The 65,018-nt window shown below is 43.0% G+C and overlaps 4 protein-coding genes across 4 annotated transcripts; 2 read left to right on the forward strand and 2 right to left on the reverse strand.

Annotated features, from left to right (window-relative positions):
• Positions 1-43,880: 43,880 nt before the first annotated feature.
• MYCFIDRAFT_78768 (uncharacterized protein) lies at positions 43,881-45,260 on the reverse strand (the record flags this gene model as incomplete). The annotated part of the gene is made up of 2 exons (XM_007928978.1): positions 43,881-44,736; positions 45,226-45,260. The coding sequence occupies 2 exons, from the start codon at positions 45,258-45,260 to the stop codon at positions 43,881-43,883; spliced, it is 891 nt and encodes a 296-aa protein (XP_007927169.1).
• A 2,471-nt stretch (positions 45,261-47,731) lies between these two features.
• Positions 47,732-49,241, forward strand: MYCFIDRAFT_78767 (uncharacterized protein; the record flags this gene model as incomplete). The annotated part of the gene is made up of 6 exons (XM_007928977.1): positions 47,732-47,817; positions 47,969-48,162; positions 48,305-48,392; positions 48,461-48,800; positions 48,918-49,066; positions 49,154-49,241. The coding sequence occupies 6 exons, from the start codon at positions 47,732-47,734 to the stop codon at positions 49,239-49,241; spliced, it is 945 nt and encodes a 314-aa protein (XP_007927168.1).
• An 872-nt stretch (positions 49,242-50,113) lies between these two features.
• MYCFIDRAFT_175392 (uncharacterized protein) lies at positions 50,114-54,044 on the reverse strand (the record flags this gene model as incomplete). Its single annotated transcript, XM_007929167.1, has 10 exons — positions 50,114-50,315; positions 50,348-50,353; positions 50,385-50,450; positions 50,475-50,509; positions 50,539-52,551; positions 52,583-52,627; positions 52,657-53,708; positions 53,767-53,866; positions 53,904-53,943; positions 53,977-54,044. 10 exons carry the CDS (start codon positions 54,042-54,044, stop codon positions 50,114-50,116), a joined length of 3,627 nt encoding a protein of 1,208 aa, XP_007927358.1.
• A 46-nt stretch (positions 54,045-54,090) lies between these two features.
• On the forward strand, positions 54,091-55,608 carry MYCFIDRAFT_197104 (uncharacterized protein; the record flags this gene model as incomplete). Its single annotated transcript, XM_007929168.1, has 1 exon — positions 54,091-55,608. The coding sequence occupies one exon, from the start codon at positions 54,091-54,093 to the stop codon at positions 55,606-55,608; it is 1,518 nt and encodes a 505-aa protein (XP_007927359.1).
• Between the last annotated feature and the right edge of the window lie 9,410 nt (positions 55,609-65,018).

Consider the following 65,018-nt stretch of genomic DNA (forward strand, 5'->3'; position numbering starts at 1 on the left):
CGCGATATTCTTATACTTTTAACTTCTTCCTCTATACCTATACTAACAATAACTACTATACGCTACGCCCCCGCCCCTTTCCCTTATAATAGCAAGAGAGAAGCGCGCCGCGCGCTAAATGGAAGACAGAACTAAAGACCGCGAGTTTATTTTACCTAAGCGTCTAACTAAAAAGCGTAAGACTATAGAGGAGTACTCTACGAAGAAGAATTCCGTACGAGACCGCAAGAGAAAGGAGAAGATAGATAAGGATAAAAGAGCTAAAGATAAGAGAAGAAAGGCGCGGAATAAAGTATTCTATCGATAGCTAGCGCCTATAGAAAAAAGTAAAGGTTAGAATAAGAAGATAACCTAAGAGAAGGCTAAGAGGAGGAAAGAATTGCGGCTAGTTTTCGAGCGTAAAGTTCTAGTAGCGTAAGTCAATCTAGCTAGCGGCCGTAGCTAGCAGCTATAGCCGGTAGCCGTAGCCGGCAGCTGTAGCCGGCATATTTTTCTTTAGTGCGTTAACTGATAGCATTTAGACCTGTAGCCGCTACCTTTATCGATACGACCGATAGTAACGGAGATGTTTAGATAGCCGAGAATAACAATACTAGAGTTTAGGATGCCGCGATAGAGCTTAATACTACGAATAAAGGAACTGAAAAAAGCGAGGAGATACTATACGTCGATCTAGTAATAGGTACAGTCTTAGGGCCTAACGCTATAGACGATAAGCGCTAGGAGTAGATCGAGTATAGTTAAAGAGACGAGATACTAGTAAAGGGCTAAGGCATAAGTCCTATTAATCTAGAAAATTATAGTTAAAGCTACTACGAAAAGCTAGTAAGGATTAGAATCGAGACTAGTCGTCTTTATATCCTCGATATAGAGTAGAAGTTTCTTTATTAGTATTAGAGCGAAGCCTTTGCGTCTATAAAGGCAAAGTAGCTTACGATTAATGCGATCGGGGCTAGGTATCTAGAGACGGCAGAAGTGTTACTAAAGGAGGAAGGGGTATAGGTAATTATTCTATACTCGGTATATATAGCCGGCGTTTGTAGCCGGTAGATACTAACAGTTAAATAGAAAGCGTTTCTCGAAGGCAGAGTGCTACTACTATATAAAATCTTTACTAAGGCAGAGAGGGCTTATATCCGGAATCTAAGCTACTAGTAGGATAGGTTAGCGTTAGAATTCTCTGAATCTCTATATAAGCCTCCGAAGGATTACCTATTTTAGCGATACGGCTTTATCTCGACTACTCCGTAGGTACCCGAAGAAGCTCGAGCGCTCTTTAAGGTCTTTACTAAGAAGCGGAAGGAGTTCGAGGATTAGGATTAGTTAATAGAGCTATTAGATAGTCTTAGGTTTCGTAGTTAGACTCGGCCTAAGCATTTGCTTATCGAGTGTCTTATACCGAAAGAGGATAGATTAAGACTAAAAACGAGCTTAGATTCGTTAGGTATAGTAGCTCGGTTCCGTTAGTAGGAGAGAGCCGCTATATAGAAGGCAAAATTTAGGTAGTTAGGGTAGCTAGGAAAGAAATTCTAGTAGTTAGGCTAGCTAGGGTAGCTAGGAAAAAAAATCTAGTAGTTAGGTAGCTAGGAAACAAAAAAAAGGTAGCTAGCTATTTACTACCTAGCTGTTCCTAACGATACGATACTATAAAAGAAAGGGTGTTTCCCTATAGCTACTAGTATATATCTACTACTCCTAAGTCCTTACCTTACCGTACGAAACCTTAAAACATACCGACCGACATTGTATATATACTAGGCGCTATACTAGGAAAGGTAATAACGAGACGATAGTCGAAATAGTCTAGTATACGAGCGAGATTACGACAACGTCGAGAGGAGGTCGTATACTTACCTTCGAGCCTATCGAGTCCTAGACGACGATTAGGGCTAGATTTATCCTCTCCGAATCCTAGTAGTAGGAATTTATTATAGGGTACTACTACCTAGTCCTTACCTTTACGGAGTCTAAGTAGAAGGTTGTTCGGAGATATAAGAACATCGAGTATTAACCCGGAAATCTTCGAAAAGGCTAGCTAGGCGTATCTTTAGAAACCCGAGTATATAGAGTAGTTTAATTAATAGGTCTATAAGATATAGTTCCCTTTATACTTACGTTTAAAGGAGTATAAACTCCGGAAGTACTCGATGCGATAGGGGAGTAAGGAGCGAACGGATACATTCTAGAAGTTCTTTATAAAGGGGGTATTGTACCGTTATACGACTTCTCGACTTAAAGGTTAACTAGTAATTGTCTATAACTTCTACGGTTTAATCTTAAAATACCCGAAACTAGGGGATAGGAACTTATCGCCTACGAACTATCTCTATTCTAAATAGTGTCGGGAATCTTAAGGAGAGAGGAGAGTTAATATAGATATAGCGTTCTAGAAAGAGGTACGTTTTCTAAAATGCCGGCTATAGCTACCGGCTATAGCTGCCGGCTACAGATTCCGGCTACAGATTCCGGCTACTTTAATTAACCGTAGAGGTCTAGCTAATTATTATAGGCTACGCTTAAGGAAGCTCTAGGATTAAAGGCTACCGATTTCTCCCCTAAAGACTTCAAGTAACTAGTAAACGAAATGCTAGCTATAAACGGTCTTCCGGAAGACTTCTACGAAAGGGAGTCTATATAGAAGACATACCTATATCTTATAAACTACCCTCCCCCCTTTCTCGGCGCGATAACCTAGCGTATTATATTCGAAAAGAACAAAGAGGCTGCGTTAGACGATATTCGGGAGATCCTCCGTAATACTCGCCGAGTAGCTATTGCTATCGATAGCTAGTTAAGCCGGACTATAAGAGCCTCCTTCCTCTCGATTATACTATACTTTATTAATTCGGATTAGAAACTCTAGGAACTTATAATCGGATTCCTTAAAATTCTAGGTTCCTATACTAGTAAGGATATAGCGAAGCTTATCTATACGGCAATAGATAGGGTTAGCGCAACAACGAAACTAATCTCGATTACTACGGACAACGCTAGTAATAATCGAACATTATAGAAGGCGTTATATATACAATTCACTCGCATATATCTTTAAAATCACTAATTGTATCGATAGGGTCTAGTACGTAAAGGAGATTACAAGGTCTACAATCTAGCTTAATCTTCCGAATATTAAGCTCGCTACGATTCCGGATACGTACGATAATACGTACGATAATAACGATAAAGAGGAGCCTAGTAATAGCCCTAGCCCTATTAAATCGGAGCCGACGTCGTTGCTAGTTATATCCTTATAGAAGTTTCCCTACCTCGCTTATATAGTTCAAATCGCGATCTAAGCCCTCTTTAAGACGCTTAAAATTGCACTATTAAACGACGACTAATAGAAGATCCTAGATAAAGATAAAGCAAAGTCGAAAGTCGAGAAACTCGTTATAGCAATAAGACGGGATAAGGTAGAGAGCCTCGCTCTCGTTTTGTATAAGGTATAACCTTTGTCTATAGCCGGTACCTATAGCCGGTAACCTAGTATAGTTCTAACTCTTTTTCTCTAGCTTCGTCGTCTAGTAATATATACGAACTCGAGCTTATAGAGATATAACCGATTCGAGGCTATTTAAAAGAACCTAATCGAGCGCCCTAAAACCGATACCTAGAATATCGCATAGAATAAGCGATAGTAAAAGCGGCCTTCTTAGCGCCTACTCCGTTTTACCTAAGACGTTAAGACCCGGTTCGATTCGACTTTCTATATAGTTATAAGGGGATATACTTTACGTACCGCTCTCGAGATCTATTAGAGTTCCGAGGGTATTAAGTAGCTCGGCCTTACCGCCGCCGAATAGCGCTAAGTAGAGTATCTCGTCGATATTAGTAAGCATTACGCGAAGGTTACTACTACGATTAGAAGAACCCGAGGACCGACGATCTACCTTGTCTTTGCGTACTATAACTAGCTCTTTAACGAGCTCGAGGAAACCGTAGCTAAGCTAGCTAAGAAGAGCGTTCCCTAGAAAGTAGCTATAACGAAAGCTATAGACACCTCCTATACTAAGTTATATAAATATTATAGTGCTACCTTTAAGTCGTTCGGGGATATCTATAGCGTTACGTACTTACTTAACCTAGTAGAAAAGGATATATACTAGTAGAGGCCGGAATAGAAGGCGGACGAGGTATAGCCGAAGTATTACTAGACTATTCTAGAAAAGATATTCTACGAGCGTCGGAAAGAAACTAGTCTAAATATAGCTCCTATAAAGAAAAAGAAGGTTTAGAAGGCTCCGATATTATACCTATTTCGTAGGTAGGAAGTAGAGGCAGAAGAGGAAGCAACTACTAAAGTAAATAAAGAAGAGTTCGATCTCTATCGGCGCGCGAGTAAGTATAAACCCGTAGGCTCGGAAAGAGGGCTAATAATCTCTAGATCTTACCGGTCTTCTAGACGAATTCGGAGACGATATTCTCGCTATATAGTAGCGGTTAGAGCCTAAGTTTCTAACGATAGCGTCGGTCGCTCGGGACGTCCTCGCTATCCTAAGCGTAGGTATAGGCTATAAGAGGTCTTTTAGTATCGCTCGTTACTAGGGCCGCTTTAATCGAATATACTCGCCTACTACCTTCGAATCTATTATAGTATTCCGATACTATCTCCTCTACTAGAATCGCTAAGGCAGGTTACTAAAGATTATACTAAAGGAGTTAATCGAGGAATTAGAAAACCTTAAGATCGAAGAAACCTAGAAGCGCGAAGAGAATGCGAAATTTAGTCTAAGCGAAACCCTAATTAGCGATAACGAAGAGAAGGAGGGCGGAAGTAGAAGGCGATACCGGGTCGAGAAGCGGAAACGTATATAGGCTTAGAGTAGCTTTAAGGAGACGAAGCGTTTACGTATGAGGTAATATAGCTAGCGTATATAGCCGGTATATATCCGAAATATATTTCGAATTCCTAGGACCTAAACAGACTAGTTGCTATAGCAACCGGCCCCGCTTATCTATAAACTATTTCTAATTCTCTGTTCGCTCTTCCTTTCCTTCTTCCCTTTCCCTATATTCTTAAAGACAAATATACCTTAAGGATTCGGCTCTTCGGGCCTTCCTAAGCCGGCTGCCTCCCTTTCCTTAAGCTACTATCCTTTATTCGAATCTAACGATAACCTACTAAGGCGGTTTAATAGAAGACTATTTGTTCTAGAAGGCAAGAAGCATTAATGTCTCCTTACGATTATATACTTATTAATTTTCTAGGTCCTACCGATATACCCTCGTCGTCTAAACGCGTAGATAAATATCTTTAGAGGCTAAAGGGCAAGGATAAAGCAAGCTAAGTATAGGGAGACCGTAGCGAGAACGAGATATCGGAAGAGTAAGGCTCTCTATAGTATATACGAAGGAAGGGGGTTCCTCGGAAAACAGTACCGAAAAACAAAAAGGCTTTAGGTAGATAAGAGAAGGCTAAAAAGAGTAGGCGGACGAAGACTATCGTAAAGAAAAGTTATCTTTCTATTAAAAAAAGGGAACAAAGTAGGACTCGACGACAAAGAAGCGGCGCTTTAAACTAGGTACTATTGCCCTTCGCTAGATCCGGCTTTTCTAAAACAAAAGAGGGACCGAGCTTTTAATCCCTAAGACTCCCTTCTAGCGACTCGTCCGAGAAATTACATTAGATTTTCGGTCTAGTATACGATTTATAGCTAAGGCGATTAGTGCTCTTTAGGAAGCTACGGAGGCATTTCTCGTAACCGAGCTTAAGCTTTTAAACCTCCTTACTATCTATACGAAGCGGGTTACTCTTTAAAATAAAGATATATAGCTTCTAGCTAAAATTCGGCGTCGGTTTATAGCGGATTAGTTAGAAATTGTATTTAGTCGTTAGATTAACCTAGGAGGAGGCCTATTTTCGTATCCTTTTGCCGGCTATAGGTACCGGCTACATTTCTAATTTTATCTCCGCGCCGTCCCTAAATCTAAGGTACGAAGTAGAAACCTAGCGCTCTATATTTACCCGGCTATTATAGAGACGAGCTACATTTAGATTAGTTTCTTCGTATATCGCGACCTAGCGGATAGTAAGCGAAAGGGCGATAGAACGTTTATAATACGTCTCTATTTAGACCTAAAACATAAAGGTCCTAAGGAGCCCTAGTATCCTAACTATAAAGAGATTCTTTAGTATTAGCACTTTAATCCTCTATACTACGAGGTAGATAGTAAGCCTACGAGAGAGAAACTTTAACGAGAAATTCTCTATAATACGTAGCGCTATTATATAGCTATAGATATATACTAAGTCCGGCAACTCGAAGAAGAATTAAGATAGCGTATTAGCGACCGAGGAGGAGATCGATAGTATACTAGTAGAGTCGAGGTCTTACAAGCGAAGCATAAGATAATATAGGCTCTTAGTCGTATAGAGTAACGTACTATATAAATAACTAGGCGTGCTACTCTTATTTACTTACGACCTATATCCTAGGATACTCTTCTCGTACTTTTTATACTCTTTTCTAATACCTTACCTATAATCGCTCCGCGACAACCGAGTGAATATAAGCTATAGGATTTCCGCTCGGTACCTTAGCCTTTAAGATACGGCGGAGTTAATTCTCTATAATACGTAGCGCTATTATATAGCTATAGATACGCACTAAGTCTAGCAACTTGAAGAAGAATTAAGATAGCAACCGAGTAGGAGAATAACAGTATATTAGTAGAGTCGAGGTCTTATAAGCGAAGCACGAGATAATATAGGCTCTTAGTCGTATAGAGTAACGTACTATATAAATAACTAGGCGTGCTACTCTTATTTACTTACGACCTATATCCTAGGATACTATTCTCGTACTTTTTATACTCTTTTCTAATACCTTACCTATAAGCGCTCCGCGACAACCGAGTAAATATAAGCTATAGGGTTTCCGCTCGGTACCTTAGCCTCCGAGATAGGGCAGAGTTAAATTTAGAGCGATAGCCGGCACTCGTAGCTAGCATATAGAGACGGTAGTAGGCCTTTTCCTACTAAATAACTAGCTTGTTTAGTATAGCCTACCTAATATTTCTTATATTTCCTAGCAATAAGCCTAGGTTACTTATAAGGCTACTATAGCTAGTAAGGGCATTACTAAAGAATATCTATACTATAGTAGGATACTATTATTACGCCGGCTATTTATTAAAAAGAGGCTTTCGCCTATTACTATACCGGCTATATATGCCGGCTATATTTCAAAGTTTGCCGTACCTGCCTTTTTTAGCCGTACCTGCCTTCTTTCCTTACTCTAACGTTACTATAATATAGGCTTGCGCGACGCTTACTCTATTGCCTAGCGATACCGCGATACTACCTCTCTCGCTATATTCAACCTTCGTATCGATACCTATACCTCTACGCTCTATATCTACTATCTCCGTAATACTCTCGCTCCGCGCGCGCTTTCGTATACCTTCGTAACGCACTTTTTTCCTTAATTCGACGACTTTTACAATACCGAGTCTACTTAACTAAGTTACGACGCCTCGCAAGAAGGGACCTACTACTTCTACGGGTCGCAATAAGACCGGAAATAGTAGAACGAGCATAGTACATTAACGTAAGAAGGCTACTGCTGCTGCCGCTAGATCCGGTGCTAGAAAGGGCGTCGCGAGTAAGGCTCTACGTAAGATAACGCCGTAACGGCGGGTAAGGCTCTACGCAAGACGACGACTAGCGCTTCTACTACTAGTAGTAACAATCGTACGAAGCGTCGATAGCGCCTAGGAAGTAAGTCCTATTTATAGCCGGCACCGTAGCCGGTAGCGTAGCCGGCATTCTTACTGTCTTTTTACTAATCCTTCTTTAGCCGTAGCCCTCCGTAAGATTCGAAAGTATTAGAAGAGTTCTAATCTCCTAATCCGCAAAGCTCCTTTCTAACGACTTATTCGCGAAATTGCCTAGGATTATAGAACGGACCTTCGCTTCTAAGCCTCCGCGATAGGCGCCCTTTAAGAGGCTATAGAAGCCTACCTAGTTCGCATCTTCGAATATATGTTTCTCTTCTACCTCCTTTTAGACTATACTAATACTATTTTAGCGGTTAACCTTATAGCTATCTACGCGAAGCGTATAACGATTATAGACAAGGATTTCAAAGCACTCGATTAGATTCTAAAAGGCTAGAATGTCTACATTCGAGATAGTACTAGGTAGGATAGATGTTCTAGTAGGAAGGATGTTCGTAGTATCGTCTATAAGCTTTTCTATATACGAAATAAGCCGCTATTATACGGCGCTATATACCGCGCTCTAAATACTCTCTAAGCATATGTATATAGTATAGTATGCTTTATTAGCCGTACGGAATAGAAGTCTTCGAAAATCCCGTTAGTACTAAGGAGTTAAAAGGCCGGCTACGCTGCTAGCTACGCTACTAGCTACGCTACTAGGGTTTTTAAAGAACTAAAAGAAGATAGACATTCCGGTTAATTTGTATTAGTTTGGATTTTAATAAAAAGAAAACAGGGAAAAATAAGGAAGGTTAAAGAACCTAATACTTATAGTTATAGGCATTATCCCTGTTTTCTAGACTATATTATATACCTGCCTTCGCAACTCTACCTAATACTATCTCTAAATATCCTTATACTCTACCTACTAGAAATTTAACTAGGTACCTAGACCTGTAGCTGCCTCTATATCTTTTACTATCTTCTATAGGTTAAAGGACTCCTCTATAGTAGCCTCTACCTCCTTATATAACACGAAGTTACTACCTGCCCTATCCTTAATATCTCCTAAATAACTAAGAGTTCTAAGGAACGAACTAGCATTCGGGCTTAGTATAGCGAGTAACTAGTAAAGCACGGAAACTAATACTACTACTACTACCTATAGTAATAGTATAGGCTACCGAGGATAACATAACCTATAGGCTATAGCAATATAGGCAGCTATGTTTAGTATAATAGGATAATAAGACAGTTGCTTAGGCTAATAACTAGAGCCCTATAACATAGGCATTATAGAAGTGTAACATAAACAATATACTATACGAGGTTAGTGCTCTATCTATAATATAGAAGGAGGCCTCTTATATAGGCTTAAAACTTAGCCTAGGTATATAGGGCCGGTTACTAGCTAATATCCCTCCCTTTCTTCGTATCTAACTAGATACGCTTTACATTGCGCGCTAAAAACAAACAGGTATATAGTTGCCTTAGGTATCTTTAGCTAGGGCTATTTTTTAGAAACTCCTAATAATACCCCTAGGGTAGTATTATTCCTAGAATCTATTAATATACAAAAACAATCCTAAGCAATTAGTCTACTATGCCGACTTACTACTACTTTAATATACCGTAATCCTTACTAGCAATAACCTTATTAGCTAGGCGGTTCTCTAAAACTCCTCCGCAGGTATTAAAGCTATTAGCACTAAAGTACTCGGCCTCGTAGTAAGCTTAAGTAACGAGGAGGTTAGCAGCCTTCTCCTATATAGCGTTCTCCTACTCGCGTAGATATTCCTTAAGCTCCTCCTCGCTAAACTAGAGGATTTGTTTAACTTCGTTCTAAACAACGTAACTTAACTAAGGAATTCTACCGACTAGGGCATCGGAAATGTAACTAAGGCCTTCGACTAAGATAGTAGTAGGGAAGGCGAACGGTACGAAGGTATTCGAACCTAAAAGGGCGGTTAGATTGCGGTGCGCCTTAGCAACCTTAGCGACGGTTAAGTTGTCGTAGCCCTTAATCTTAGTGCCGTCGATAATACGAGAGTAGCCTAGGTCGATTAATATACGGTCGCTCTCGGGCTTTAGATTACTATACGGAAGGTATAGTATCTAAATAGAGACTTCGCATTCCTTTAGAGGGTTAAGGATCTACTAAGCTGCTTCGCCTTCGTTAGTCTAACTATCGAATATATAGCCGAGGTCGTCGTTAGTAAGGTGCTTATTAGTAAGCTTGCTAATCTTGTTTAGTAGAACTAGGCTATAGGCATTAAGCTTCTTAACCTAGTTCTTAAAGACCTCTAGTTCGTATATACCTTCGATAATAGTTAAATAGGCAGTCTTATCCTTAGACATAAGAGAAACCTTAATACGTAGATAGCTAGCACCCTTACTAGCTGCGAGCTTAACTATATCTTATCCGAGACGAGAAGTCTCCTTAGTAGGGCAGTTCTTATAACCGCTATTACCTACCTTAAAGTACTTAGTAGGCTTAGGGACGGAGATAAGCTTATATACGTAATTAGGTCGAAGAGCAACGGCTAAGAGCTATAAGGCGGGATGCTAACGGACGATTTAGTTGCTTACTCTATAGATTTAAAGGGCATTAAGGCCTTCCTACTTAGACTTAGGTAGTTTACGTATATACTAAAAGAATATACGAAACTCCTCCTATATTAGGTCGATAATAAGAGGAAGGTACGCTCCGCGAGGCGACTATATCTAAACGAAGACTCGAGGGAAGATAGTATTACTAGTCTAACGAAAGCGGTCGAAGGAGGTGCCTTAGCCGAGAATGCTAGCAACTAACTTATACTAACGCTTAGTTAGCGTAAGATCGCGAGTAACAGTGCTAGTAGGGTTGAATACGTAGAGTCCTAGGGAGGTCGGGGCGGTAGTAGGACGTCTAGGAAACTAGTTAGTATAACTAGTCTTAAGGGCAGTAAAGGCATTCTAATTAGCAACCTCGCGACTAATCTTTAATAGGCGACCGACGAGGACACTCGTCTTAGCACTAGTATAAAGACTATAGACCTTAGCGGCTTTCTTAACATAGTTAGCATATATAGTAAACCGCTCTTTACCTAGCTTACTAAGGTCGTCGAGCTATTAATAGATAGATAGGGCGGTAGGAGCTTCGCCTATATCGGCTTTAGGAACTATATCGATCTTAGTAATAAGGTGCGTAATAGAGTCGCCCTTATAAGAACTATAGATATTCTTAGTTAATAGAATCGGCGAGAGGCCTCTATCTCTACGCTCGCTAAAGGAGCCTTCGGAGGAGATATCTTCTAGTAGTATATCTAGTATATTAATATCCGAGTTACTATAGTTAGTACTATAGTTAGTACTAGAAGGGGCGCTATACTTCTTAGTAGCCTTATAGAGGGCCTAGCGAGTATGTAATGCCTTCTTACGCGCTACTTCGGCCTTAGCGCGCTCGTCTTTAACTTCTTAAGGGACCTTATAGTTACAAGTCGAGCGACGATCTTTAGCCTATATTTCTATAGCGAGCGCGAGACTAGTAGCCGTATTAGCCTCTATTTCTAGGCGAAGAGCCTTGCGTTTAAGAATATTAACGATAGGGGCCTCTTAACCTTTAACAATAAAGCCTATACTATTAATACGATAGCCCTTCTCTTTTAGTAGATCCTTAGTTGTCTATATATTAAGATCGATCTCTATAATTGTATCGTAGTACCGCTTCTAGTAGGATATCGTAAAGTCGTTAAGCGCAAAGGACAAGTTAAGTAACTACTTGCCTACCTTCTTACTAGCGGTAGACATACGATAGATTATAGTATAGGAAAGGTACTCGGCGCCTTAACGACGGACCTTGTACTTATTAACGAACGAAGAGACCTGCTTATTACGCTCTTATCTACCGTAGGCGAAGTTAATAAGGCTCTTAGGAAGACTACTTAGTCCTCCCTAGTATTCGAAGGCCTAATCGAGGGTCTTAAAGCGTAAACGAATCTAGGTACCGGCTATCTCGAGGCTATAGACGATAGGAAAGGCTTACTTAATATCTATATCGTTAAGAACCTCGCGCTTAAAGATACGTTTACCGATAGACTAACGCAAGTTGTTTATACTATACGCAACTAAGATAGTAGCCTTCTTAATATTCCTATCGATAACGTATAGTAGGGTATAAGCATTCTAGATCTTCTTTTAAGGATCTTTAAGGGCGGTAACGATCTAGAAGTAGTGCTCGAGACTAGTTGTAGTAGCTAAGGCGCTATCGGATAGGGCTTCGATCGGGACTAGGGCGGCTAGGCTTAGGTTAATAGGGGCAAGTAGGTCGTTGCTACTACTAGCGCCTAGCGGATTTAGGGCGCTAGAAGACATAGTCGACCGAAGCGGAAGTAGGTTAGAAACGGGTTTGCAAGTATATTCGCTACTTAATAATAATAATTAAAGGGTTTAGATAGAAGGGGGGGGGGTAGTTAGGCAATAGCGAGTTAGTTAGTAATCGAGTAGAAGAAAGAGCTTAGGAAGCTCGCTTTAAATAGGGTACGAAGGTAACGTAGTCCGTATATGCCGCGCTAGTAAAGCAAACGGATAACGGCTATATATAAAAGTAAAGCTATATACGAGACTTCTTTATTATTAGGGCAGGCTAAAGTTTAATAATCGATCTAGCTAATTGCCGGTAGCGACTACGCGCCTTTGTTAAACTTTAGCTATCGTAGACTCTCGCGTACTCGAAATGTAACTAGTTAGTTCGAGTCCCTAGTAGAAATCTATAGTAGACCCCGTAGTAGTTCGGTTTGCGAACTATAGAACGTATATAGTTTGGTTTCTTAGCGGTACCCCTCCGGTTTGGTTCCGGTTTAGTTTTTTACCCCGCTAGTCTAAGCCGGTTTCCGAGAAAATCCGACTAAACTACGACGGTATGCGACGATATGCGACGATATGCGACGACCTCGGATCTAGTCCGGGGGCCCTATATTGCATGCGCTACACGGTTGCATCTGTGTTTCGGGCTGTTTAGACGTGTTTTAGGTCGGGTTTTGTCCGTAGCCGGCACGTAGCCGGCAAACCGGTCCGTACACCGGTTCCTTAGCAAACTAAACCAAACCAAACTAGAATTTCGGCTTAGCAAACCAAACCAAACCAACCCGGACCACTGCGGGGTCTAATCTATAGTAGTAAGGCTAGCGGGACTAATAATAACCCCGGGGTAGTATTAGCTTTTCTCTAGAGATACTCGGTAACGAGGAGCAAGTTACCTAGGCCTAGCGTAGCTAATTCGTCGGTATATTAGTCTATAGTACTACTATTATAGATGTAGCATTACCTTTTATATTAGCAAGTACGTAAAGGTAGTCCGTACGTTTACCTTCTTCCTCCTTCTAAATACTAAGCTTAATAGCCTAAGGTCCCTATTCTTAGAGGCTATAGGCCTAGGTTACTATATCTATCTAAGCGATAGGAAGGGAGAGGGACAGGGAACCTCCCTTTCTTAGTTGTCTTGCGTAACTAGTACTAATTAGGGTAGGAACAGTCTCTAGTAGAGTATCCTATTATAGTTAATACCTAAGGGTAGTCGCTAGAGTCTAAGAAGCTAGAGGGAAGTAGTCCTAGAAGGGTAGAGGGGTTAGGTTCGGCTATCTTCCTAATGCTACCCCTAGGGTATTATTAGGAAAACACGCCTCGTACAGTTCTATCTAAGGAAACAAGAGCGAAGGAATAAAGTTATAGCAATATTAATCGAAGGTAAAGGTAAAAGCAAAAGATAATAACAAGATAAACTAAAAGCAACAAACGAGAGTATAAACATTAGTAGAAACAGATAATAGGTAAGGACTAAAGATATAGGGCGGCACTATATTAATAGCGCGGAGAACGATTAATAAGAGCAAGGAAGTAACGTAGTAGAGGCAGATAGAGGTAAGGAAGAGCAAGCAATTATTTAGTCTCGGGGTCGTTTAATACCTATAATTCTAGGCGGTCTTCGTCGCTAGACTAGTCGAGTTCCTCCTCGGAGTTAGAGTTAGATAGCTAGAAGTCTAGTTTACTATCGGAATTAATATCGGAAATGCTCTATACGTAATTAATACGTATATAACCCTCCCTTTGTTTATAAGCCATTCCTAATAGCTTACTAAGATATATCTAGGGATATATATAGTTGTTAGGTAGAACAGGATCTATAATCGCGGTAGGATCCTCCTCCCGGTAGGTATCTAAGGTCGGTAGAGGGTCTATAGAGGTACTAACTTCCTCCTCGGTCGGGGGAGAGCGGGTAGGCTCTCTTAATTCGACGACCTTCTTTAGGTTAGCCCGGGGGTACGAGTGCTTTAAGGTAGTACTATCAAGTTCCTAAAGACGGTACGTAGAGCTATCGTAAAGGACCTCCTATACTCTATAAGGCCCTTTCTATTTAAAGGCTAGCTTATAGGAGTAACTATATTCTAGCTCGGACCGGTATAGGAGAACTATATCGCTAACCTTTAGAGGCTCCTAATTAATAGCATTATAGTTATCGAAATACTACTTAGCCTCTTTACGAAGGCGACGTTATCGAGCAAGTCCCTCCTAAGAAGTAGTAGTTATATCCTTAAGAGCCTTAGCGCGTAGGGTAAGGAGATCTGCTCTAGTACGAATAGACCCCTAGTCGTAAACGCTATACGTACGGTAGGACAGCTTAATCGGAAGAATAGCGTCTCTTCTAATTATAAGCTCCGCTAGTATAAGTCTAGTAGTGTCGATAACGGTCGTTCGGTCCGCCTAGAGAAGGACTAGGACGTAGGTAGAGATTGCGACTAACCTATTACTACTATTAGTTAGCTTAGATAAGGCATCGATTAAAGACCGATAGCCGCGCTTAACGATAGCATTAGATTAGGGATAGTACGGGGAGATGCGAACGTTCTTCGCCCTATACGAAGTAAGTAGCGCTTAAACTTCTTTAGCTATATTAGTCGTAGCGTTATCTAAGGTAATTTTATAGGGCGTACCCTATCGGTAGAACAGGTTCTTAAATAGGAAGGTAGCTATATTATAGGCGTTAATAGCACTATAGCCCTTGCGGAAATAATAGGCTTTAGGCTATCGAGAAAGACCTTCCCGAATAATATAGAGGCTATTATTCCGGCTTAGATAAACCCTATTACCGTACTATCGTTTACTAACTAACTAGGTAGCGGGGATACGCAGCTCGCCTAGCCGACGGTAGCTATTTCTAAAATTGCACTTAGGATAGCTCTTATAGTAGCGAGAGATATTAGCCTATACGCTATCCTACTAGTACCGCCGATAAAGGACATCGAAGGTGCCCTCCGCTACCCGGTAGCTAAGCTCGTCGTAAACTGCGTAAAGGATTTCTTGTCTTACTATAGGGTTATTAATAACACGCTAGAGAGGTGCATTAACTATCGCTTGTCGCTAAAGGATACGATCTTTAACTAGGAATCGTCGAGAATAGCGGATAACCCGACGGTACTAACTCTTTAATAGACTAGGTACTTTCTTCGCATAGGTTAGGAAGTAGGCGATATAATAGGAGTTATCGGAGTAGACCCTATTAAGGATATTATCCCTATCTAATTCATCCGCCTTAGCTTTAGCCTAGTCGCTATTAGTAGTAGGGTTCTTAGGCTGCCTATTAGTTTTATTAGGTTAGTTACTAGGCTAGTTATTGGGCTAGTCGTCGGTAGTAGACCTAGTAATCGCTAGTATAGCGTTAATATAGAAGGCAGTAAAACTAAAGAAGGTGCGGTTAATTACCGCGTCGACATCTTTTTCTTCTATTATCTCGGCAATATCCTCTTCTATAGTAGGCCTTCTAGATAGGCTATCTAGTCTAGTATGCTTCTTCCTAGGAACGTAGAAGACGTCGAAGTCAAACAAATAGCTTTAGGCAACCTACCGAGCTATCGTAGAGTTTAGTAGGTCGGAGGCTATACGGTTAAGCTAATAGACTAGCGTCTAAGCATTAATTTCTAGACGAAAGAATATACTAAAGAGCTATAGTCGGAACTTCTTTAGAGCCTTATAGACTCTAAGGCATTCTCGCTTGCTAGTATCGTACCGGGCCTCGATCGGTTTCTATAGTCCTAAGTCGTACTAGATAGGATAACGCAAGGATAGCTCCTTACGGTTATACTATATTAGTATCTCGCTATAGCCTTTCCCGCTCGAGTCGATAGTAACAATAATTAAACCCGCACCCTCTAAGTAGTTAATAGACGTAAGTGCAGGTGCGCTAACGAGTGCCTTAGTTACCTTGTCCTTAGCCGCTTAGTAAACGGAGGTCTATTCGAACTTAGCATCTTTCTTAAGCAAGGCGTATAAGGGCTTATATACTAACGCAAAGTTCTCGACCTAGATACGGAAGTAGGAGACTACTCTAAGCTAGGTTCGGACATCCTTCTAATAGGTAGGATCCGGCTAGGATACTATCTTTAGGACCTGTATATTATTAGGATAGCGGCCGTTCTTATCGGTTACAAACCCGATAATATTCATTCGCTTATATAGGAGCTAAAGCTTTTCTCTATAGACCGTTAGATTAGCTCGCTATAGGTCGTAGAGGACGCTATCGAGGTTCTAGATATGTTCGAGAAAGAACCTACGGATACTAGGCTCTACTTCTTTATTGTCGTACCTAGTTTTAGGGCCCTTAATACCGATATCGTCGAGGAAAGGCATCGCTATATAGGAGATATAGGCCGCGAGGACTTAGTTTATAATACGAACGAACTAAGCTACTAAGTTAGTCGCCCCTTAGGGAAGGGTAGTTTGTCTATATAGCCTAAGAGGTATTTCGAAACTAGTAAGGTCGCGGCTATTAGGGTAGAGAGGTATCTAGTCGTAGCCGGAGAAAACGTTAACTAGTAAGGCTACAACGCAGTTAGTAAAAGCTTCCGAGAGCCTATTAGTCTCTAGAGGAAGGTTAGTATCTCTAATCGTAACCGCATTGAACTTTTATATAGCGTTAATTAGACGATACTTCTTTAGTTCCCTAGGAGCTATCTTCTTTTAAACTAGGAAGTATAGATTGCGATACGAGGTATAGGAAGGCTCTAGTATGCCGGCCTTTACGCGCTACCGTATTATATCCTTAACTATACCCCGTAGGCTTAGGTTTAACTTGAAACCTAGGTAGGCCTAAGGCTTATATTCGATTGTTCGGATCTTCTACGGAGGGGCAACCTCCGGGTTAATTCTACCTAGGTAAGTGAAGTTATATGCTAATACGGCTTCGCGATTGTATAGAAGCTCGTATAGCAGGTCTAGTTTACGTTCCGAAAGCTCTATACTAGGTTTGATCTTCGTAAGCCTTTCCGGTATTAGCCTTAAACCCCTAGGAATAGTAGAGAACTTTTTAGTAATATATCTCTAATCGTACGGACTATTCCTAGGTAGCAATATTGCTTCCTAATTAAGACACTTTTGTCGCTAGTTAGGATTCCCGCTAGGATTAGACCTATCGGTAATATATACGCTACCCTTTACGGGCTTAACCTTGTTAGCTACCCTCTTATATAGGGTATATATACTAATCGATTGTCGAACCCGAGCTCTCTCTCTTTGCCGCTAGGCCTAGAGATTAGCGCAATAAAATAGCGCGTAAACTTCTTTAGAAGTTTCCTTAAGTCGATAGGTGTATAGCTAGTAGTCCTAATTTATAACGCCGGCGAAAACGTTAGATTCGTAATAATACCCCCGGGGTAGTATTAGACTCGCGCTCTAATTAGTTAGTTCGAATAGGCCCGCGTCTAGTAGTAATACTTGCGATAGTATTATTACCTTAACTCGTATAGTAGGTAGTCGTTATATTATACTCGCTATCGCTTCGAGCATTCGTCTTCTTAGTATAGAACCTAGAAACTTGCCTTAACGTACAAAGCGGCGCACTTCTAGAAATAACCTATTTAAGCTATACTAACTTATAGCGCAGATTGCCGGTCTTACAACCGCGCTATAGCGTTTCCCGAAGACTATCTAGAAGTAGCAAGGATATCCTCGTAGGACTTGTAGCTAGTATTGCCGATATAACTAGTAAATACGACTCGGTTGCCCTTCTAGTTAGCGATAGTTCCCTCCTAGGAGCTATCGTCGTAGTTACGCTAGATACTACGGGTTATACGAGACTATAGTCGACCTAGAATAATTAGCGTATTTAGGTCGGCGGCAATCTAGAAGGTAAAGGAAAAGCATATACCGAAGGCGTCTACTATAACATTATAGTAAGCACCTACTAGCGTAACCTCCCTATTTACTCCCTATATACCGAGGGAAATATCTCTATTTATTAGTAGCCTAAGTTGTTTAGCCTAACGCTTACTTATAATAAGTAACTCTAAACTATTATTAAGTATTGCTAGCATCTATTAACTATAGCTTCCGATAGTAACTTAAATATAGATAGTAGGAACAACGGCGAAGGAACGGGTAACTACGGAAAGGTCTATATTATTAGGGATAGAGTAAAGTTCCTTAGGTTAAGGAGGTCCCGCTCGACCGATTTGTTAGCTAGTAAATCGGACAGCCTTAATAGAAACTAAAACTAGAGTAGGGTCGGTATTATTGCTATTCCCTCGGCCTATCTCCTTAACTCCCTCTTCGTTAGTATTATCGATAGTCTCTTAGTTCTCGTAGGTTACCGATTCGCCTTCTACTAACTCTTAGGTACCTAAAAATTTAGGAAGAAACTATAGGAAAGAGACGTCGATATAGTCTTCTCGTCCCTGTTTTCGTTAGAGGGTAGCGAGGTCTTTTATAAAGGTAGTATCGTTAGGGATTCGGCTTTAGAATAGGTTAGTAGGCAAACCGTATACTAGTAGCTCTCCTATAGACATATTAGACTTAAGGTCTAGGAACTATAAAGCCTAGAAGAGAGCGTTTGCCTTTATATCTATAGAGTTAGCTAGGCTAGCACTATACTTATTTATATACCTATTAAAGCGAAAGCTCTTTAAATCGGATAACTTCCGCTTATAGGCCGGTAGGTTAGCTAGACCTAGGGTACTACTAATATCGGTAGTAACATCTTCTATATCGACCTCTAGAGTCTCCGGGACGACTAGGCTCTCTATAGGTAGGGTACTAGGTACGGTACTAGATCGGGTAGCGCGGTCTATAGCTGTCTAGAGAGTCTTAGTTTTAGCGGTTAACTCTCGTTGTTATTTAGCCTTGTCGGCCGCCTTGTTCTTTAGTACCCTAGTAGGGGCTGCAGTACTAGGGCGAGTAGGGTTCTACGGGCTCTTACCCTTGTTCTAGGACTAGATTTAGGACCTTATAGCAGCGTAGATATCTATACTATTCTTAGTAACCGCGTAAACGTTAGTAACTACGTCTAGATCCTAAGAAACAAAGTTAACTTTAACGGGCTCGGTAGTACCGTTACTACTTCGCTTCTTAACCTATTTAGCCCTAACCTTCTAAGTTTCTCGTTTAGTAATAGCGGCGAGGGTACTATTCCTAGTATCCTTAAACTCGATCTTGCTACTATACTTCTTCTCTAGAAGGGTCCTTAGTTAAGGTAGCTTTAGGGCTCTCCGATCCTATTCGAAATTAATCTTGTCGCCGGTATCTATATAGTAGAATCGACTATTTACTTATATAATAAGCTTCCTATTAAGAAGCTCTTTCTAGATAGAGTAAGACGATTAGATATATTTGTAACCGCTATATATCTAGCACTTACTATCTAAGTTAGAATAGATCTTCCGTATAGCGTAGATATCTACTAAAGGGGGTTTAGAGTAGTTAGGGTCCGAAACCTAGTAGACTAGTAGTATATCGCCTAGTATAGTAGTATCGATAACTTCCCTAACTCGCTATAATGCTTTCGTATTTAGGTTAAGTCGGGCTAGGGATTTAGCTAAGTCCGTAACGTCTTAAGAGTGTTTAGTAATAGTAGGAGTTACGGTCTTAGGACTACTCTACGATTTAGGAAGGAACTTAGGTCCTTTGCTTCTTAAGGCTTCTTTCCTAACCTACGCTAGGTTATTCCTATCTTCGCCGTAGATAAACTTCCTCGTATCGGCGGTACTATTAATGTCGGCCTTAATATACACTAGGACCTCTTTGTATTTCCTAAAGCTCTTAGGATCGGCCTCGCTAAGCTTATAGCGACGGAAAATGCGCTAGGCTATAGGCTACGGTAATCCCTAGAGGAGTAGCCTCGTTCTCTAAGAGTTTTCGAGGTTACTCTACTCGATACCGTCCGCTAACTCGACAAATTCGCGGACGTACCCCTTTAGGTCGTTATCCTTAGTACGCCTTACTAAGTAGAGGGCCTCGAGCTACGCGCGACTGCCTTTAATACGACGGCTATCGCGTTCCTAATACTCCCTTAGAAAAGCTAGCTTAAAGGTCTCCTAGTTAGTATTAGACTTATCGTCCTTTTCTAGGTAGCTAACTAGGGTTCTAAGGGTTCGGTAAAGCTTAGTGCTAGTAGTCCTCGTAAGGGACCGGATCTTGTACTAGTCGGATTCTCTATCGAGCTCGTACTTAATTAAGCCTTCCTTAAAGCGTTCTATATATACTATAGCGTTCTACCCTTCGAATAGAGGATTTATACTACTCCCTAGTTCTAGCGGGCGACGCTTATTTTAACGGAGAAGCTTAGTTTGCTTCTCTATTATCTTTATAAGGATAGTATAGAGTGCCTCGAGCGTAGAGGGCGTAGGAGGCTCGCTTATATTAACTAGTCGCTGCCTAATTTCTTCGTTAATAGGATTAGGGACGGTTTCGGATTTAGAGGATTCCGCTAATTCTTAATACTCGTTTTCGCTAGAGCTAGAGCTTATTCGATTATTTGTAAAGTTAATAAAATAAGATGCTATATAAAGTTAAAATAAAATGCTATATAAAGGTGTCTTTGTTTTTAGTATATTTAGTTTATTATAATATTGCTGCGCGCGAAAATAGTATATTAGGCTGTTCTCTCCTAGTATTACCCCTAGGGTAGCATTAGGATTTAGCCTCCTAGGGGTCGCCTAATTACCTCTAGGAGCTTAGTTTAGTAAATTTTAGACAAAAGCCGCTCGGAGGGAGAGACTGTAATCTCTGTTTATACCTAGATCCTAGAAATTAGCTTATATCTCCTTTAGCTAGGCGGGGGGGGGCGGTAGCCTTCTTTTTCTAGTAGAAGGCTAAGTACTATCTAAGCGAGGCTACGAATCTAGGAACGCCCTACCCGATTAATAGGGGACTCCCCGGCTATCTAACCTATAATCCGTATTTGCTATCGATTAATAGTCTTAGCAAACTAAGCAAGGCCGATAGGTAATTAATCTATCTCCTCCTTAGGCGGGGCTTATCTCGAGCAAGCGGTACTAAATAGGTCTTCGACCTAGAGCCGAGTCCTTAGAAGCTAGCTATAGTTATAGACTAGGCCCTAAGCTATAATAGTCCTAAGGGTTTATAGCTTTTTAGGGTTAAAGAGATGCCCTCGTTAAGAAGTTTCTTCGCTTATCGTAATAGCCCCTCGAGATACTTCTATATCGTCTATATCGTAGGCTCTTATCGTGCCCTCGCTCTAGTTATAGCTATTCGTGCCCTAGGACTACCTTCGATATACCTAAACCTATTAGATGTAAAGAGATAGCCCTACCTTCGGCTCTAATAAAGGACGGAAACTAATACTACTACTACTACTACTAGTAATAGTATAGGCTACCGAGGGTAATAGAACCTATAGCAATATAGGTAGCTATATTTAGCATAATAGGATAATAAGACCGTTGCTTAGGCTAATAACTAGAGCCCTATAATATAGGTATTATAGAAGTGTAATATAAATAATATACTATACGAGGTTGGTACTCTATCTACAATATAGAAGGAGGCCTCTTATATAGGCTTAAAACTTAGCCTAGGTATATAGGGCCGGTTACTAGCTAATACTAGGTATAGGGAGTTATCGTAATCCCCTTACGCTTAGTTATTAGTCTCTCGAGGTCTTATCCTATTACCTTAATAATTAGAACTATTCCTATTATATACGGCCTACTTTAGCTTCCCCTAATTAGCTTAGGGCGTAATAGTAGGTATTAGCAGTTAGGTATTTGTTATACGAGGGACGATTAGTAGGTTAGCAAAGGTATAGTATTAGTAAGAGTATCTACGGTCCTGCGGAAGTATATACAGGCCCGGCGTTCTATACCTGCCGTAATAGTACCCCCGTCCGATAGAACGAAAGCTAGCGTACTAAGACAGCTATGCCCGTACTCCTCCTAGAATTCCGTTTTCCTCGCCTAATATATCTCGTATAGCTTATGCCTTTTTATATATGTTAGGGTATCTCTACCTCCCTTCTTTAGTCTTATATTATGTCGGCGTCTACTAGTTTAGTCTTACTTATCGGAGTTAACTAATTCTAGTTCCGTCTTAGAGCTAGTAGCCTTAGCCTTCTCGTATTATATCGGCGTCTACTAGTTTAGTCTTACTTATCGGAGTTAACTAATTCTAGTTCCGTCTTAGAGCTAGTAGCCTTAGCCTTAGTAGCCTTGCCCTCCGTAAAGCTCTACAATTTGCGTATTTTTTTCTTTATAGACGAGTCGCCGTCGGCCGCCTTACGCTTAGACGTACGCGTGCCCGCGGTCTTAGCTAGGCTAGCCTTAGCTTAGCGCGTGCCCGTTAGCTATATAGGGATCTTTAGTAGCGATAGCTAGGGTATAGGCGCCTTTGTCTTAGTTGTTAGTAGTACCTATAGGGTAGGTAGCTTTATAGGTAGAGCGACCTTGTCCTTAGGTACTATCGCGTACTTAGACTTACGTCGGGATAGGCCTAGCGTCGGTAGCTACAGTGCTAGTGCCTACGCTAGTATAGCGCGAGTCTTCTATAGAGGCTAGCTAGGCTCGTCTATTACTACGGTACTAACGTAGGTTATAGCTTTTACTACTATAGCGAGCTTGTCTAGAATATATAGGTACGGATCGGCTTGCTATTAGGGTATAAGCGCTCCGTATCGTCTAGCGATACCTTTCGGTCCTAGTCCTCGATAGAGGGAGATAGGATTACTATCCTCCTTATCGTAGTTATATAGGAGGCCGTTTAGGCGTAGCGTCGCACTCTTCTTATAGCCCGTTCTTAGCGTCTAGTCTCGATCCTCGCGTAGTATACGGCCTATTTGCAACTATAGGTATACTATTCGAAGAAAGTAGTCGAGCGCTACGTCTATAGTACTAGCGTCTGCCTTACGATTAAGGGCTACTTTTATGTTCTCTAAGACGTAGTCTAGTACCGCGACGATGTCAATTTCTATAGCCTACTCTACCTAGTCCTCCTTAAAGGTTAGCTATCCGGCGGAGATAGCTTTTAGCTACTTGCCGTAGAGCGGGTATACTAGATTCTTACGGTATTTCTTCTAACGCTTCTACTAGTCGCGTGCGGCAGTTAGCGGCTCCGTATTAGAGGCTATATATAATTAGCATGTAACTAGGCTAAGTAAAGCTAGGGTCTTAGTGCCTTAGGCAGGGCTTAGCGCTTAGTAATAGGCTAACTTGCCTACCTTCCTCCCTCTCCTCCTAGCTTCTTATCGAATACTATACTAATTTACTACTACCCTATCTACCTGCTAATATAACCCTTCTTATATAGTATTCGATCTACCCTTTAAGGGCAGTAGCTAGATAGTCCTTATTTTAAGCTTTTAGCGGTATAGCTACGAAAACTATCGATCTAACTATATTATACCCGAAGAACGGGACCTATACGTACTACTCTACTAAAACAACCGTACTAATTATCAAGCAAGGCCTTCTATACGGCTATTATACTAAGTTAATCGCACTAAGTCGATACCTACTAATTCCGCTATATCCGCACTATAGGAGCCTATAATATATTATTAGTGTTACCCCTTATTACAATAGCCGGCTTATTACGAAGCAACAACAACCGCGGCGCCGCTAGCAGCGCTAGCAACGACAACGTAGCACAGTGCCTACTAAAGTGCCTACTAAAGTGCCTACTAAAGCACCTACTAAAGAACCTACTACTAGGCCTACCGAAGAACCTATAGTTCTAGGTAACGACCTAGAGTTGCCTGTTAACGACATACTTAACAACATTGTTAATCGACGATATAGCTAGCTAGCCTTTAGCCCTCAACTAGTAGGGAGACTTTAAGAAGCTACTTAAAACAGGCTTACTACCCTACGTTAAGAACAATAACTAAAGGATAATCTCCTCGAGATTCGCCGCCTATAGGAAGCCCTAACAACTACTACTAGACTAGAACTAGTAGTAGGACCTTCTATTTAAAAGAAGGATGCTAAGCTTAAAGACTATACCGTATTTAATAGCTCTAGCCGTAAGCAGTATAATAATTATATACGCGATTGTAAATTAAACTAGCGAAATACACTAAGGGCCCTGCTAGACGACTATTCGCTAGTCGTCTATGCTATATAATACATTAATAGCGACCTAAAACGCACCTAGGATAACTATTTTGACTCCCTTAATAATTAGACCGCTATTTAGTAGCAAGACTATAAGACTATTATACTAAACACCCTTAGTAACCCTATATTGCGCTAGCAGCACGCCTAAGACTAATACCTACGTGCCCTTAGTAACCCTATATTGCGCTAGCAGCACGCCTAAGACTAATACCTACGTGCTAAACAAAAGGCCGACTAAACCTCTCGATCCTTCGAGGCCTATCTAAAGACCCTAGAGGACGATTTACTACCTAAAACCGACTCTATCTAGATATCTAAGATACGACCTAAACTGAGATAGGAACTAGTCCTTAAATTAGACCGCCGCCGTATGTTTAAACAGGCTAACCTAATATGCATTCAATTTATAGTCGAAGTAGAAACGGCTAAACGAGCTGTTTAACTCTAATAGAGACTAGAATCGAGGATCCGACTAACTAGTACTAGCCGTAGTAACCGTAGAGCCCGCGGGGGAAACTAAGGAAGTACTCCCTAAACGAATACTACTAACAATAGAAATAGCAACGACTACTAACGTAGAAGAGGCAGGGGCCGATACCGCGGTAGAAAGCCCTAGCGAGGAAGAGGATAAGGAAGGGGCTTATTTCTATATACCCCTAATCGTTTATCTAGTTCTAGTACTAATTCGAGCGGACCTAGCAGTGCCCTAACTAGATACAAGTGCTTTAATTGTAATAGTACTACTTATTTACTAGGCTAATGTAATAGACCTCGAGACTAGGCCCGAGTCGACCGTACTACCGCTAAGTACCGAAAGCACCTCTTAGTAGCTAACGCTACCCCTATAGGCTAACCTTCGAAAAAAGAGTAAGCGCCGCACTAACTGTTAGCCTTATACGGCGTAAGACTATCGACATTGTGCTAGCTATTACGCGTACCTGTCTTATATCTAGGTACGACGCTAACTATAAAGCTAAGGTTATACTAGATCTAGGAAATTTAGTTAGCACCCTTATTAGCTATCGCCTAGCTAAGTAATTAGACCTTCGACAATTGCCTAGGACTAACCTACTAACCCTTACTTGGTTTAATAACGCTCGGCACTTAACCTATAGAGCCTACTATATTTACATAGTCCTATAAGATAACCTCGGCAACGAGCGCCTACTAGACTTTACTGCCTACGTAGTAGATATAGACAACCTATATAGGGGAGCTACTATTGTTATTAGCAACCCTGTTCTTAAGTACTATGCTATTGCTATAGACTTAGGCAGTTAATAATAGCGATTTAGAATCGCTAGGAAAGAGGATATTAAGTATATCGACGTTAGCGAGTACCCTAATAATATTAGGGTCCTATTTATTAGCAACCTAACTCTAGCTAATCCGACTACCGACCTACTCGGTAGTAATAACGACGAACCTGTGCCCCCTAATAGTATAGACCCTAATTAGCTTGCTCGTATACTATAGCCTATTCGAGAGACCTATATTAATGTATTTAAACACTACTTAGTATCGACGTTGCCTATGTTTAAGGAGACGGACTATAAGATCGATATTATATAGGGCAAGGAGGTCCCTTTTAGGCTACTCTACAACCTTAGTAAAAGGGAGCTTGCTATATTACGTAAGTACCTAGATAAGAACCTAGCTAATAGTCGAATTCAGTATAGCAACAGCCCCGCTAGTGTACTAATCCTGTTTGTCCCTAAGAAGGATAGTAGCCTACGTTTATGCGTTAATTACCGTAGGCTTAATGCTATTACTATTAAGGACCGCTATCTACTTCCGCTTATTAATAAGACCCTCGATCGCCTTTCTAGTACTTACTACTATACTATACTAGATATTAAGGATACGTACTATCGTATCTGTATTCGTAAGGGCGACGAATAGAAAACAGCCTTCCGTACTCGCTATAGCTATTTTAAGTACTTAGTTATACTATTTAGGCTAGCTAATGCCCCTGCAACATTCTAGTCCTATATTAATAGGGCCCTATTAGGCCTATTAGACTATCTCTATATAGTTTACCTAGATAACATCCTAGTTTACACCTATTTACCTAATATTGCGGAGTACTAGGCTATAGTCCGCAAGGTACTCGATCGCCTAAGGACCTATAGGCTATATTATAAGCCTTCTAAATGCACCTTTGCTGCTAAGGAGGTGTCCTTCCTTAGTTTCCTCGTGTTAACCGAGGGTGTTAAGGCTAATCCTAATCGGATTAAGACTATTACTAAGTAGCTAACACCTACTAGTATTAAAGAACTTTAGTTATTCCTCGGCTTCGCTAATTTCTATCGTCGCTTTATTAAGGGCTATTTACGGCATATAATGCCCCTAACTAAGCTTACTAAAACTAAGGCCAACCTAACTAGAGAGTTTAGATAGACTAATAGAGCACAAGCCGCTTTTAACGGTTTAAAGAAGCGATTTACTAAAGTCTCCTTATTATACTACTTCGTACTAAGCAAACTAATTCGCATTAAGACTAACGCTTTACAGTTTGCTATATTAGCTATTATGTTATAACAATCGGATAAAGACTATTACTAGCACCCGATTGCTTTCTTCTCGAGAAAGATAATTAACGCTAAGCGTCGCTACGAGACCTACGAGTAAGAGCTCCTAGCTATTATCGAGGCCTTTAAGCACTAGAGGCACTACCTCGATAGGGCTTAATATACAATATAGGTCTATACAGACTATAACAACCTCTATAGCATTACGAAGGTTACTAGGGTTATAGGTCGATAGGCTAGATAGGCTGTCTACCTCGCCGGGTTTGATTTTAATATATTATATCGGCTAGGCGTAAGCAACCCTGCTAATAGCCTATTAAGGCGACCTAATTACAACAGCGGGACTTAGCAATCTATTAATTTATTGTTTCTAACCCTATAGTATAAGATTGCTATAGCCCGTATTATTAATAAGTAAGCGTAGGATAAGCGGCTTACCGGACTCCGCGACGGCTTAAAGCATATTAATACTCTCGCTATATTAATAGTGCGTATTAAGGCAAGGGCTAAGGATATAGATAGGAGAAGTTATAATAACTCCCTAGTCGATATCGCTATATATAGTAATAGCGATTAAAGCACTAATGCAGTTAATCCGGCTACTAGTGCTACTAGATGCATATAGTGCGTACTACGTAAGACAGCGAGGGTACTATTAAGCGAACTTATAGACGGTAATAGCCGAGCGTTTATAGATAAGCTATTACGTACTTAGCAAAGGGACGCCTTTGCTACAGCTCGTATAGATTAGCTTAGAAGTGGCCGCAAGACTAGATCTAGCAAGAATTAGTCGATTGATGCTAATAGCTATTTGCGCTATAAGGGCAGGCTCTATATCCCTGCCGAGCATTCGATCCGACAAGAGCTTCTTAAGCGATACTATAATAGTAAGCTTGCTAGTTACTATAGTATAGAGAGGTCGCACGAGTTACTATCGCGCATATACTACTAGCTAAATAGTAAGCGGGATATAAAAGACTACGTAAACACGTATGCCGTGTATTAACGTATTAAGGCACTAAAGCATTAGCCTTTTAGCGAATTATCCTTATTACTAATCCCTTACAAGCTATTTGCAGAGCTTATAATAGATTTTATTATAGGTCTTCCCCCTACTAAGCGAAGAGGAAGCAAAGACGTCTTTAACGCTATACTAGTTGTCGTAGACTGGTTTACTAAGGGCGCTCGCTATATCCCTACTCGGAAGGATTAGATAGCTATTAACCTAGCTAAGTTACTATAGAACAATATCTTCTATAGCTATTAGGGTACCCCTAAGGGGATAGTTTCCGACCGAGGCTCGATATTCACGTCTTACTATTAGAGTAAGATATGCCTACAACTAAGACTTAAGCATCGCCTGTCTATAGCATTCTATCTATAAACAGATAGCTAGACCGAGAGACAGAATACTACCCTATAGTAGTACCTACGTAGCTACATTAACGAGAACCCTAACGACTAGGTTAACCTCCTATAACTAGCCGAATTCGTATATAATAACAGTGTCTACTTATTAACTAAGGTGTTACTATACATAGCTATAATAGGCTAGAACGCTGCTATGCTACAAGACCCCCTATCGCTCGGGGCCGAGCGTAAGGAAAGGGAAGCGCGTTAAGCAGCCCCTAAAACACGTTAAGCCCCTAAAACACTAGCGGCTATCTCGAGGGTCTAAAAGATACGGGAAATTCACGCTAAGATAGCTAACAAACTAGCAAAGGCCTAGGCCTATTAGAAGGCCTACTATAACAAACACTATACGCTAATAACCTTTAAACAAGGCGACCTAGTTATGCTTAGTACGAAGAACCTCCGTATCCGCAAACACCCCTCGCCTAATAGCAAAACAAGGCCTAAACTCGTACTAAGGTACATTAGCCCTTTCTATATCCGAGAACCTAGGGGCACCTAGGCCTATTAACTATAGCTTCTACCTTATTACACTATCTACGATACCTTCTATATATCCCTCCTTAAGCCGTACTACCTACGCGAAGGGGATAAAGCGCCTACTAAATCCGAGGATATACTAGCTAATAGCGAAGAGCTGTAGTCTATAGAACGTATCCTAAAGCACCGGATTAGACAAGGCAAGAAGGAGTACCTATTAAGATAGTAAGGCTATTTACCTAAATAGGACTCGTAGGAAGCTAAAGGTTCCTTTAAGGACATAACCGAGTTGTTAGATAAGTATTAGACTAGCGTAAAGAACAAGAAGAAGGCTAAAAGCTTATAATGTTACTATTAAGGCCTAGGATTAATACTACCCCCGGGGTACTATTAGCTAACTAATTAGAGGCCGGCAAACTAGGACAATAAGACTACACCTAGGGCGCTACGACGCGTTAATTAGTCGCTGCTCTTTTAAGGATTCTACCTCTTTACTAACGCGCCCTATAAGGCCCTTCTCCTAGTATTTAGGCCCCCCTCTTATTCCCTTATTCTATCGAGGTCTCGAGGCCTAGGCAATCGGCGCGGCCGGCGCGGCTATATTAGTAACGGTATTGCGGAGTGTATTGCTACTTAAAGAAGGAAAGACACAGCTATGTTAGGAACGGTATTGCCGAGTTATTATTAGTTAAAGAAGGAAATTAGAAGAAGGTAAAGTTAGCGCTAAGACGGCTAGCGCCGCTATTGTTAACATTACTTGCTATTATCGCTACGCCTATAGAGACAACCTTACCTATACTACGAGCCTAAGGTACTAAGGGGTTGATTAAAACTTTAAGGCTAAGTTAAAATATTAAGGCTTAAAAAGATTAAGTAGCTTAATAGACTAACTAACTAAGGGCAAAACTATAGAGCTAAGCTAGCTAGGGTCGATCTTGCGGATAATAGGTTACTCCTTAATCTTTTCGACCCTTTAAGCGAGGCAAACCTCTACTACTATACTTATAATAGCCTTTACCTATAGAAACTAGACGAGCTGTGTTTTTTGAAAGATAAGATAAGATTGACAATTGAAGGCTACTAAACCTAACTAATTAGGGCTAGTAAAACTATAATAGTAAATAATAGTCCTTATAATAATAAGAATAATAACCCTCGGAAGCGGACAAACCCTCGGAAGCGGACATTTCTAGGTCTTTTAGAGTAGACGTAAAGAACTCGGAACGATATTACTTAGAGCGGAGGCAGTGCTATAATACCTCGTACGTCTACCTATTATAGTAGGGAAGACGCGCCCGTATTATAATTAGTCGATAGCCCTTAATTCTTATAGCCCTACATCCCTTTACTTTATTATATATAAGGATAGCGCAGTTAGAGTTAGATATTGTATTAGAAGGTAAGGTTTAATATAGTTACATAATTAGGTAGTTAAGTGTTCAATTTAGCGCGGGCTAAGTAGTTTATTAGACTTGCTAAGTTAGTAGCGGAGGTCGAGGTTAGAATATAGAAAGGCTACGAGGGCGTAGCCTTTAGAAGGGAAGCGTATATTAGAGGCTATATGTAATTAGCATATAACTAGGCTAAGTGAAGCTAGGGTCTTAGTGCCTTAGGCAGGGCTTGGCGCTTAGTAATAGGCTAACTTGCCTACCTTCCTCCCTCTCCTCCTAGCTCCTTATCGAATACTATACTAATTCACTACTACCCTATCTACCTACTAACATAACCCTTCTCACACTCCGTCTCGCCTAAGATATCTAGCGGAACCTGCGAGATTATCGCCTAATCTAGGGCATTATCGATAGAGGTAGCCTAGACTTAGTATACTACCTTACGGCGGAAAACTACGCTACCTATAAGGATATATCGGCTGTAGATTAGGGCGATCTTGTGCTTGCCGTCCGTGTTTGCTATATAGTATAGATATAGAGGGCCGATCGGCTTACGTTTAGTACGCGGGAAGCCGTACGCCTCTACTAAGTAGGTATACTAGGTACCGAGGTCCTTTATCGAGATCGTAGCGTCGTCGATTATTTGAAATATATTACTAAGCTTAAGGTCTAAGAGTCGTATACCCGTAGGCGGTATATAATCTATCGTAATAAAGCCTAGTATATTATAGATTAGTATCGTAGTATCGGCCTAGTAGCTAGACTTAAGCTATTACTCTATATCGGAGTACTATATTCTAGAGCGCTATAGGTAGTTGTCCTTATCTATATTAGTAGCGCCTCGACGAACCTTCTTGTCTATCGGCGTATGTACGCTTATTAGGGTAGCGATTTAGGCGCTCGTTAGCGTAGCGGTCCTAGCTAATAATAGGACCGGGACTTCGATATTTATAACTCGCGTAGGGGCCTCTTCCTAAGCGTCGATGTCTATAGGTGCCTCTTCTAGAATCTCGTCGTCGTCTTATCGGTAAGATAGGCTAGCGTCTCTAGGTTCTACGTCGGGCGTTACCTCGCGTAATAGCTATAGCGTAGCGTTCTATCCGAGGAAAGGTAGGGAAGCACCTTCTTCTATATTGCCCTTATTTATAGTCTATACGCGATAAAACATTGCTATAAGCGAGCCGCGCAAGTTAGAGCCTATAGGAGCTTCGGTATATTCTGCTAGGATGTCCTCGTATCGCTACTACGTAGTATCGTCCTTATATATACGTCTCGTAAAGTTAAGTTCTTATACTAGGTTTAAGACGGTATAGGTTTAGCGTACCGTATCGTTAACCCGAACAAGACGGTCTACGGCTAACTCGTTCTTACGAGCGGCGTTAATAATTGCTGCTAATACCGCTATAAAGGCGTAGCTTGCCGCGCGCTAACGCGCGCCTAAAGCTATAACTATATCGCGTACCTCCTAGCCGATATCTAGGGATACTAAGGGGAGGCGCTTACGACGAGGCTTAGGTAGGTTATTATCGTTATCGTCTCTATCTAAGCCTTTCTACTCGTTACCGTTCTACTTTGCCTTGCCTAGCGTAGTCGGCTACGTCTTATCTTTCTATTACTTAGTATAGTATTGCTATAGAGGTACTACCTTGTCTCGAGAGGAGCCCCTAGTAGTAGAGCTCTCTACTAGATATATAGTAATATCGCATCCGTATATAGTACTAAAGGCGGGCTCTATATTACGTAAGAGTATAGCCTTACGGCTAGAGGTACTAAGCTTATAGACGTATATACCGTTAGCGTCTTATTCGCGGATTAAAGTCGAATAGCGGATTAAGTCCGGATCTACGTCGACGTCGGCACTATCGGCGTTAAGGAATTCCTCGGTATCTTCTACGCTCTTAGTAGCGTAGAGGTTCGGGAAGGCTAACTAAACGGCGTCTACGACCTAGCGTATAGTTATCGGGGCGTCGGCGCGGATAAGGATAGCGTCTATAGCCTCGCCCTAAAGTTCGTCCTTACTCTTATTATCTAGAGGAGCGGGGCCCTTATCGTCTTTAGTTCTAGCGTTACCTATAGTAATACCCTTTTTTATAGCCTTTTCTTTCTATCCTTCGTACTACTCTTTCTCTATTACGTTCTTACTATCGACGTCTATCTTCTCTACGTCCTACTTTTCTTATATAATTACTTTTCCTAGTTCCTACTCTTCTTTCTCTGTTACGTTCTCGCTATCGACGTCTATCTTTTCTACGTCCTGCTTTTTACCTATAATTACCTTTCTTAGTTCCTACTCTTCTACTAAAATAGTGTCCTAACGCGTCGCGTCGTTAGGGTCCTTAAGGTCCTTCTTATATAGGGCTAATAGATATATAGGTATTCCCTTAGGGCGTAGGGCCGCCTTTCCTTTAGGGCGCTTAGTAGCTAACTCTACGGCGCTAGTATCGGCGTTAAGCGCGGTAGCTACTACGGCGTCCGAGGTATATTAGTATTAATTTGCGGCTTCTCCGAGACGCTAAGGAAGGTCCTTATCGCCCTATACCTGTCCTTAATTATTGCGGTAATCTATCTATAGAGTATTAGGCTTAACTATCTTAACAATCTTAGTAGGACCGAGTACTATAGTTACGGTACGCTCTTTCTAGTAATAGCATTCCGTCTAAAATCGCGCGAAGGCGGCGTATTGCTTAGGGTAGGCGTCTAGTAACTCGGTACTATCGGACGTAATTAGGTCGACGGGCTCGAGTATAATAATCTTCTCCTATGCCTTTACGTATATCGCGGCTGTCTGCTAGTACTAGACTATCGCCTCTACGGTAACGTTCTATTTTTCCTCGAACTAGCCTAGCAAGTTATAGTAGTTAGTAGTCTAACTAAGGCGCTCGTCGCGCTACTCTAGCGTTTCGTCTTCTAGTCTATCTACTATACGTACTATAATCTATATAATCTATACGTATACGGATATAAGGTTTAGCTCGGTCTCGTCCTAGCCTAGTATACTAGTAAGGATCTCGTATAGCTTATCTAGGGCGTTCTTTACGAAGCTATAGCTAACTAAGGCGCTTATAAGTTAAAACGCGGTCTAGGTATAGGGTACCGCGAAGGGTATACCGTTCTCCTTATAAGACGTTAGAGTAAGGTCGAGTTTAGCGAGCGTCCGGATCGCGTAGTAGATATTATAGTTACGGACCTAGTCCGGGATCTCTATTAGATCGGAAAACAATTTAGCGTACTAGGGATCGGGGATAATAACGCGGTATCGCTAGCCGTCCTAAGCGACGTCTAGCTTAGCGTCTAGAAACTAATAGAACTACGGTAGGCCGAAAAACGTAGCCTAGCTAGCGTAATTACCTATTTCGTAGCCGTTAATGCTAGCGCCCTACTATAATAAGATAGCGATGCGGCGTAAGGTATTACGGTGCTTTAGATTAGCTTCGGGGTCGAGTAGTAGTAGGGGTAGGTAGGTAAGTTCGAAGAGGTCGATTAAGCGAATATATATAATATATACCCTATCGGAGCCGTAGTGCTTTAGGAAGAAGTCCTCTAAGGTAATAGGGTTTACCTATATAGTTCTTCTACGTAATAGTAGGCGCGGCACTAGCGTACGATAGATTCGTACCTATACTATAGCGTTAACGAAGTTACTAATGTTTTCTAGTAGCGGCCGGTCGAGCTCGCGGTATAACTCTACTAGGACCTTATTATAAGGGATTTTGTTAAGGCTCGCCTACGCGATATATTTAGGCGAGCTAATATAGTCCTTATAGTGCTCGATTTATAGTAGTACTAAGGCGAATAGTAGGCCGCTAACCTTGCGACGCTAAGGTAGCTACTACTAGCTCGGTTCTAAGAGCTCGTCTTCTTTATAGGCGTATTACTATTACGTAGGAGGGCCGCGCTCGCCCGCTAGCGGATAGTAGCGCTCGCTACGCTCTATTTTAGTAATAGATGTTGTCGTATAAGCTAGTAGTCGAGGCGGCGTATACTTAGTAAGGATAATAGAAATAGTATTAAGCGGAGTAGAGAGAATTTAGTATATTACGTATATATAGCAACTAAAAACCGGCGGCGTTGCTAGAGCGTTCTACATTGTTATAACGCAAACTTTACCTCGCTTACGCCGCGCCGTTTATATATACGGTGCGGCCCGCCCGATAATAGGACGCGTCCTACGTTAACTATAATAATAAGACGCGTCGCCGCGCGCTTTAGAGCGACAATAGGGGGAGAACAAGAAAGTAAACTATTTGCGTTTTAAAACGAAGTAAAGTAGGGTGCGATTCAATTATAGATAATAATGCTATAACGTAATATACCGCGATAGAGATGCCTATTATTGCGTATAGTGCTGCTTAGTTAACCTTCTATATAGCCGTTCTTTAGGAGTTACGCAAGCTAGGCCTCCGAGAAGGCCGAGCCTATAGTTCTCCTACTATTAACTATAGCGCGCTTAGGGACGGCGCTATCGGTGCCTGCTATTATAGCGCTTGCTAACGTGCCGCTTGCTATCGTAACGCTTGTTATAGGTAGAGGCGATCGTATTCCTAGACAAGTTCCGCTAAGTCGCGGAGGTCGTTAACGTCGTACTAAACGTTGTACGCGTAACCGTAGCTACGCTACTTAACTAGATATTGCGTCTTATCTCTAGAGACTCTACGTCCGAGGAGCTTCTCGATCTCGTAATAGGGCGCCTTTAGGTATAAGTAGTCGTCGTCGAAAGGTACTTTATTTACCGGCCTAGGCTTAGGTATCTCTCTATCGTACGGATTACGGCCCTCGGGGTAAGGTTCTAACTACGAAACTAAGATTATAGGGTAGATACGCATTACTAGGGAGAGATCGAGTTCGTACGCGAGGTTGCCGACCGGGCGTACTACCTTAAAAGGACTAGTACGCTACGTAGAGAGCTTTCGGTTAGGGTTCCCTAGTAGGCGGTATCCCTTATATAGCTTAAGCAGTACCTTCTAGCCCGTCTTAAAGGAAATAGGGCGATGCTTGCGGTCGTATCGGTCCTTTATTATTGCTACCGCCTACGCGAGAGAGTCCGTAGCCTAATCGCGTACCTCCTATCTTAGTGCTAAGTAGTCTTCCGTAGGGAGCTTAGTAAGGGGGTTTAGCGCGTCTAAGTTTGTCTTAAATCCTTAAATTAGAATATTAGGTATTTCTCTAGTCGAGGTATTCCTAGCGTTATTAAGCTCGGCCTAGATATACGGTAATACGTCCGTCTAATTAGCGTCCGGATAATTAGAGGTAAAGAATCGGAGTGCGATTTCTACGGTCTAATTAGTTCGCTTAGACTAGCCGTCCGACTAAGGATAGTACGCTATCGTTACGAAGAACCTCGTGCCTAACTTTTTAAAGGCTGCTTTTATAAATTCGCTAAGCTAAATAGGGTTACGGTTGCCGATTATAATAGCCGGAAGGTTTCGTTCTATTTCGATATATCCTTAGATCTAATCGCTACTATACTACTACGCCGTCTACGTTGATTTGCACTTGCGTAGTATAACGCGCTTAGAGTACTTATACGTCTTAGTAAGGAAACTATCGTAGCTGTCTTTATTAGGTAGCAGGCCGTAAACCTAGTCCGTTATAATAGCGTACTATAGAATAGGTTAGTATTTAATCGGCTACAATTCGCCGTATAGAGGATAGCGTAGTATCTAGTTTAAAATACACTCGGAGTAGTAAGTAATATACTTAGAGACCTCGCGTCCGAGCCGGCGGATATAGAAGCTAGCGTATAAACGGGCGTAAGTGCGGTAATAACCTACGTAGTAATAATAATTATAGGCTATTTAGAAGACCTCCTTATATAGAGAGCGGGGGATATAGAGTCTCTCTCTACCGTTAGTGTCGTCCTTAAAATAGATAAGGTCGTCCTATAAGAAAAAGCAAAGTCCTAATAGGCTCGACTCGGCCTCGCCTATAATATCCGCTTCCTTATAATTAGAGTTGTCGTTAGTATCTAGAGTTCTCTCGGCGGCGTCTTATAGGCGGCGTTCTTCTATAGCGTTTAGCTAAGCTAGGATTGCGGCCTAATAGGGGTCCTTAGTATATCCTGCCTTTAAGTCGTCCTTGAATTTAGTAGCGAGTTCTACGAGTATAGAGTAGAAAACTATAGGTTCGTCGGATATATACGTTCTACCGGAGTGCTTATTAACTATTATAGCGTAAAAACAAATCGTACCCTCGCTTTCGCTTAGATATATATAGTACGCGTCGATTATATTATTCGCGGAGGTAGGATCGTTGTATACTAGGGGATCTAGTATATCGTACGCTTAATCTGCCGCTCGGTTAAGATCCGCTACGAGCCTACTTAAGGCGTCCGGTATTCCGTAAAGGCGTCCTAGGCGGTAGTATACTTTAAGCTTAGGGTACTAAGAGAGGTACTAACTAGCCTATACTAGGCGAAGGTTAAGCTTGTCTATAGACGTCGTCGTTGCTAGGCTCGCTACCGTAGTAATGCCTAGGGCCGCTATATAGTCGGAAAACATATATACCGGCTTGCGTACGGCTTGTAGGATTATCCGTACCTTACGTACTATCTATACTAGTCCGCTAACCTCGAGCTCGGTAGCTAGGTACCGCTTCTCTACGTCCGTAAGGGCTTTACTAAGGTATATAATAACCTGTACCTAATCTGCCGGGAAGCGTACGGCCTTGCTATTTTCGATAGTCGGCTCTAGGTCTCCCTTAACGTAGTATACTACTACCGCGAATCCTCCTACGTAGGCGTCTAAGTCGATATATATAGGGCGATTAGAGTCCGCGTAGTAAGAGAACTTAATATCGCAGTATATCTGCCTTAGGATATTAAAGGCCTTGTGCTCGGTTTCTAGTACCTTATCTACGTCGAAGGCTAGGGTCCTAGCTACGTAGCGCTTTCGCTTATTACCCTTATTAGCTAGGCTAAAACGCAAGAGCTCTTTCTTACGGTTCTCGAATAGTATCGTAATCGTAGAGTAGTATAGAATATACTAGCGTTACTATCTAGTAAGTCCTAAGTAAAATTCGATATCCTTTAACGTAGTAGGGAATTTCAAGTCTAGAATAGCCTAGACCTTCTCCTTATAAGTAGTATATCCTAGTCCTAATACTCGTTGTCCTAAAAGCTTCGTAGATAGATATACGAGGAACGACTTATACGGTACGATACTAATGTTCTTACCTACTAGGCACTCGAAAACGGCGTCTAGATACTATAGGCACTCTTCGAAGGTACGGGAGTAGATAATAATGTCGTCGATATAAGTACGGTAGTAGGATTTATATCGCTTAAGGATCTTGTTAAGCTAGCGCTAGATATGTTATACGCTATTCGAGAAACCTATAATAGCTATATGTATCTGTTCCTAGCCGTAGTAGCTATTAATCGCGAATTTGCTACGGTCCTTCTCGGCTACTACCTATTAATAGAAAAACGACACCGCGTCTACCGTTATAATATAAGTCGAGCCGCGTAGTGCCTTAATAATGTCCTCTTATCTAGGGAGCGGGTAAGAATCCTTAACTATAATTTTGTTTAGGCCTCTAATATCTACGACCGCACGTCCCTTACGGACTAGCTTGCTATCTACTATAGTCGTCTTCTAGACTACGAAGACTAGGAACCCGAACTAAGTAGGCTTAGTAGTAAAGGACATCTTTCCTTATACGTAGAGAGGGTCGAAGGTCTTGTTTACGACCTCTTTATCGGGGCCGTAGAGAGGGTACGCTACCGTAGGGACTTTGTCGTTTTCGTAGCCTAGCTTTAGCGTAACCTCTAGGAAATCGGACTTAGGGATGTCTATAGTAGTGCCCTTGTCTCTCTATAGGTCTTCGTGCTTCTTTACTATATCCTCGATACGTTATACCTACTCCTTAGTACTATACGCTATTACTCTATTAAAAAGCTGCCTCTCCTTTGCGGGGTTCGGTAGGTCCGGTAGCGGAAGGCCGGCTACGGCGTGCTCTTCGGGCGCTATATAGTAGCAGCTATAGTAGTCGTACTCGCGTATATATCCTATTTTTATATATCGTAGTAGCGTCTATAGCCGATCGGTATCGTTATAGACTTATACGAAATTTACCGTAGCGTCTACTACTACGGCGTAGATAGTTAGGGCCTTGTTCTTAAGTTCCTAGTTCTACGGGTAGAACGCTACGTCTCGGTCCGAAGGGAGGTACGTTCTAAATTAGACGGGCACTAAAGTTATAGCCTACGGTACTAGAACGACGTTCTTATCGCCCGAGTATACAACCGTACGGAACTTAACCTAATCTTTATAGCCTACTAGTAGGGGAATCTTCGCCTTTTTATAGGAATTAATCGTTGCCGTACGGTATAGTATATTAATCTTAATACCCTCCGGGCCGATAATGTCTATCGCTATAAGGAACTTAGCGCTAAGCTCCTTAACGATATATACCTTATAACGCATATAGGCGATAACCTTAGAGCTCTTAACGATTCCCGGTACCTAAAAATCGAGATCTACGTACTTACTAATATCCGTTAATCCTACGCCTTTAACCCTTAGTAGAGCTACTAGACGCTTACGTTCGATGTCTAGGCGCGTCTAGCGTAGGAAGGCCTTATCGATAAGTAATATAGTAGCGCCTATATCTAGGCAAACTACGTATTCTATACCGTCTTTCTATAGGCGTACAACTATACGTAGATAATAATAGCCTCGAAACGCGTATACTCCCTTAACCTTTAGCAATATAGCGGACTTAATAAGCCTAGCGTCCTCCTCTATACTATCCTTCTTAGGCGTTAGCTCTATAGCGTGCTTAGTACGCCTATAGTCCTATAAAAGATTGTTACTATCGAATTTCGCGCTACAATTTAAGTATAAGAACTTTAAAGGCCGTATCGTAGCAAAGGGTTCTATAGCTAGGAGAAGGTACTTGCCGATATATAGAGAAAAGGGCGATAGTAGCGGAACTTCGCTATAGTATACTAATACGGAGTCCTATAAAGAGGCGTTATTATCTACGTCGTCTAATCTATAGTAGATATCTACCTAGTTATTAAAGTACGCCGGTACGGAGTATAGGCTTACTAGCCTCGCCGAGTAGCGTAAGCTAGATCGTAGGCGTAAGTATAAACGCGGCTATAGGATAGATATAGGCTCTTCGACTAGAGGCTCCGGTACCTACTTATTAGCGTAATAGTTACGCGGGGCGTTATTACCTTAGCGGCCGCGTTCTTACTAACCCTAGGTATTACGTACGTCGTTTTACGTACCCCTATCTTATCGTTACCTACGATTAGTATTTCGATTGCCGCCGCGTGCCTCGTACCCTCGATTATTATTACGTAGCTCCCTATTACGGTTAGAAGCGTACTCTTTTAGGCGTCCCTCTCTAGCTAGGGCTTGCCTATCGTTTCCTTAATCTCGGCGCTAATACTAGTTTTAATTAGTATAGCTACTATTTCTAGGGCGCTTATTGCTATAGCCGCCGGCGTAACTACGACCTAAATTGTCGCGATATCCGCGTACTACTACGGCGTACCGACCGTCGAACCTACCGGCGTAACCGCGACCTAAAGTATCGCGATACGCGCCCGAAGAATCGGCGTACTAGTCGCTATTACGAGCGTTTCGGTATTGTAACTTACTATTATACCTATTACGGCCTCGTACTATACCGTAGCTATCGGACTATGTGTACCTACGGTACTATACTTTATACTTGTCTTCTACGGCTCGCGTAAAAGTATAAATAGTATTACTTAGTAAAGGCTTATCGAGCTTGTCTTATAGGCGGGGTTCGAATTGTAACTACGCCTAGTAGAGAAGAGCGTACGGTCTATTAGGGTCTGTCTCGAGACCTGCCTCGCGTACGTAGCGGATACAGTTTATAATAAACTACTAGGGTACTCTACGGTTACGTATATCCTATACTATATAAGATTCGGCGTATAGCTTGTCCTAGGCCTCGATAATAGATCTACTAAACTTGTCCCTTAGTACCTTATACTAACGCTTAATGCCCTCTCTTCCGCGAATAGTATCGCGGTTATTGCTCGTTAGCTCGTAAATAAACTATTACTATACGGCCCTACGTAGGCACTTAGTAAGCTAGGTACGCACTATGCGAGCGTAATTAACTACCGCGTAATCGCAAGCCGCGTCTAAAAACAGGTGCACTAAGGTAAAGGTAACCTTGTTACTATACGTATAGATATCCTAGCTATCTAAGTCTACGTATAGGGCGTCGGGGTAGAAATATCTAATATCCGTCGGATCGAACCTCTCTAAACGCTAAGAACGCTACGGGCTATAATAGGGTAAGCGGCTAAACTAGAAGTTGTCGATATAGTGCGGGTTAAAGCGGTAACCTCGGGAGCTAAAGTTCCCGCCCTAGGTACTAGAATTACCTAGGCTTAGGCTTAGAGGCCCTCTAGCACCGCCTTAGCTATAGCGGCGTTGCCTAGCCTTAGCGTTGCGTTATATATTACGGCGTAAGTAATAGGGCTAGGCTTCGACTAGGTTAGGTAGTAGGGCTAATAGAACTTGTTTATATAGAACCTATTCGTTTAAACCTATACGCGCGAGGCGCTTAGCTCTTCTAGTGTCTAGCCTGTCTTATACTAAGCTCGAAGGGATACTCTAGCGTAATTAGTCGATCTCGTCCCGGATCTCGTCCCTAAGCTATTAGGTCTATATAACTTATTAATTTAACAGTTGTCTAAATAGCTAGCGTATCTCGTTATATAGGACGGCTAGATTAGCGGCATTTAGGATTTCGCCGTTAGCGTCTTTAGCGGCCGCGTTAGCGCTAGCGGCGTTCTAGTTCTTACGTACCGGGACTTCGCGTAGCGCGCCCTCTTATAGACGTTAGAGCTAGGGATTGTCGTAAGCTAGCTACTTACCGTTTCGCTAGTTTTAGGAGGATAGTCCCGCGCTAGTATTACGTATACGCTAGCGGTCCGCGACTAGACGCCTAGCCTCCGTACCTAGGAAAGCGTCGACTAACCTATTATAGCGCTACTAGCGAGGGGGCGGATTACGCTCTACGCTAGGCTCTACGTATACTAAGTCTGTACGCTAGAACTCTAGGTCTATCTCTTAGGACATATCGGCTATATCTTTAGTAGAAGCGGGTAGGATTAACGGCTCTTATTATCGGGGTCCTTATTACTACGTCTTAGGACGTTAATATTCTGGTTTAGGCCTCCGCTACTAAAGCTCTTACTACTAAGTACCTTATTAGTAAAGCTTAGTGCCTAATAAAAGGGACTCTAGATTGTTCGGGGCTAAGAGCTCTTACTATTCGGGCTTAGGGCTCTATTGCTCCGGACCTTGCTATTTAGGAGCCTACTACTTAAGGTCGACAGAAACCGGTAAAGACAAATTAGGACTACTCGGGACTAATAGCTCTAAGGTACTAAGTTCTTGTAGGCCTAGGGGAAATACAATCGGTAAGGACCTATAACGTACGTATATAACTCGTCGTATACTAGCTACTAAAATAGTCCGACGGCGACGTAGCTATAGGCTAGTGTCCGGACTTATACGTATAGGCACTACTATGTCTAGTAACGGCGGTGCTAGTTCTAGAGTAGGAGCCGCTAAGTCGTTAGGTTCTATCGAGTCTAAAATAGCAAGTTCGTTACGGAGTGTAATTAGCGTCTTCGCTACTACCGTAACTAAAGAGCGGTTAACTGCCTAATTCTAGAGGAAACTAAGGGTAGTACTACCTCTAGCGTCTGAGAGTTTTCGCGGTATATATTCTTCTAGGGGCTAATAATAAGTAGTAATTGTCGTAACGACTGCTTTTAACGGGTCTCTCTACTTCTAGTATACTAACTTAGCGTAACCGGCGTTAGCTAAGAATTCCTTAAAGCAAAAAGCGATGTTTAACGAGTAGGCGTCTAAATCGGCGCGCGCGGAAGCTAGTATATTTATAGAGTAAGCGTAGGCTCGATAATCTTATAAGTATAGGATAAGTATAGAGTTAAGGAACTAGATAAGAGTCGGGAAACTGCTAGGGTGCTTATACTAGCAGGCTCTTACCTCGACTAGTGCCCGCTTCGGTAGGTGCTAGTATCGCGTAAACAAACCTAGATAAGGAAGGCGGGCCGCCTAGTCTAGCAATTAGAGGGCTATAGGGCGCCGTCGGTATATAGCTACATATATACGGAAGATAATGTGCGGAATTTAGAGGACTATTGTAATCGTATTAGTATCGAGCGTAGGTAGTTGTTATAGTTAGGTAGGTAGGTCAGTGCCGCTAGTACGGGACCTCGCGGTCGCGTTAAGCGGCGGCGGTAGGGTTTTTTAGTTTTTTAAGGTGCCTGTTCGTCTAGTACTCGGGTACTATTTAAACGGATCTAGATCTAACTAAAGCGAAGCTACTAATTGTTATACGAGGGACGATTAGTAGGTTAGCAAAGGTATAGTATTAGTAAGAGTATCTACGGTCCTACGGAAGTATATACAGGCCCGGCGTTCCGTGCCTGCTGTAATAGTATTAGTATTCGGGCTTCGGCTCTTTTCTAAGATTACTAGGCCTAATAATCTAGGAGCGACGACTGTCTAGGTCCTAGTTAGGCAGCCATTAATTATTACTAAAATTAGTACGGCTGATTTTCTATAGCGGCGCCTTCGTAGCGTATAAGGTCGAAATCTAGTAGTTATATTTACTTAGTCCGAGTCGATTTGTAACGTATCTTAAGGGGTTATAAGCTACGGTTTAGTATAATAATCTAGATCGTAATTATCCTAGTTAAGAGTATATAAGCTTAGTATAGTAGACTCTTACTAGCGCCTATTTTAGCGACTATAACGGTATCCTAGTATACGAAGATAAAGGCGTAGAGTACGTTAATCTAAAGTTAACTAGTAGTAAAGCTACGACTTAGATAGAATATATCGAGAATCTAATTTAAGCTAGCTTTAACGATCTCCTTTTAAAACTGCTCCGCCTTAGTATATAATCTAGTATCCTATACTAGTATCTAGATCTCCTCGAGTTTAGTAGCGGGTCCGATATTATTTAGTCGATATTAGAAGTACTATATTAGAGTCGGTATATCTTAACTATATAGTATATCGAGGTAGGCAATATTGCCCGACTAGATAGGCTCCTTACGACTAAGTGCCTTAGCCCTTACGACTAGGCAAACGAGGAATATACTAATAGGCCTAGTTCTTATTCTTATTCTAGTTCTTATTCTTACGATTGCGGTCCTTAGTAGAGCTATATAAATACGACGGAAACGCGCGATTACCTATATTAGTAGTAAGAGGCGATATTATTTAGTAGTTTATAATAGAAAAGGGCGCGCTAGCGGCGAGTAACGCTAGAAGACTATAGAAGTAAACGAGATCTATAATAGCGAATAGTTAGTTATATTAAGCGATATTATAGGTAGAGAGTAACTCTAGAAGACTATAGAAGCGGAATATATCGAATAGACTATACGTATCTACTAGGCGTACTTAAATAGGACTAGCGAATATACGGATATATATATATATATATCTATACGTATCTTAGCGCGTCTACTCTATTTTCTTTATACTTAGACTCGGCTTTTATCCTTTTAATAATATCGGTTCCTTATATGTAACCTTAACTATATACTACCTCGACTAGATAGCCTACTAGAACCTTAACTATAATATACGGTAGAGGAGTACGAGTACTAGCGAACTATAATATATATAATTACGTAGATAGCTAGATAATTCTAAAAGATTTCGCTTATTTAGTTTTATCGAGAAAGCGTAGTATTATAGGTCTATATATAGTATCCGGATATAAGTAGCTAGATATAAAAATAACTTTTATGTTTTCGGATTATCTAGAGCGTATCTCTTAATTCATATACTTTAAATTATGCTTATATTATCGAGTATAGTAATTTCTAGGAACCGTTTTATAAGCCTAATTAGAGGCAGGTTCTGTACGCATTTCCGGAATCTTTTGTTAGATCAAGCCCCCTAGCATCATTCGCAGATCCGAGCATGGACAGGAAGTTAGCACAGGCGACAAGAGCATTCGCAGGCGACAAGAGCATGCGTCGTCTCCTAAATGCTCTCGCTCGACCCGTCGCCTTGCTGCCTGCCTCGCCACTCCTGTACGGCGTGTAGAAATTCCAGATTACCGCAAGACTCTGCGCAATCGATTGGACGCGGCCAGTCGATACCCCCTTCCGTTCCACAATCCATCTCTGGATCTGCACCGCGATCCAGCAAGAAGTTGATCAGCTCTCGATGGCTGTCGCTGTTCGGACGGCGAGCAAGATAGCAGAGCGGTGTGCTGCATTGATCGCCAACGCGATGTTCGATGGCATTGACATCAAGCTTGACGACGTCAATCAGATGTCGCACCATGGCCATTCGGTCTGTGTAGGGCTGACTTGTGCCTCTCGAGGCCAGCAATGTTGCTTTCTCGACGGCGAGGTGCAGCGTGCGTCGGTCCAGCGGAGCACCTCTCCTTCGTAGCAGCTCAAAGGTCTCAACACTGCCCGATGAAGCGGCCAGGCCCAGGATTGTGGGCGGCGGTGAGCTTCCACGAGACAAGTCGTCAGGAACATCGACTTTCGCGCCATGGTCCAAGCACCACTCCACAAGATCGGGATATTCCACGACGAACCAAAGCAACGGCCAGCTGTCGCCTCGACTGTTGATGTCCCATCCATGAGCGACGAGAATCTCGAGCACCTCCTGCGAGGGTTTGGTAGGCTCGTCGTTGATCAAGATGTCTTTGGCAATCAATTTCTCGACATCGGGGCCGTGTTCAAGCACGTATTGGAGCACGTGGATCGCGTTCCTCGCGCAGGCACGTTTGAGCCCGCGCTGGACGATGTCGGACACTGCATGGCGAGAGCTCGGCTGTGACGCGAGAAGTATGGCTTGTTCCATGACGGACACATCGTCAGTCCTGCACGCTTCGGTACAGAGCGTCATTGCATTCGCTGGTGCCATTCCGAGCGCAGATTGATGTATTCGAGATTGAACGATTCTGTTGCAAGCCGGAAGGGAGAAAGTCGCAAACCAGAAGTCTTCCGAAAATCATGCCAGAACCCGCAGCCTCTCAACTAGCAAGGCACTCAGCGCTCGAAAGGATTTGACGATGCTCATGCCCTTGCACATGCACGTCGCACAGAACTTCAGCTTGGCTGGGCTCGGTTTCACCAATTGGGAAACGCCCACCGCTATACCTAGTTGACTCGATAGTTCTCGTACTCTCTAGTTAAGAAAGTCGATGCAACCAATGTTTCAGGATAGCTTAATAAAGAGCAAAAATCTGGATGGTGCACTCCCCTTCAGCCGCAATATCATGGTATGACCAGGCTGTCACTGCTGTGCGACGCCAGTCCGATCAGATGAATGAACATGTGCCAGGCCCATTGCTGCTACCTAGACACACTCCGATCCGAGATCATTGAATGCGGCATGGGCCATGGCTGGGATTTCAATCGAATCCTTCCCAGTCCGTCCTACCTCGAGTCTTTCGGCAGCACGCTCTAGAGGAACCGCAGAGTCCTGAGGTGGCTTCTTGGTGCAACCACAATGAAGTAGCATTGGACCATACGCTATTAATCGCCACCTGCGTGGGACTAGAACGGGGTAAGAGCCATGAGTATTGGATCAAATCGCCTATGGGCTCATTGCTGGTTTACTTATAACTTCGTCCAACTCTTCATCCGTTTCTCATGCCTACCAAGCTCATAGTCCTTGACCGAGAGGTGTAAATTCGCTTCGACTTCTCTTCCTCGTTCGCTGGACAAAGACCACATCTACCGCCAATGGGAGTTTCAAACTTCGCAACAGCTTTTCTGCTGCTCTCAAGCCTTGCTCAAACGCTGACGCTCCCTGAGAGGGGACAGCACAATGGTATCCGAGATATTGCTGTCGACATAGACAGTGAAGTGAAGGTCGTCCTGTCCACGCCCGCGACTCTGGAACAGATCGCTCGAGAGCTTGCAATCGACGTCTCTTGCTTGCGGGCCGCCAATCCGTCTCTGTCATCTCTCGGCCGTGGTCAACACTGCACCGTTCCTCAAGCCTGCTGTGGAAGTAGCTGCAATGGGAAATTTTGCAGTAATCGTCCTCGCTGCCACAATCAATCCACATCGACTGTCACCGTCAAGACCGGTACTGATACGGACTGCTATTCGACCCTGACTACAAGTATATCCTTCACCTTGACGTCAAGCTCAACCACAACGTTGACAGGCTCGGGATTCTCGCCAACCTCCAGCATTGCAAGTACTTCCTCTTCGCCAAGTAGCAGTATTTCTCAATTCATCAGTAGCACCACCGGCATATCGACGACTCCTATCAGCAGCATATCGACTACCACCCTATCAACGCCATTGCAAGGTTCCTCTTCTTCTTCCTCGCAAACAACGGGAGTCATTACCACTACCAATTCTCTCGGACAGACTGTTATATCTGACAGCTCCATTGCGATCACTTTGCCTACTGGTAAGCAAAGACCCCACTGGCAGGCATCCTTTATTCTCAATGCCTGTGACCTTGAGTCTACTGCGGAGACAAATAAAAAAAAACAGGAGACATTCCGCTTCCTCAGATATACCTACTGACACTTGACCTACACTTCCAGGCATCTCTTCAGCAATAGTTGTGACACTTCCGGACAATTCCATCACCACGATTCAGCCTTCTTCTGCGTCTTCTGAGAGTACTTCAGCCTTCGTGCCAACCACCAGCTCTCCTTCGCAGACCATATCGGAAAGCTCCAGTCTGCAGCCTTCTTCTACACTTTCCACGACGATTTCAGGCTTAACCACAACTACAAACTCTCTTGGGCAGACTGTGACCATCGAAAGCTCTAGTACCGGCTCTCTATCTACTGACTTCCCTTCAACGGGTACGCTCTCCCTTCCGGAAAGCGCATCTGATACATTATTGCCAACTTCGGTGCCGTCTTCGTCTAGCTCGGGGTCGAGCATCACTACGATCTCTTCGAACCAGACCACCACATCAAACACTGCATTTGTGGTCACCACGACGAACTCGCTTGGGGCAACGTTGATATCCACTATTAGTCAAGTCGCCAGCTCTTCATTCGTCGCAACGCCTACGACTTTAATAACTACTTCTGGATCTGTGATCATCTCTGACTCGACCAGCTCGCCGTCGTTGCTGCCCTCGACGAGCGATCTCACATCTACAACAACGACGTCCGATGGACTCACAATCATCACGCAGTCAGGTCAAAGCTTTACAATCTCTTCCACACTCTCTGCTCCAGTAACAATCACGAATGGGAACAGTTCTGTGATCACATTCACCCCTAGCTTCTCATCTTCGACAAGCAACGCACCAGTACTTACTACGACAAATTCGGACGGCCTTACTATAGTATCGCAGTCGGGAGCTGTACTCACCATTCCGACCGGCATCACTCAACCAACTACTATCACACAGTCCGATGGTGTAGTGACGACCTTCTCACCAGGCCCTGTCACTTCGCCTCCCTCGAGTAGCACGGGCTCAACTTCAACCACTCCTCTGGGTTTATTTCCCATCACTACTCCTGTACAAGAACCGAAGGCTGACGATGATGGTACCATTATACCTTGTAACCTGTGGTTCTTCTCGCTTTGTATTGACTGGCTAGATACCGATATCCTCGGCTGGAAGTTCAATCTGCCGCCTGGGATTCACCCACCTGGACCTCCACCACCCATTACATTTCCTCCCGGACTGTCTATCTCAATCAGTGTCAGTGGCACGCTTCCTAGTTGGCCTGCCCTTACAGTTGGTCCTGATCTGCTGCCGACCTATGAGCCAGAGCCGGACGATTGCGAGACCGAGTCTGCTGAACTATGTCTCACCAGCACTTCCTTCGGAGTTTCTTCAGCTGGGGCCACCGTCACCACTACTGCTAGTTCAGTGTTATCTACATGTGCCACAGTGTATGGATGCGATGTATCGGACGACTCAAGCTCAACGACGACCACTTCCACCACTTCAGGATACCCCTACTCTTGTACCGTTGGTTGTCAGGGTTGCAATGCTCGCCGCGAGCTTTCAACTCCCACAGCCGTACCCTCGCTTCCATATCCCACGACAAACAAGCCGAGCAATCTTACTTCGTTTTTCTTGCACTCCAACTTGGCCATACGTGACATTCCGAACAGAAATGACTGGGACGTGGTTGCTGAGCTCTATGATGCTGTCAAGGGAGAGGAAAGGTCGGTCAACGTGGTCCATGACAACGCTGGCCAAGTAGGCCTCTCTAGTTCCCGATTCAGATACTTCGATGCCTCCGAAACCAACATCTACGTAACTGGACTCGCTGGTTGCACATCCATTCTGGTGGTATCTCGGCTAGGTATGTCGCTTTTCAATGTTACGCAATCGAAGTCTGTGACGGGGACAATGTCAACATTCCCAGAGACAGCAAAAGGGGACTGAACTGGTCTGCGCCGAGGAAGCTTTTTCAAATGGCGCATTACTGACGGTGTCCATTGTAGGGGCATATATCTCTCATCTGTGGGAGCCGTCTTTCACAGAACCCGGGGGTCCACCGAACTTCCAAGCAGATGTGATCGATTACCTAAAGTATGCCGAGCAGTCATCTTCCATCGCCATTCCAGTTCGTTGACCTAGTGCTAACTAATCTGTTCCAGCAACGGCCGAGCTGGTGGAGAAGCCGATACTGAGCCTCTTGGCGCTCTTGTTCAGGGTGGCGTATTCGGTGACACAGCAACCACAAAGATCTTCATCATGACGCCGGCGACATATAGCCTCGACCTGGACGCGAGCACTTCTGGAATGAGCGCCAGCCTTACGAATGGAGATAACCAGCCTCTTTTCGACGGCGCCACACCAGAAGTCCCGACAGACAGACTCACCCCGATCAGGACGACATTGGCACAATTAATGCCTGGCGTCCCAATTTCTCAGTTTACATACAGGAGACAGACCCTCAACAATCAGTTGGAGACCGGGGCCTATGGCAAGGCGATGGTAAGTCACGTCACGATCTCGCTGGACGCTGCGCAGTAGATATACCGCGTGGCAACGACGACCCGTTTCGTTGAATATCTCACTGTGGTCTTGAGATGCTGACTCAAGTCTTCGTAGATCCTTTACAGCAACTACCAGAAAGAGGATCCAGATACGTTTGAAAATTTGGATCCAGCTATAGATTGCGGACTGAGACAGAAAGCAATTTGGCAATGCTGGATCCAGGGAAAGTTGATGGGCAGTGACCTTTGGGATGCCTTACCAGGGTGAGTACTTCTATCTCCACTTCTGCATAGCCAGAAGTCAGGGCTCTGGGAAGGAATCGTCGTTGCCATTCGACGCGATCTGTGCAGCTTCGAGCAGAGCCAGGGTGCCGCAAGCAACGATAGATTCCTTCGAAACCGGAACATGTCAGGCATTCTATTGGATCGGTGTCGCTAAAACATACGACTGCAGTCAAATTGCTCCCAATCAAAAACGTCAAGCCAACAGTGCGTGCACGTTGTCTGCCACTCCAACTCCCAGTCCGACCTCCGATTCGACTCCTACTTCGACTCCCGATTCAACTCTTAGTTCAGTCCCAACCCCAGAATCACCTGCAACTCCAACTCTGACATCAACCGCATCAGCGTCATCTTCCAGCACACCCTCAACCATTTCCTCAGCCCCAGTAACAACGACAGTCCAACTACCCGGCGGCGCTACACCTTTCCCGTACGAGAATATCGTCTGCAGAGGATCCGACGAGCTTCCTGGTCACGCATCGATCGATCTAATCTGGCAACATACAAGTGCCGTTGCATTTTGCTCCGACAACGAAAACACTGACCTAGGTCCGGGCTCCTCGCCAGCAACCAAACATGATCCGGATGAACGAGGGGTGGACTACTACTATTCCGTGGCGTGGAGAGATAACTGCGTTGTAGAAGGGGTGGAAACTCAAAACGTCAACAGTCCTATTGACATTGTGGATTATTGTTGGTCTTTGATGCTTACTATCTATTATCAATGTAAGTTTTATCTTCTGCTCACTTACCTACCCGCGTGTCTTTGCTAACTGCATTCTTTCAGGTGACAACGGTGGAATCGGTGGCTACTGGGACATTGGGTGTTTGAGGTACACTTTTACTGGAGGCTTGTAACACCGCCATCCACACACAAGGAATGCGTGCTATAAGTCGGCGAATGGAGGACGCTCTCTTGATCCTTGCTCAGCATTCGATTCCATCCTGCTGTCAGGGTAAATTCTTGATCCCTTAGGGTACAGTTCTTTTCGAACGTGTTGTCTGATCATGAGAATGCAATCAATTGTGTCAGATCACTAATGGAGCGGCTGGCACATTCGTCGGCCATCGTGAGCGCAGCGGATAGTCATGTAGTATTATCCCAGGCTTCGTATGCTGAACCCGCTCGCCTCTTGCTATCTTCGCGGTCTCGTCAAATTTCCTCTCAGCCTCATTCCCAACACAACCGCCCTCCTCGAATGCATGGAGACTCGCAGCAAGCGGGAAAGTGCTCTAGCTCATCTCCTAGGTTTAGCAATCGACGTGGTTCTCGATATCTCTGCATCGATCTCTTAGGCACCGGAGTGCTTTGCCCACAACCCATTCGAACTTGTACCACCTGCAGCCACCAAAATCCTTCCAACCGCTTTATACTGTTCAACAATGAAACGGGTGACCGACGGAGCAACCAATCGTCTCGTGACCCTCAACAGGGCATCAATATGCTTTCCCACGACATCGAGCGGTGTGCCCTCGCCAATGAAGATCGTAGTACTACTATAGTCCCGCGGCGTTGAGGGGCCAGAAAAATGATTTTTGCGAACTTGATTGACATCCAGACCCGCAGCAATAAGCACCTCGACACACTTCACCAGTCCCGATGCAGCTGCGTAGTGTAGCAGACTTCCATTATCCTTGTCTACATTGCAAGCCCAAATTCCAAGATCCGGGATTTTGGAAACGATGAGCTGTGCGAGATAATTGTCTTGTGCGAGGGACTCTTCGCTGGTACTCAATCCTTCATGCATGCAGCGTGGATGAGATTTGCTGTACAATAGCTCAGCAAGCACATTGATGCCACGGCACGTGGTCTTAAGGTCGGCCCCGGCATTAATGATATGTCTGTAAAGCGTGCCTGCTCGTCGGGCGGCAGTCAACAATGGCGTGGTCCCATCGTTCGCTTTATGGTTGGTATTAGCGCCGCTTTTCACAAGCAGATCGATGATGACGAATAGGTCGCTGAAATCGTGTGACCTGTCGGGAAGTAGTACCAAGGCTGTTGCGCCGTTGGCGTTTGCGATGTTTGGGTCTGCTCCACATTGGAGAAGGGCAGAGGTGGCAATGTCGTCAGTCTCGGTCACTGCTATCATGAGTGGTGTGAGACCGGACACCAGACTGCGGCCAGGATTCATTGGTGTCTTGGTAAGCTGGTCTATATCGGCGCCCATCTTCTGGAGTTCTTGGATCGTCTCCACGATTTTCTGCTTCCGTTCAGCAGGTGTTCCTACAAATGCTGGATACCAGAACCGTAGTTTATTGCTTGTCCGGGACATTCGCAAGTACGATAGGCGGTGAATAGGTGTATATCCTTCTTCGTCCTCGCTCATGATGATTGGGTGAGTGCTGAGTCTGCGTATAAGCTGCAGAGCTTTCGCATCATGCATAGCTGCAGCTAGGTCAACCACCGTGAAGCCTCCAGTCTCATCGTCTGATTCTGAGTACTCTCCTTCTTCGGCATTGCCATGAATTCGCATCACTCGTACGTTCTCGTCTGTGATATATGGATCACGACCATCACGCGCGTTGGGATTTGCGCCTTTCATGAGCAATTCTGTGGTTGCTATGGTGCATCCCGTGAAGATCGCCCAATGGAGTGGAGAGCCTGGAGGCCAGGAGAACGGAAAATGTAGATTTGACATCCAGGACACAGGTTCTGTACAAGCTTCGATATTGGCCCCTGCTTTCAGCAGGGCCGTGAGTATGGTTCGAATATGTGCAGGCGAGAAGCTGAACAGCCAGTGAAGACAAGTGAGCCCGATCATCCCGGATCGAATCGACGCGTCTGCGCCTTGCTCACACAAGACTGATACGGCTTGCCAGTGGCCAGCAAGGCAAGCTTTGTAGAGGGCGGTCTCGCCAAATATGTTGCAAGTGTTGATTGACGCTCTTAAGTCACCAGTCTTCAGGGCACTTTTAAGCTCAATATGCTTTCCTGTGGCAGCCATGATATGGAGATAGTTATTCTGGTACTCATCCCTATAGGCAAGGTCGCATTCTGCGATGGCAGGCAACGGCGAGTAGAATTGGTTATATCCTGTTCGTTCACGAAACTGGTCCCACGCTCTTGCGGCAACCTTCGGCGCTGTGTCATGAAGTCTTCTCCAGGCCATCAAAGATCCAGTCCTGACAGCATCTTGCAGCAGCTCGGTGTCAATTTCGAAAGCAACCCCGTAATTGTGACAAAGGTCGGCGATGATGGCTTGAGCTGGCACACTTCCTCTGCTGATAGCCGCTTGCAACACCGCGAGCTGTAACTCCTTGCCAGATTTGGTCGGCGATCCATGCGTCAAAGCAAGGAACAAGGAAAGGAGCTGAGGTGCTGTCAGAGTAGGTCTGTATCGTCTGTACGATGCCTCCAAGCCCTGGAGGTAGAGCGGCTCGATAGATATAGGCTCGATAGGGAACGAGCGTTGTAGACTGTCGGTCTCTTGCTCGAGCATCACTTGTTCTTTCCTACTAGCCTCATCCTGCTGCCTAATCCCTCATTAGCGGCGCAACCGGATCTGGTCTTGCAATTCCCCAGCTCACCAATATCTCACTGCGCTTGAATCTGTCATCAACAACTCACCAACCTCGAAGGGACGAGCTTCGACTGAATCTGCCAGCAGGAGCGGTAACCCACGCTTGAGTTGTGAAGCGAAAGCTTCAGGGAATCGGGTGGGATAGTTGATCAACGCCATGGCATCTCCTGGAAGCTTGCTGGACGGAGGATGTCCTCGCAGAAAGGCGATGCTCCAGAGGACCATTCCGTAAGAGAAGTTGTCGGCTTTGACAAGCTGCGCGACCGTGAGCTTGGAGCCATGGCATATTTCAGGTGCACACCACTGACTGGACATGCCCACGACCTCGATACACTTATCCAAAGGTGATTGGTGGTCGCCCACGGACAGTCCAAAGTCAGCCAATTTGGCAATGAACGGCACCTGTTGACACCTGTTGTTTCGAAATACCAGAATGTTCTGCGGCTTGAGATCTCCATGTACAATACCGGCTGCATGTATCGCATCCAATCCCTGTCCGACATCGATGCTGAGCTGGTGAATTGAGTCAGGGCCCAACTCGTGTTTCGAGAAGATGGAGGAGAGGTCGGCGTAAGCAAGTTCGAGCACAAGCAGAGGTCTTTCATACCAGGTGCCATCCAGACCCCAACCATACAGGTCTACGATGTCCCTGTGATAGCGCAAGGACTTGTTTCTGAGAGCAATTATTTCGAGATACATGTCGTGTACTTGTTGGCGAGATCGAGGCGAGGTAAGATCCAAAGATCCATCTTCGTTATACTGGAAAAGGGGCCATTTGACGGCCACCTCAACTGTAGTAATCTCTTCCTGACAGTCTTCTGGGTACAAAACGTCGCCCGAAGTCACCAGAAACTGGGCACCCTGACCAAGGCGGCTCCTTTCGTCGAAGCGACTATATAAGGTCAGCGGTCCTGGGACGCCGAGCGATACGAGCGACGTGACGAGGTCATCGACAGTCCTCAATGTAGCAAGACCCGGCAGCGAGTTGCCGCCAGATATCTGGCTGAATTTGTTCTTCCCGCTGGTCAGCGCTTCGTCTTGAAAAGCTGCCGAGATTTCGGTGCAGGCGGCGATGGGGTTCTGCGCAAAGATTAAAGTCGACTCTTGATTGTCCGTCATTACATTTGTAGGAGGCAATGTGCCTTCGCTGTAAGAATCAACGAAAGCAGCATTTCAGAGTTCGCTTGGGCTTCTCTTGGTGATGTTTCGGCGGTGGAGTAAAGCTGGTCAACAGGTACCAAATTGACGTGCTTTCTGTCCACTCGTCCCAACTCAGGTTCTGTTTTCAGCTCTGCCACCAAGAAAATCAGCTGAGACGCCTCTTCGGCAGCCCAAAGGCTCGATTGGCCAAGTGCTGGGTTTCATGCATACTCCCCTGCAACTGGAGCGCCCCATTGCATTTTGTAGTTGCCTTGACACGTTAGCACGCTGGATACCATATAATGCTGAACGACACGACACGCAGATGATCGCCCGCGCCTCGTCATGTCTGGAGCTGAAGCTGCGGCCGGCGTAGCGGGATTAGTGCTTGCGTTGCCAGGAGTCATCGACCTGTGCATCAAATATGGCAATTTCTTGAAGGAGAAAATCGAGTCGTACAGGAAGTTCGACGAGGTTGTCAAGCTTGAGCACTTCGTCACTGAATTGGTCAGCGGCGAGCTCAACATTCTGTTGGGCTTCTTCCATTCGATCCATGACCAGATGACGGAGACGATCAAGAATGGAGTCTATCAGCTTTTTCAAGTCCTCCGGACAGCGCTGGAAAATGCGATCAACCAGTTTCCGAAAGGCAGACCGACCGTGGGGACGAAACTGGCATTCTCTCTCAGCGGCAGGAAGCGGATCAGCGAGGCAGTTGAGGAGCTCGAAACATGGCATGGACGACTCGTCACCCGTGCTATGGTAGTCTTGTTCTTCGGCGGCAGCATTGCGGCGGGTCAGAAGCAGATCACTAGCAACCCAGCCATAGCTAGGATTGTCCGAATCCGTGGTGCATTCAAAGACGACCAACGACGTGCAACACTTCGACTGCGAACACCAGATGCCAAGGATATCACTTCCAAAGTTGATCAATCCGAGATCTGGGATCTGGCGCAAACCAGGACCTTGATCGAGTATCGGAAGTATGACCCAGTGACGACTTCGAAGCAGACCGCAGAGCTAGAAGTCAATGTTCGAGACCTCTCTGCCAGGCTGAATCATGTGATCGCTTCAGAATCCGGGCTCCTACACTGTACTGGGTTCTCTGAAGACCAAGCTGGGCACAGTTTTTTGATGCACTTCGCATACCCAGAGCGAAAGGCCAACCCTCGGTCGCTTCAAAGTCTTCTGACAGATCCGACAAACATCTCTGTCGGTATCAAACACTCTCAGACCGACCGCATCGTGCTCGCTCGTCGCCTGACGTCTGCAGTGCTGTACTTGCACTCCGCAAACTTCGTCCACAAGAACATCCGTCCTTCGAACATCCTGATATTCGATGAGGTCCCCCAGGATGGTGACCAGCCCTCAACATACCCCAACGTCGTAGGCGATCCATACCTCGTCGGCTTCGACGATGTCCGCAAAGCAGATGCGAAGTCTAACATGGTTCGTGTAGATGAATGGCAGAAGAACATCTACCTTCACCCGGATCGGCACAGGATGAGCGCGGGCGACGAGTTCACCATGCGCCACGACCTGTACAGTGTGGGCGTTGTACTTCTGGAGATCGCACTCTGGGGCAGTTTCACAGATCGTAGTAGTCGCGGGATTGGCAGGCAGCTGCTGGAGAGCGGAGGAGCTCTGAGGAGTCCAGAGGCCCTCAAGCAGAGGTATATCCGTTTGGCCAGGACCCTGGTCCCGAGAAGCCTCGGAAACCTTTACAGTGAGGTCACTGTCGCATGTCTGGAAGGACTAAAGGACGAGGAGCAAGGAGGACTGCTGGACGACCAAGATGGAATTGTTGTTGGAGAAGCGTACATCTCCCAGATTATGACCAAGTTAGATGAGATTCGTCTATGAGGGCGTTCGGCGGAGTGAGTTCAAGTCACCGCTCTTGCGAGTCTCTAGCATCTTGGTATAAGGCGCTGCAGTGATGCTTGCCATCGGAATGAACACAATTGAATGCTCGAGACCAAGAGTGTTGTGTAGGAGAAGGAGAAAGACGTGTCAAAATTGAGTAACGAGTTTCACCTTCCTATTGTTCTTGGCGCGTAAATCGCGGATATAGATTTAGTTATTATAGTAACAGTAGGCAGGCCTATAGTTGAGAAAGATAGTACGCGTCTAGCTTTAATATATATTTTTCCTATTAAGAAATAGATTATAATTCTTTAAGTTTAAAATATAGCTAGTAGTTTCTATACTTATATAAAGCGGTAATATAGCGAATTTTACGATTTGCGAAATACAGTAGTATTATATCTAATAGTATTTACCTACTCCTTTTACTATCTATATATATACTAGATATAATAAGGGTACGTTAGTAGGTAGATAGGATAGTAGTAGGTATAGGTAGTATTTAATAAGGATCTAGGAGAAGAGGGAGGAAGGTAGGAGAGTTGGCCTATTGCTGAGCGCTAAGCCCTACCTAAGGTATTAAGACCCTAGCTTTACTCGAGCCTAGTTATATACTAATTACGTATAACCTCTTTAGTCCTAATATACGCTTCCCTTCTAAAGGCCGCGCCCTCGTAGCCGGTCTATATTCTAATCTTATCCTCTATTGCTACTAACTTAGTAGGTCTAATAAGCTGCTTAGCCCGCGCTAAATTAAACACGTAACTACCTAATTATGTAACTATATTAAACCTTACCTCTAATATAATATAATGTTTAACTCTAACTGCGCTATCCTTACATATAATAAAGTAATATATAATTACGAGAATTAAGGACTATCGACTAATTACAATATAAGCGCGCCTTCCCTACTATAATAGGTAGGCGTACGAGGTATTATAGCACTGCCTCCGTTCTAAGTAATATCGTATCGAGTTCTTTACGTCTACTCTTAAAAAAACCTAGCAATGTCCGCTTCCGAGAGTTGTTCTTATTATTACGAGGGCTATTATTTACTATCGTAGTTTTACTAGCCCTAATTAGTTAGGTTTAGCAGCCTTTAATTATTAATCTTATCTTATCTTTTTAAAAAACATAGTTCGTCTAGTTTCTATAGGTAAAGGCTATTATAAGTGCAATAGTTAAGGTTCGCCTCGCTTAAAGGGTCGGAAAGATCGAGGAGTAACCTATTGTCTACAAGATCGACCCTAGCTAGCTTAGCTCTATAGTTTTGCCCTTAGTTAGCCTATTAGTCGCTTAATCTTTAAGCGGCTTAAAGTTTTAATTAAACTCTTAGTAGGTTCAATCTTTTAACTTAGTTAGTATAGTGCTTTAGGCTCGTAGTATAGGTAAGGTTGCCCTCGCAGATATAGCGATAATAGTAGGTAATGTTAATAATAGCGGCGCTAGCCGTCTTAGCGCCGACTTTACCTTGCTTCTAATTTCCTTCTTTAACTAATAACAACTCGGCAATACCGTTACTAATATAGACGTGTCTTTCCTTCTTTAAGCAGTAATACATACTCTGTAATACTGTTACTAATATAGCCGCGCTAGCCGCCGGTATACTACTAGCTCGTAGCGCGATACTATTATCTTCGTTACCGTTATTCGTACGCCGCTACGCGTGCGCGTATCGCCCTTATCGATCGTTTAGGCCTTAGAGCCTTAGTAGAATAAAGGAATAAAAGGGGGCGCTAAGAGAAGGGTCTTATAGGGTACGCTAGTAAAGAGGTAGATTCTATAGTAGTATAGTCTTATTATCCCTTATTACTAATAATTGCTTGCCTCTAATTAGTTAGCTAATAGTACCCTAGGGGTAGCATTAATCCTAGGCCTTTCTAGTAACATTATAGGCCCTTAGTCTTCTTCTTATTTTTTATACTAGTCTAATACTTATCTAGCAACTTAGTTATATCCTTAAAGGAACCTTTAGCTTCCTACGAGTCCTATTTAGGCGAATAGCCTTGCTATCTCAATAGGTATTCCTTCTTGCCTTACCTAGTCCGGTGCTTTAGAATGCGTTCTATAGACTATAGCTCTTCGCTATTAGCTAGTATGTCCTCGGATTTAGTAGGTGCTTTATCCCCTTCGTATAGGTAGTACGGCTTAAGGAGGGATATATAGAAGGTGTTATAGATAGTATAATAAGGTAGAAGCTACAACTAATAGGCCTGTATGCCCTTAGCCTCTCGAATGCAGAATAGGCTAATATATCTTAGTGCGAGCTTAGGCCTTGTTTTGCTATTAGGGGATAGGCGTTTGCGGATACGGAGGTTCTTCGTACTAAGTATAACTATATCGCCTTACTTAAAGGTTATTAGCGTATAATGCTTGTTATAATAGGCCTTCTAATAGGCCTATGCCTTTGCTAGTTTGTTAGCTATTTTGGCGTGAATTTCTCGTATCTTTTAAACCCTCTTAATAGCTACTAGTGTCTTAGGTACTTAACGCGCTTCCCTTTCCTTACGCTCGGCCTCGAGCGAGGTAAATAGATCCTATAGCAAGGTAGCGTTTTAGCCTATTATAGCTATATATAGTAAAACCTTAGTTAACGAGTGTACGCTATTGTTATATACGAATTCTATAGGCTATAGGAGATTAACCTAATCCTCGGGGTTCTTATTAATGTAGCTACGTAGGTACTGCTATAGGGTAGCATTATGCCTCTCTATTTGACTGTTAGTCTATAGATAGAAAGCTATTAATAGCCGATGCTTTAGTCTTAGCTATAGGCATATTTCGCTCTAATAGTGCGATATTAGTATCGATCTACGATTAGACACTATCCCCTTAGGGGTTCCTTAATAGGTATAGAAGATATTGTTCTATAGCGCTTCTACTATATTAATAGTAGTCTAATCCTTCCGCGCCGGGATATATCGAGCGCCTTTAGTAAATCGATCTACTATAATAAGGATAGCATTATATACATCCTTGCTACCCCTACGTTTAGTAGGTAGATAGCCTATAATAAAATCTATTATAAGCTCTACGAATAGCTTCCTAGGAATAGGAAGTAAAGACAACTTGCTAAATAGCAAGTGCTTTAGTGCTTTAATACGCTAGTATACTACGTAGGTCTGTACGTATTCTTTTATATGCCGTTTACTATTCGGCTAGTAGTATATGCGCGATAGTAGCTCGTGCGACCTCTCTATACTATAGTAACTAGCGAGCTTACTATTATAGTGCCTCTTTAAAAGCTCTTGTCTAATCGATTGTTTAGCGGGGACATAGTATCTACCCTTAAACTTTAAGTAACCCTTATCGTCGATCGACTAATTATTATTACTCTTACTAGATCGAGTCGCCCGTCTACTTACAAGCCTATTAATACGCTCGATAGTAAAGGCGTCCCTCTGCTAAGTACGTAATAGCTTATCTATAAACGATTAACTATCCCTATTTATAAGGTTATTTAACAGCGCCCGTACTATCGAACGAGGTACGTATTATATATATCTAATAGTACTAGCAGCCGGAACTACTATAACCTCTTCTATAGTACTATCGCTATATAGGCTATTACTATAGATAGCAATGTCTTTAATCGAGTTATTATAGCTCGAGCGATCTACGTCCTTTCTTTTAACGTATACTAGAAGAACGATAACTCCGCTATAGTATTTGTTACCGCCGCGGGGTCCGGAAGTCCGCTTATTCTACGCTTGCTTATTAATAATACAGGCTATAGCAATCTTATACTATAGGGTTAGAAACAATAAATTGATATACTAAGTCTCGCTATCGTAATTAGGTCGCCTCGATAGGCTATCGGTAGGGTTACTTACGTCTAGCTAATATAATATATTAAAATCGAACCCGGCGAGGAAGACGGCCTATCTAGCCTATCGACCTATAACCCTTATAACCTTAGTAATACTACGTAGGTTGTTATAGTCCGTATAGACCTGAATTGTATACTAAGCACTATCGAGATAGTAGCGCTAGTACTTAAAGGCTTCTACGATTACTAAGAGCTCTTACTCGTAGGTCTCGTATCGACGTTTTATATCGATTATCTTCCGTAAAAAGAAGGCAATTAGGTGCTAGTAATTGTTATTATCTAATTGCTATAATATAATAGCCGATATAGCGAACTATAAAGCGTTAGTCTTAATACGGATCTGCTTGCTTAGTATAAAATAGTGCAATAAGGGGACTTCGGTAAAGCGTTGCTTTAGACCGTTAAAAGCGGCTTATACTCTATTAGTCTATTTAAACTCTCTAGTTAGGTTGGCCTTAGTTTTAGTAAGCTTAGTTAATAGTATTACGTGCCTCGAATAGCCCTTAATAAAGCGGCGGTAGAAGTTAGCAAAACCGAGGAATAATTAAAGCTCTTTAATAGACGTAGGAATAGGCAATTTAGTAATTGTTTTAATCCGATTAGGATTAGCCTTAACACCCTTAGTTAATACGAGGAAGCTAAGGAAGGCTACCTCCTTAGTTGTAAGAAGGGTATATTAGCAGGTAGATAGGGTAGTAGTAGGTACGAGTAGTATTCGATAAGGAGCTCGGAGGAGAGGGAGGAAGGCAGGCAAGTTAGCCTATTGCTAAGCGCTAAGCCCTGCCTAAGGCACTAAGACCCTAGCTTTACTCGGCCTAGTTACATGCTAATTACGTATAGCCTCTTTAGCCCTAATATACGCTTCCCTTCTAAAGGCCGCGCCTTTGTAGCCTGTCTATGTTCTACGACCTCTATTGCCGCTAACTTAGCAAGTCTAATAAGCTGCTTAGCCCGCGTTAAATTAAACACTTAACTACCTAATTATATAACTATATTAAACCTCACCTCTAATATAATGTCTAACTCTAACTGCGCTATCCTTGTATACAATATAGTAAAGGGATATAAAGCTATAAGAATTAAGGGCTATCGACTAATTATAATACGGGCGCGTCTTCCCTACTATAATAGGTAGACGTACGAGGTATTACAGCCCTACCTCCGCTCTAAGTAATGTCGTTCCGAGTTCTTTGCGTCTACTCTAAAAGACTTAGAAATGTCCGCTTCCGAGGGTTTGTCCGTTCTAAGGGTTGCTCTTATTATTACGAGGGCTATTATTTACTATCGTAGTTTCACTAGCCCTAATTAGTTAGGTTTAGCAGCCTTTAAGTGTCAACTAATTATATCTTTTTAAAAAACTTAGTTCTTCTAGTTTCTATAGGTAAAGGCTATTATAAGTGCAATAGTTAAGGTTCGCTTCGCTTAAAAGGTCGGAAAGATTAAGGAGTAACCTATTATCCGCAAGATCGACCCCGGCTAGCTTAGCTCTATAGTTTTTGCCCTTAGTTAGTCTATTAGTCGCTTAATCTTTTAGGCGGCTTAAAGTTTTAATCAAAGTTTTAATTAAAGGTGCCTTAGGCTCGTAGTATAGGTAAGGTTGTATCTATAGGCGTAGTAATAATAGCAAGTAATATTAACAATAGCGGCGCTAGTCGTCTTAGCGCTAACTTTACCTTCTTCTAATTTCCTTCTTTAACTAACAACAACTCGGTAATACCGTTACTAACATAGCTATGTCCTTCCTTTCTTAAATAGCAATATACTCCGTAATACTATTACTAATATAGCCGCGCCGGCCGCGCCGTCCTTCGCTAGCTCGTAGCGCGACGCTATTATCTTTATTACCGTTATTCGTACGCGCGCGCGCGTATCGCCCTTGTCGATCGCTTAGGCCTTAGAGCCTTAATAGAATAAAGGAATAAAAGGGGGCGCTAAGAGAAGGGTCTTATAGGGTGCGCTAGTAAAGAGGTAGATTCTATAGTAGTATAGTCTTATTGTCCTTTGTTGCTAACAATTGCTTGCCTCTAATTAGTTAGCTAATAGCACCCCGGGGGTAGCATTAATCCTAGGCCTTAATAGTAACATTATAAGCTTTTAGCCTTCTTCTTATTCTTTACGCTAGTCTAATACTTATCTAACAACTCGGTTATGTCCTTAAAGGAACCTTAAGCTTCCTATAAGTCCTATTTAGGCAAATAGCCTTACTATCTTAATAGGTACTCCTTCTTGCCTTTCCTAGTCCGATACTTTAGGATACGTTCTATAGACTATAGTTCTTTACTATTAGCTAAGACTTCTTCTAACTTAGTAGGCGCTTTATCGCCTTCGCGCTAGTAGTATAGTTTAAGAAGGGAGATATAGAAGGTGTTATAGATAGTATAATAAGGTAGAAGCTATAACTAGTAGGCCTAGCTATTGCCCTTCGGTTCTCGGATACGAAATAGGCTAATGTATCTTAGTGCGAGCTTGAGCCTTGTTTTACTATTAGGCGATAGGTGTTTGCGGATGCGGAGGTTCTTAGTACTAAGTATAACTATATCGCCTTATTTAAAGGTTATTAGTGCGTAACGCTTATCGTAGTAGGCCTTTTAGTATTCTTAAGCCTTTATTAATTTCTTAGCTATCTTAGTATAGATTTCTCGCATCTTCTAGATACGTTCTATTGCCGCTAGTGTCTCTAGTACTTAACGCGCTTCCCTTTCCTTACGCTCGGCCTCGAGCGAGGTAAATAGATCTTATAGCAACGCGGCGTTTTAACCTATTATAGCTATATATAGTAAAACCTTAGTTAATAAGTATATACTGTTGTTATATACGAATTCTATAGGCTATAGGAGATTGACCTAGTCCTCTAGATTCTCGTTAATGTAACTGCGTAGGTACTACTATAGGGTAGCATTCTGTCTCTCTGTTTAACCGTTAGTCTATAGATAGAAGGCTGTTAATAGCCGATGCTTTAGTCTTAGCTATAGGCATATTTCGCTCTAATAGTACGATGTAAATGTCGAGCCCCTATCGGAGACTATCCCCTTAGGGGTTCCCTAATAGGTATAGAAGATGTTAGTCTATAGCGCCTCTACTATATTAATAGCAGTCTAATCCTTGCGCGCCGGGATGTATCGAGCGCCTTTAGTAAATCGATCTACTATAACAAGGATAGCATTATATACGTCCTTGCTGCCTCTACGCTTAGTAGGCAGAAGGCCTATAATAAAGTCTATTATAAGCTCTACAAACAGCTTCCCTAGAACAGGGAGCGAAGACAACTCGCCGAACGGCAAGTGCTTCGGTGCTTTAACTCGCTAGCATACTATATAGGTCTATATATACTCCTTTATATACCGCTTACTATTTAGCTAGTAGTGTATACGCGATAGTAACTCGTGCGATCTCTCTACACTATAGTAACTAGCGAGCTTACTACTAGAGCATCGCTTTAAAAGCTCTTGTCTAATCGATTGTTTAGCGGGGATATAGTATCTGCCCTTAAACTTTAAGTAACCCTTGTCGTCGATCGACTAGTTGTTACTCTTACTAGATCGAGTCGTTCGCCTACTTACAAGCCTATTAATGCGCTCGATAGCAAAGGCGTCCCTCTACTAAGCACGTAATAGCTTATCTATAAACGATTAACTATCCCTATTCGTAAGGTTATTTAATAGCACCCTCGCTATTAAACGAGGTACGTATTATATGCATCTAATAGCACTAGTAGCCGGAACTACTACAACCTCTTCTATAGTGCTATCGCTATATAGGCTATTACTATAGATAGTAATGTCTTTAATTAAGTTATTATAGCTCGAGCGATCTACGTCCTTTCTTTTAACGTATACTAGAAGAACGATAACTCCGCTATAGTATTTATTGCCGCCGCGGGGTCCGGAAGTCCGCTTATCCTACGCTTGCTTATTAATAATACAGGCTATAGCAATCTTATGCTATAGGGTTGAAAATAATAAATTAATATACTAAGTCTCGCTGTCGTAATTAGGTCGCCTCGATAGGCTATTAGTAGGGTTACTTACGCCTAGCCGATATAATATATTAAAATCGAACCCGGCAAGGTAGACGGCCTATCTAGCCTATCGATCTATAACCCTAGTAACCTTCGTAATTCTACGGAGGTTGTTATAGTCCGTATAGACCTAAATTGTATACTAAGCACTATCGAGATAGTAGCGCTAATGCTTAAAGGCTTCTACGATTACTAAGAGCTCTTGCTCGTAGGTCTCGTATCGACGCTCTATATCGATTATTTTTCGTAAAAAGAAGGCAATCGGGTACTAATAGGTGTTATTAGCCTGTTGTAATATAATAGCTAATATAGCGAACTGTAAAGCGTTAGTCTCAACTCGGATCTGCTTGCTTAGTACGAAATAGTGCAATAAGGGGACTTTAGTAAATCGCTTCTTTAGACCGTTAAAAGCGGCTTGTGTTTTGTTAGTCTACCTAAACTCTCTAGAAGGGTTTGCCTTAGTCTTAGTAAGCTTAGTTAATAGCATTACATGCCTCGAATAGCTCTTAATAAAACGGCGGTAGAAATTAGCGAAGCCGAGGAACGATTAAAGCTCCTTAATAGACGTAGGAATAGGCTATTTAGTAATTGTTTTAATCCGATTAGGATTAGCCTTAACACTATTAGTTAATACGATGAAACTAAGGAAGGCTACCTCCTTAGTAGCAAAGGTGCATTTAGAAGGCTTATAATACAGTCTATAGGCTCGTAGGCGATCGAGCACCTTACGGACTATAGCCTAGTACTCCGCAATGTTAGGTAAGTGTATATAAACTAGGATGTTATCTAGTAAACTATACAAAGGTAGTCTAATAGGCCCGAAAGGGCCCGATTAATATAGGACTAGAATGTTATAGGGGCGTTAGCTAAGCCGAATAGTATAACTAAGTACTCGAAATAGCTATAGCGAGTACGGAAGGCCGTCTTCTATTCGTCGCCCTTGCGAATGCGGATACGATAGTACGTATCCTTAATGTCTAGTATAGTATAGAAGTAGGCTCTAGAAAGGCGATCGAGGGTCTTATTAATAAGCAGAAGTAGACAGCGGTCTTTAATAGTAACAGCATTGAGTCTACGGTAATTAACGTATAACCGTAGGCTACTATCCTTCTTTAGAACAAACAGGATTAGTGCACTAGTAGGGCTATTACTATACCGTATCTGGCTATTAGCTAGGTTTTCTTCTAAGTATTTACGTAATATAGCAAGCTCTCGTTTACTAAGGTTATAGAGAGGCCTAAAAGGGACCTCTTTGCCCTCTATAATGTTAATCTTATAATCCGTCTTTTTAAACATAGGCAATGTCGATGCTAGGTAGTGTTTAAATACCTCGATATAGGTCTCCCTAATAGTCTAGGGTATGCGAGCGAGCTAGTTAGGGTCTATACTATTAGGAGGCACAGGTTTATCGTTATTACTACCGAGCAGGTCGGCAGTCGGATTAGCTAGAGTTAGGTTGCTAATAAATAGGACCCTAATATCGTTAGGGTACTCGCTAATATCGATATACTTAATGTCCTCTTTCCTAGCGATTCTAAATCGCTACTTCTAGATGCCTAG

This window comes from Pseudocercospora fijiensis (genome assembly GCF_000340215.1).
Source record: "Pseudocercospora fijiensis CIRAD86 unplaced genomic scaffold MYCFIscaffold_5, whole genome shotgun sequence".
Classification (NCBI taxonomy): Eukaryota; Fungi; Ascomycota; class Dothideomycetes; order Mycosphaerellales; family Mycosphaerellaceae; genus Pseudocercospora; species Pseudocercospora fijiensis.